The sequence below is a fragment of the Ziziphus jujuba genome, chromosome 1 (genome assembly GCF_031755915.1).
Source record: "Ziziphus jujuba cultivar Dongzao chromosome 1, ASM3175591v1".
NCBI classification, from domain to species: domain Eukaryota; kingdom Viridiplantae; phylum Streptophyta; class Magnoliopsida; order Rosales; family Rhamnaceae; genus Ziziphus; species Ziziphus jujuba.
The window spans coordinates 28,622,639-28,694,727 of NC_083379.1; the positions used below are offsets into that span (position 1 = coordinate 28,622,639).

A 72,089-nucleotide genomic window follows, 5' to 3' on the forward strand; every position below is an offset into this window, starting at 1 on the left:
ATTGATTAAGGGTTACAGTTTTTAATAAAACTTGTTTTAATACGATCCATACTTTACTTGTTACGAGTTTAGGAGCGAATCAACCTAAGTTCGTATCAACTTATTTGGGCCACTTGCCTATACATAAACCCATATACACATACACACACACACATATATATATATATATATATATATGCAAGCCCGTTTGATTACAACCCAAGTTGACATTTGGACTTTCAAATCCTTATCAAAGTTGCAATTACAGAATGATAGATATGATTTTTTTAACCCTTTATTCCAAAATAGATGAACAAGATAAGTTTTTTTCTTTCTTTTTTTTTTTTATGAAACAAAATAATAAGCTTAAATAATATCATGGTTAATAGTTAAGTTTTATTAACATTTAGGGTTTATTTTTGTTGCTACAAAGTTAGCCATTACCATCTTTCTCCTGGACCTATGCTGCCCTCTATATCCATTATTATAAATTCTTTACTTTCTCTTTCAAATTAAACCTACAACTTGTATAAAATTGGTAAATATAATATTCTCATTATTGTGGGAATTAAATACTTATACACCAAAAAATGGATCTTAAATGCTTGACAACTTGTTGAGAGCTGATACAGAAAAGAGACTAATAATCAAACTAACTTTCCTTGAATTTGTAATAATGCTTAGCCAGTTCGGCCTCTTGCAAAAAAAATTTGCCATGTTTCAATCATATGCAAGAAATCAATTTCATTAAAATAATTTCACAAGAAAATTTGCATAATCACAAATTACAGACCACGAAATACCAACATGGCTTTGATGGATCACATGATGAATCACAAATCATCAAATATAGCCAAATATGTGTGTGTGAGTTGATACCAATTGTTAATGTTAACACAATAAATCAATTAATATGCTTCAATAAAAAATACCACTATAATCCCTTTATCTACGCCCGTGCATATATGTTATATTTTATTATATTAGATATCTAACATTTTAAACACAGTCATTGAGTCTCTGAAAAATAGCAGTACCTAATGGGCACGCTCGTTTCTAACCTTTTTTCACTTAGGTGAGAACAAACACCATTAATGCCTTAAATCCTAATTTCAATATCATTTGTATCATGCACATTAACTAATGGCTTATCTCCCATTTTATATGTACTCAAAATAATAATATTAATAATAATAGTAATAATACTAAAATGGGAATAAGTCAATTAAGCTTCTAGAGAAAATTAAGTCATTCAGTCCAATAGATCAATTCAAGTATTATAAAGAGTGTATACCTAAAGATTCTACTACAAAAATTAATAAACAAACCGATCTCATTACTGATACAATTGTAAGTAAGTCATATAATTATGACTAGTTTATATAAAACAACTAACAAATGACTATTATCTAGTATTATTACTATATATGTAATATGCGCATATTATTGATATTATTGAGATATATATAATAGTTCATATTTCATTGGATTTGTTATTATTCTTATTATTAATAATGTTGTTATTATTGTTGTTTTTATTATTATTATTATTATTATTATTATTATTATTATTATTATTATTATTATTATTATTTTGTTGTTGTTGTTCTTCTTCTTCTTATTATTATTGTTATTATTATTATTATTATTATGGATATTAATATTGTTATTATTCTTCTTATTATTCTTATTGTTATTATTCTTCTTATTATTAATGTTGTTATTAGTATTATTATTGTTGTTGTTGTTGTTGTTGTTGTTATTATTATTAATATTGTTATTATTGTTGTTCTTATTATTGTTGTTATTATTATTATTATTATTATTTTGGATATTAATATTGTTATTATTCTTCTTATTATTATTATTATTGTTGTTGTTGTTGTTGTTGATGTCATTATTATTATTAGTAATGCTATTATTATTCTTATTATTGTTGTTGTTATTATTATTTTTGTTGTTGTTGTTGTTGTTGTTGTTATTATTATTATTGTTTTTATTCTTATTATTGTTACTCTTCTTCTTCTTATTATTATTATTCTTTTTATTCTTTTATTGAACTCATTATTCTTGCTCAATATTAGTTTTATAAATTATTATTGTTTATGTTATTATTATTATGAGAAATTAACTTAATAATTATTTATGATCATTAAAAGAAAAAATGGAAATGGTAGCGGAAGAGTAAATCCAACTTGATCACATTGTATTCCAATTGAAGGTAAATATGGTACAATTTGCAAACATTGTAACCATAAAATGCAAAGTGGTAGAATAACAAGATTAAAGTATCATTTAGCACATTTTTATCCCAAAAATAATGTCAAAAAGTGCTCCAATGTACCTTCAGACGTGAAAAAAAAAAATTTATAATTTTTTGAGGAAGAAAGAACATGCAAAATTGAAAAAAAAAAAAAAAAAAAAAGGCAATGGAGGAAGATATTCGTAATGAGTTACTGAGTAATTTATTTCATCTCAAAGTAAATATGATGATGATGATGATGTATGTATATATCCAACTGATATGCATCCTGATGAAAGAGACTCATATAGAGCTACAGTACGTGCATCTAAACAAGGCAGATGAAAAAAAAAAAAAAAAAAAAAAAAAAAAAAAAAAAACAAAGAAGAAATTTTTTTAACCCTAGAGGTCAAGGATCAAGATCTTCTAGAGATAGTGGTTGTCAACTATATACTCAGTTTCGTCATACAACAAGTGTAAGGAAGCCCATTCATAGACAACCATCTCAATATTTTCCTTCAGCTGTACCTTTATTATATAAGTCATCCGTTGCAAAACAAAAAATTATAAAAGATGTGTTAACAAAAGATACTATCAAAGAAACATTGGGAAGACTAGTAGCAAATTTCTGTATTTATAATAATGTTCCACCTGCAAAGGAAAAATCATACCATTTCAAAAACATTATTGTTAGTGCTCAACAAACAAGTATAGGAGTTGAAATTCCATTTCCATATGAATTTAAGGAAAAATATCTAGATATGGAGTACAAAGAGATACAAAAACATATTGAAAAGTTCAAAGAAAAATGGAAGACATATGGTTGTACAATTATGTGCGATAAATGACAGGACCAAGTGAACTGTCCATATTGAATTCTATGATCTATTGCAAAGGGTCATCAGTGTTTCTTAAGTCCGTTGATACCTCAGATAAAATCAAAAACCAAAAGTATATATATATATATATATATATATAAACTTTTGGAGGATGTTATCCATGAAGTGAGCAAGAACAATGTTGTGCAAGTAGTCATGGATAATGGTTTTGCATTCCTAAAGGCTGGTAAAAAAAATTGATGATATGGTACAACTTGTACTGGACACCATGTGCTACACACTGTATTGATCTTATATTTGAGGATATAGGAAAGCACAAAAGTATTGCAAGGATCATTTAGCGTGCAAGAATGATAGCAAATTATATTTATAATCATAATTGGTTACTTTCTTTAATGAGAAATGTATGTAAAGGAGACATAGTTCAACCAAGAACAACAAGATTTGTAACATACTCTATTGCTTTAAATAGTCTCTTTAAAAAGAAAGCTTTTCTAAAATAAGTTTTTACCAGCAATGCGTGGGCTTAGCATCAATTGAGTTGAACAAAAGCAGGTAAAAAAATGGAGAAACTTATCCTTGATAATCATTTTTGGGATTCTGTTACTCACGTTGTTAATATATATGAGCCATTATATAATATTTTGTGAATTGTTGATGCTGAGTTCATACCTATGATGCCAATATTGTATGATTGCTTTCAAAAAATGAGATATGCAATCAACAACCAAAGAGGAACTCAGTGGGATATGGACATCACAGATGCTCGATAAAACAATACACTTTCTCATCATCTCCATATGGCTGGTAATTTTATGTCAATTACTTATTATTAATTATTATTTTGTCAAATAATTTATATATTGGATTTAATTTTTATTATTATTTTGTAGCATATTTTCTGAATCTATGATTCCAGTATAAAGAGGGAATTAACACTGATTCAGATCTTATACAAGTTGTTCATGATGTTTTTGTAGTATTAGATCTAAATTTGGATTATACATCTCATTTTGGAAATGAAATAAGATTTTGTTTTTTTCTTTTTTTTTTTCAAACTAACATATTAATAAAGTTTCTTATAATTTTTTCATTATTACATATAGATAATATGCTTTAGAGATGTAAAAAAAGGGTTTAGTGATCGTGCAGTAGTTGTGGCCCGAGCGAAAATGATACCTGGTATGTGCATTTGAATTAATTGTTAGAAAAAATCATGTGCGAAATATTTAAAATTTTATTAATATTTAAAAATTTATTGAAATTTAATATATTTTGATTTATAACGTTGAAATATACTGCTGAATGGTAGACAATATATGGAAACAGCATTCCAACACTCAGAAAACTAGAATGCATATTTTGTCACAAACTGTATCATCATCTGCATAATTAGAGCACATTTGGAAAACTTCAAAAACTAGTTTTTTGCTATTATAATATGAAATTGCGGATTTGTGATATGAAATTAACAAATCAACCGCAATTAGATTCAGATTATTTAGATCTTCTTGAAATTGGAGCTAACCCTGGTGAAGATAAAGATAATCCTATTATTCAATGGGTTAAGAATTCACACTTGGATGATGATAAAGGCAATCCAGATCCTCGAGTCATAATGCATGCTTCACAATTAGAGATAAATGTTAACAATGTTATTATTGAAGAAGTTATGAGCAGTGATAGTAGAGGAAACACTTCATTTGAAATAGTGACAAAGCCTTCAACTAGGAAATTTTCCTCGTTTAGAAACATCTTGTGTCGGTTATGCTCAACCAAATGAGTATGAGGATGAAGATGATGATGATGATGTCGTTAATCTTGATGATGATGATGATAATGGAGGTAATGGTTATGGTGGCGATGGAGGAGGAGGATATAATATAGGTGGAAGTAGGGGTGGAACATATTATTGAGAACCAAGCCAACAACCATTAAGCCCATTTACTAGTGAAGATCAATACAGACATGCAACACAAGATTTTGATCATGGGACTCAAACAGCAGGCGCTAGTTCAAAAAGACACTATGGAATTTCCATGATGAATCAACTTGATGAAGATTATCTTTCTAACTCCTTGGATGCAATGAGTTTAAATACACAAGTTAGTTCTCAATATGGAAATTCTGACATTCCAATTGTGTATCCAATTGGTCAAATGAGATCACATAATTCTCACAGTGATTACGATGTTGATATCTTTAATCATCCCATGTTTCAAAATGAATGCTATACTCCTCCTTGGGTAAATCCACATTACCCTCGACTTTAATAGTTGGTTGGAATTGATAAAGAAATATATTCTTGGCACATCCACAATTACATGGAAAATTTTTCTAATATGATGAGTTGGAATGCCTATTGCTATACTCGCGATATATCGAGATATGATCATCAATTTGAAAAACTAAAAAATTATTTTTGGTATTGATAATGTATTATGAATTATATTTGAGAATTTTTTGTATCTTAGTATTATCTATTAAATTTTCTATATTTTGGTTCTAACTAACATTATATTTTCTTCACTTACAATAATTTTTAATATTTATAGACTATTTTATTATCATTGTATTCTAATTATTGTATTTTTATATTATTTTACTATATTAATTATCTCATATGTAAAAATCTATATTCTAAATTAAAAATTTACAGTTTTCATAACTTTAATGATATTTCTATCGATATCGATATTTCCGCAAAATTATACCCTCAATATTTTTATCGACATCGATATTTTTAGCACTGTTTACTGCACATTTGTAGACATCAAAAGTGGAAAAGATCATGTGCCATTATGTGAAACATAACCAAGAAAGAGAAGTTGACTTATTTGGGCCACTTACCTATATATAAACCCATATATATATATATATATATATATATGTATGTGCAAGCCAATCTTATTACAGCCCATATTGACATTTGGGCTTTCAAAACTGTATCAAAGTTGCAATTACAGAATGTTTCATTTGTTAAACCCTTTATTCCAAAATAGATTAACAAGATAAGTTTTTTTCTTCTTCTTCTTCTATTTATTATTATTTTTTATTTTTTTTTTATTTTTTTTTTTTTGTGTTTATGAAACAAAATAAGAAGCTTAAATAACGTGATGGTTAATTGTTAAGTTTTATTAACATTTAGGATTTATTTTTATTACTATAAAGTTAGCCATTACCATCTTTCTCCTAGACCTGTGCTACCCTTAAATCCGCTATTATAAATTCTTTACTTTCTCTTTCAAATTAAACCTGCAACTTATATAGAATTGGTAAATATAATATTCTTGTTATTGTAGAGATTAAATAATTATTCACAAAAAATGCGATCTTAAAAACTTGATAACATGTTGAAAGCTGATACAAAAAAGAGATTAATAATCTAATAATCAAACTGCCTTTCCATGAATTTGTAATAATGCTCAACCAAATCACCATCTTACAGAAAAATTTTGCCATGTTTCAGTCATATACCATATAACACTGCTTTTTAGTCTCTAAATTTACTGCTAAAGCATGAGATGGTTTTCCACTTTTATCCCAATTCTTTACTATATATTAATTATTTAATTGCTCATTTTAGTAGAGATATAGAATCTCATTGAAATAAAACGGGGAGGTTCTGACTGTCAGCTTTAATTTCTGCTCAATATATATTTATGGAACATATTTTTTAAATAATATATGCATAAAGAATCAGACCATTTTTTCACCCCAAAAAATAGAAGAGCGAATAGCTAATTGCTAGCTAGTTTAAAGATATTTATCGTTCAATAAATATACATGAAAAGCATTGCATTATCCAAGCCTGGATTAGTGAAGAATGTGAACAGCAAGTAGTGAAGATGGCTGTGTATCTTTTCCCCGCGCCCATCACCTCAAAAATATGAATAATAATGAAGATACGCTGTCGTTTTTTATGTTTTCCTTTTCTTGCCCTGAAGGACAAGGAGTCATAATTTATTTGGCCTTTGATGTTCATTATGTTATTGCTTTTCCATATTAAGTTATCCATCAATTTAAAATATTATACTTCGTTGGAAGTAAGCGAGAACGATTTTGATCAATGCTTTTAACAAATCTACAATAACAAATTTCATTGATTAGACAATGCGCAACATACTGTCATAAGACAATAAACGTGAAAGATAACTAATATATCAGTCATAAGTTTCTGACAAAATATGGTGAACGTTGTACCCAAATTGCAATAGGATTCTGTAAAAAAGAACACTCATTTTCAGTCGTATGTAGTTGTTTCACTAAAACTGCACTACTTCAGAGGAAAATTGAAGCCTCAGTTTAATACTAGTGATTACATCTCAAGAAGATTAAAATAGTAATACTAATAATAATAATAACAAAAAGCCAGAAGCATGAAGAAACTGCTTTCCCTTGTTACATATCTATCAATGTAAAAAATAAATAAATAAACAGATATTTAAATATTAGATTATAATAATAGCCTTTGCAGTTTCTGATTCTAATTGTGACCAGTCCTGATTTTAAATAATTGTGAAAACTTACCAAGTAAAATATAAATAAATAAATAAAAGCCTCTGCAAATTTTACATGCTTTTATAACTATTTCTACACGCAACATGGGTAGGAAGAAAGAAACAAAGGGCACATTCTCCAAGAAAAAACAAAGTTCGCATATTAAAATATTACTTACAATCATCTATATTAGAAGCAAAAGTGAACATCAAGGTGTAACTTGTAACTATACATTCCCATGGGAAACACAATTCTATGATGTATCAAAATGCAAATTTTACACTGTATACACTGTATGTCAACTAATATCCAAATCTCCCCCCCACCCAAAAAAAAAAAAAAAAAAAGTCTATTTGTTTAAACACTCTTTCGAAGAAATATCAAACTCTTACATTTTTATTGTTATTGTTATTATTTACTTTAAATCATACTCATTACTTACACTATCTTTTATGCAAAGCCTGCCAAAAACTGATGAGGCATGAATGCAGTCCATCAGCGTTGAGAGTCATTTTTCCAATTCATTTGCTTGGTCAAAGCCAAAAGTGTAGCATTGCCTGTTTAATGAAATTGTTAATGTCAATAAGCAATGAATAGTGGCACAAACAAGAGAGAGAGAGAGAGAGAGAGGGGAGAAAAAGCAATAAAGACATGCCTCCATGAGAGAAATAAGGGGTTGATCATCCTGTGGAGGGGATTTCCTAGGTCTCAAGCTATGGATTTCAGCCTGTATTACATTAAGTTGCTCACGTATCTCCCTCAATAACTGTTTCTCTTCATCCGCTGCATAGCTAATTTCATGCCTTGTACGAATTCTTTCTCCCTCAAGCCGATCAATTCTCTTACTCAAATGTTGAAACAGAGCTTGAGAATCAGCAGCAACACCAATTTTCGGACAAACATGAGCCACGTTGCAATCTACACTCTCTCTTGGCTTACACAATTTGCTCTCTTGGTTTGTGCTAAGCAACATTTTCTTCAGACAGTCTGCGTCATCCTTGTAGGACAGTTCATCAGTATCATGAGCCACCAAATCTGGCTTTCCAAGCCTGTCCTCAACATCCGAAGCCACTTTGCTCTCTTGTCTCTTCCTATGCTCTCTTGTTATAAGAATATCATCAATCTGTGGAACTTCAAAAATATCATGTACATTAGAGGAACAAGAAGTGCTAGCATTGTCCTCCTCCTGTTGATGATAGTTATCTTTCTCTTTATCCAAACAAGTAATGATTTCTGGCCTTGTTGGGTCACAGGGTTTGCTGATGCTTTCTTGTAAAGGTAATGAACAAATTCTAGATGCACTCTTAATGATGGATTTATCTCTCTCAGCACTTTTAGAAGAGGATATCTCTTTTACTCGTTCATCTAACATTTTGATCTGCTCCCAATATGTATTGAAGTTCCCTCCTGCTGAATTTCCTGATTTCTTCTCTGTATTCAAGCTCTGAACGTTAACTTCCAGGTCCATTTCCTTTGGAACCATATCTGTTATGGAGACTGTGGAGCTTTCTTTTTCTGTAATGCTTTTCTTTTGCTGGGAATCCTTTAATAGAATTGGGGGTAAAGAGCTCAGTCTTCTGATATTGCCAGCCGTTTCTCCGTTACACAGATTACTTCCTTGCAACAACAAACTCTCTGGAAATCTATTTTCACTGGCACCACCCAGATCAGTACAACCCAAGCTTAAGAGTTTGCACTTGTAAGCCTGAATTTGGAACTCAAGAGAAGCAATTTCCATTTCTTTCTGATAGATAATATCTTCGAATATCGCCATTGACTCCTCGGCGTGACAAATCTTTTCCTCTGCCAATCTCTTGTATTGGCTAGATTCCATATGAACTGCAGCTTTTTCTCCTTGCAAACGCAGTATCATGGATAGAGCTTCACTAGCAGCAGTAGATGATGCTTCTCTTTCCTCGTCTAGTTCAGCATATAGTTTCTGCAGAAGGTGTTGTTGAGCGTGAAGCGCTTCTTTCATAGATATTATATCAGATTCAGTAACCCCATGAGAGGTATTTCCTTCAGCCATGCACATATATGTGGATGTAGAAGAAAACCAGATTTAATTCTGCACAGGAAAAAAAAAAGTGAATACTATTTTTTTTTTTTTTTTTAATCAGGAAAATTAACCTATTGAGAAATTATCAAATACCCATTCAAGATTCTAAGTGTAGGATCTTCAGAGACTAATATGAGTCAGTTTATAGTGTACGCATAAAGAAGAGTGGTAAGCGTAAAAGTTCAATTTTTCCACGGCCACAAAAGTTGATTTTCAACAAATGATTGTGTATAGGCAAATTCTTCTGAGATTAAGTAATAATCAGATAAGTAAAATAAGAACCAAGAAGAGCACTTTACCTGATGGTTATGCCGAGAGAGATCAAATTTGACAGTTATGGAGAACCCAGTAAGAAGAAAATCCACTTTCATAAAAACAACACTGCCATTATGGAAAAAATTATCCGATTAGCACAAAACAAAAGAAGAATAATAAAAAATTAAAAAAAATTCTTGAAAACTTCCTGTTCTCAATATGAAGAAGAAAACCCAGAAAAGGACAAAAACTCTGATTTTATTTTAGAAACACCAAAAAAACATAAACTTAACCGGACGCATTTTGAAAGGGGGAAAAAAATAAAAATAAAAGTAAAAAGGAAAGAGAGTGAGAAACCAAACCCACCTTCTCCATAGAAATAATGACAAAATGGGAAACCAGAAAGAAAGCCGATAATCATCAAAAACGATCTTGTTGCCTGGATATTAGATTGTTACCATAATGAGAGTACCCCAAAGAAGACGACAAAAGGGTTAATCAAATCCACCAAAAAGGAAGCTAAAAAAACCAAAAAAGTGTTAAAAACGATAGTGTAGCAACGGCTCTCTGATGGGTTTTCTTTTGCCTTTCTTACAAAGCAAAAGTGGTTGGAAAAATGTATGCCTCAAGAACTCAAACGCGTCTGGACTTACACGGAAACGATTATTAAAGAAACTGCCTTTTTTGGCTTTTGCTTTTCAATTTATTAATAAAAATACAAATAAAAAAAAAAAGTGTGAGTTATATAGAGAGGTTTTGGATAGAGATTAAGCAAAAACGAAGTCGTATTGGATGAAGATAGACCTTGTGAATTGTGATTACTGTGGCTTTTACAAAATCTATAAGCCTCCTCCAATTTATATCTAAACATATATATATATATATATATGTATATATTCCTTCATTCTTCCTATAAATAAATAAATGAATATACTTTTTTGTCAATTACAGAGTGGGACCTACTTTTAGTTCTTCCACCTTGTTCTTTTTTCCTGTTTTAAAATTTCAAAAGGTCGTTAATAGTCATGCCAACGGCTCCAAATAGTGGCCCCAGTGGTGTGTGCTGGAGGGTTCTATCTTTCACCGACCTAATTATATTATATAAAATGAAATTCACTCAATGATGTTAGGGGACATACACGCTCTCCGGTCATCATCATCAATATATAAATATATATATATATATATAATCAAAGTAATTAATTTGGCATCAACATGGCCCGACTGCATTATAATCTATGAGCATCTTATGTCAACCTTGTTCACGGTTGAAACATGCTCAATTTTTATTAAACCCATCCTCTTATGTGTAATCTTTTTTTTTTTTTAATTTTATTTTATTTTTTGACAAATGTCAAATGCATAACATTGTAATTCATTTAGCAGAACATGGGTGTCGTGTTGCGGATTAAGCATGGTTTTTGGGCTTAGTTTAGCAGGATCCAAACTCTTATTTTTTAATTTAGCTATATTTGGTTACAAGAAATAAACACTTTAAAACTGTTTTGGTAATATGAATCAATTTTTATTTTTATTTTTATTTGTTTGCTTTAAAAAAATATATATACTTCATGATAATATCATAGACATTAGGTTGAAGCCTTATACTATTTGAATTAATGGTATGAGATTATTTAAGGTAATATTAAACTTATTAATATTCAAATCTCAATTTTTAAATGTGCATGTGTGAAAGTGAATCGATTTTCTTTTATTAAATTAAATTTGCATGTATATATTTGACACTTTTTAATTGAACATTCCTAATTCCTAAGTTGTTTAGCATTATTAAGTTAGATAAATCCAAAATGTTGTGCAAGGGAGGAACATATCCCTAAGCAAATTAAAAGATATTTTGGTAATACCCAAATAATAATAACATATAGTGGCCATGACGTTTTTAACTGCTATCGCGTATATATAATATTAAAACAAAATTGACATAAGCCAATGGCCATTTCAATTTGTGCAAAAATAATTTCTATTTTGTTGAGAACCTTTCGTTTGAAGCTATGATAGTAAGTCTGAATGTTAATTATGTACAAAAGTCCAACCATACACAGGTTTTGAAAGCGGTGGCTACTCTACAAAATTCTGGTTGCCCAAATATGCAAAAAAATAATAATAATAATAAAATATTAACAATCGCATCAAGTTGCATTCCATAATGGTAAAATGTCATTTTGGGTGGGGTAGAAATCATAATTCAACAAAGAAACGAAAAAAGTTGAGAGGAAAAAAATTTGCGGATGAGGCACTTCGAGATAATCTGATAGATGACAAAGCATGCAGAGGGGCCAAAACAACAATTCTGAAGTGACATAAAATAAACAAGAGACTTTATTTCTCATCAAAGAAAATGAGAATGGACAGCTTAATGATGATGACATGGTTTTTAATATCAGTGTCACGGAAAAAGGCTCACTATAGCATTTTGCTACTTGTCTCCAATTAATTGGTTTTAGTAACTTCAAGCTTTTCCAACACATAGAGACATAACACAGTAAAGTGAAACGTATGAGCATAGCACCTAGGAGGAACATGCAAATCAATCTGATACGTCAAGCATGGACCTGCTTCTGGAGAAGCGCAGAGAAATTTTTAATTTCAAAAAAGCCTCATTATTAATAATCAATTTGTACAATGTATATATACATATATAAATTATCTCATCAAAGCCAAATTTATTCAAAATGATGCATATTTTCAATGGATATACGTATATAAAATATAAAATAAAAAAATAAAAAATTATATGTATTTTTTTGAGAATGCATGTATTTTTTGAGGATACATAACCTCCCTGAATAAATTCTAAAGAAAACATCCAATCTCAACACCATTTTATACGAGTTTCGTTCAATGATATACGAAATCAAGGTTTGTGATAGATGCTATCAACAACCAAATGAAACCTCAATAGTTGTCCTCAAACACACATGACTAGGCAAGCGGATCCTTCCGCTAATGGTTTCTTTTTCATCTAGCACAGTAAACTTTATTCTTGAGTCTCATAATTTATTAGTTACAAGTTACATCTGGTGATTATGACGTTGATTTACAATGAATAAGCAGAACTCTGCAATGTTTAAACACGAAAATATATGATCCAGTTGTGCACTCGATGTTCATAAGAATTGCAGCTCAGACATTTGTTTGCTTCATTTTAATCCACTGGAACCTCAACCTCCATCTTCATATCAGAGTTTCCAAGTATCTGCAATAACGAAGAGTAGATTTTATAAGTATTCCTTTTCAAATCGAAGATGGCTTGCAGGCATGACAGAATTGTTTTTCCACATAATTTAGAATACAGAATTATAAAACAGTTAAAACTTATTTCCATTGCGTTCAAGCATGTTGAAATTGGATGATAACATGACGATACTACATAGGAAATGGAAAATGGCTTGATGGCCAAGTTCGTCGCAAATATACTTGCTAGTGAGATTGGAAAAAGGTGAAAGTACAAAAACATAATTGCTTAAGCTGATTAAGATACAGGTACGGTAAAGTTGGAGATGGTGAAATGACAACTTTTCAACACCCAAAAGACTGACGGCACAGCTCTTAATTAAAATTGACTGTGTTGCAAGAACTAGAACTCAGGAACTTCAAAAAGACTTGAAAGTACCTGAAAACGAGGCTTTATAATTTACAGTGATACTCTATATATTGTAATAGATGATTAAGAAAAGGCCAACTAAATAGGAAAATGGACTTCTGATGTCAAACTATATCATCTAACTTTCAGATGTATCACTTATAAACTGGATGGATCCCTGTGATTAAAATAAAGATAATAACATGCCTACATCCAATAAATTTACGGTGATATTCTACATATTGTAATAGATGATTAAGAAATGGCCAACTAAATAGGAAAATGGACTCTAGCTTCTTCTGATATCAAACCATATTAGCCGACTTTCAGATGTATCACTAAAACTGGATGCACCCTTGTGAAGAAAACTAGATAATGAAATGCCTATCCAATAAGTTTTAAGGACCCCTAATCCCCAATCTGTACATCACAAATCAAAGAGAATAGGAAAAACGGTATTGAAATTTTAGTTGGACTTGGACTCCCACAGGTATAAAGATGTAATCTAGGACACTTTGCAACAAGGCTATTTGCTTTTGGCCTTTTACTTTTAGTATTCTTGAAAATGATAATTCTATTAACACATCCATGGATCATGTGAAAAACATAAGTCATAATGCTGCAATTGAATAATCACAGATATACATGGTGTACCTTCATGAAGTCAGATATGGTTAATGAGGCATCCTTTGCATAGCCTGATTCCTCAAGGACACGAGTCAATACTTGCTGTACAAAAACAAAACACCAAATGCAAACAAAAACAAAAAAGGCATTAAATTAGAAGCAAATCTCATTCAATCTTTGTAATTAATGGTCCTACAACAGTAAAATTTGTAAAATTATGTTGGAAGCAAAGTTGAAGTTGGGCTTTCTAATCACCGATTCATGGTTGTATGGACAACATGGCTTGAACAAAAGTTCAAGGAGATATTTACAAATTAAAATCTTAATTTCCTTCACTGATAATATAAACAACAATCTGATTAATCCCAATGTGTCATGTTTCATAACACCACCCCACATCAAAGAAAAACTAAGTTTTCAAAGTATTATGCCTAAATGCACTAAAATTTAATGATAACTTGCAATATCGATTAAAACCAAAAAAATAAATAAAAATAAATAAAAATAAAAAACCATGAGTCTTTAACAAGTTACTTATACGAAGGCAATCAATTTACAAAGAAAACATTCTTAAAACTGCTTGTGCTGGTTCTCTCCCATGAATCAGCTTCACAGTATTTTCAAAGTCAATGCAAATCCTATAAAGTTGGATAAGTACCTGTTTTTATGTATCATTTAAGTGCGAGAGATGTTTTGACAAAAGAAAAAACATCTAAGTTGGAGAGATGTTTCGTAATCATTTGGGAACCTTCTTTTAGGTATTTTACCATGAAAGGTTATAAAGTAGGGAACCTTACTATATCAGTTATATTAGGTGTCTTCAACAATTGTACTATAGGAATAATATGTGTCTAGTAAAAGGAATGATATTTAAATTATACACGTCTTTGTAACAGTAGAACTCTTGCCTGTATGAGGGAATCCTCTAAGTTTGTAAAGGCAGAGTCGAATCTCCCATCTATTAATATAAATCTTTAGTATTTCCCTCCTTCAAAAGTTGGTATCAGAGCCTTCCATTTACAAAACCCTTTTTCGATCCTTAACCTATCCTCAACCTAGTAATTCAAAGTATGCTCTGTGGTTGCACATTAAATGATCTTACACATCAGAAAAGAATACTATGTATTCATAGACATCGGGCTTGGTTTCTTGGTTATTTTAGAGCTTTGAAATAGAATCGGCAATTAGAGCAAAAATAAGGGCAATAGCTGTTGTGTTATATTTTGGCACTGTAAGACCCTAAAATTCCTCTTCTAATTTCCTATAAATCCTTGTGTTTTACAAATATTTCTTGAGGTATTAAGGCCATGGCTGAAATAACTACTGTTAGTAACCAAATACCAAATATCCAAACCCATGATAACCATATAGACAATTTTTATTATGAAGCCCAATGGTCAGAAATGCATCCTTCTATTTCTTCTTCAAAATATCCCTTAGACTCTTTAGCTCTCTATCTATTTAAACCTTATCAATGTTATAGATTATCTCCTACCAAACAGTTTTTTTAAAACAATTATTCCTTCAAGAGCTTCTAATATGTAGCGCTCCATATCCTTGGTCTCTATAACTCTTAACTTCTTCTTCAGTAAAAAGAGGCAAGTATGTTTCATGATTGGAAGTATTCATGTTTGAACAGCTACTTCAGAGGATTCGTAGATTTGCAGCTATTTTAGAAATTCGTGGAGGAATAATTGTCTTTAGTAATTGCTTGATAGGAATTTATAATATTGATAAGGATTAAGTGGATAAAGTGCCAAAGAGGGAGGATTTGAAGAAGAAATAGAAGGATGCGTTTTTTACCATTGAGCTTCATAATAGAAATTGTCTATACAGTTATCATGGGCTTAGGTATATGGTATTTGGTTACTAGTGATCATTATTTCAGCCATGGCCTTAATACCTAAAGAAGAATTTATAAAAGGTAAGGATTTATAGGAAAATTAGAGGAGGAATTTTAGGGTCTTACATAACACAAATAATGGCTATTGCCCTTATTTCTGCTCTAATTCCTGATCCTATTTTAAAGCTCTAAAATAACCCAGAGGACCAAATCAAATGTCTATGACTACCTAGTATTCTTTTCAGATATGGAAGATCAGTCTATGCAGCAGCCAGAGAACATACTTTGAATTACTAGGTTGAAAATAGGTTAAGGATAGAAAAAGAGTTTTGGAAATGGAAGGCTCTGATACCAATTTTGGAAAGAGGGAAATACTAAAGATTTATATTAATAGATGAGAGATACAGTCAATTCTGCCTTTACAAACTTAGGGGATTCCCTTATATAGGTATGCTATTACAAGGACACATGTATAATTTAAATATCATTCCTTTTGCTACACATATTAATCCTATAGTACAATTATTGAAGACACTTAACAATTATTGAAGACACTTAATACTAATGATACAGCAATACTAATGATACAGCAAGATTCCCTACTTTACATCCTTTCATAGTACAATACCTAAAAGAGGAAAGTCTTTTAAAAACAATAAAAAAATAAAAAGCTGGAAATCCCAGCATGAGAACACCCAAAAGATAGTCAAGTTCAAACAAAGTACTAAAATAGCTAACTTAATGCATTCTAGCGGAACTGATCAGGAATGTATTAATTGCTTATGAAAGTCATTCTCTAGTTATGGAAATTGTTGAAGCAAAAGCATGTGCAGATCTAAGCAACTCTATTATTGAAAAGACCCAAGGTTTCTTCTCCCAAACAAAAAGAATCTCCTCGCAGTTATACCTAACATCCATTCCCTTCATCTAGAATCACGGATGCTTAAAATTCAAAAATTGAATATCCTGTGCTCTCATTCTTTTTCTATTCAAAAGAGGGCATAAAGGAACGAAATAGCAAGAAAAATTTCTGAAAGTAACGAACCTCCCTCTGTTGCTCGGATATGAATTGTCCTGTCAAATCGCGCAAAATGTTCAGCAGGTCACCGGCTGTAACTTTCCCATTGCAGTCTGTATCATATACCTTGAAAATAACTACAAAAGAAATGACCACCCAGAACTATAATTCAGAAAGAGAAAACTACTAAGCTTGTAACATTTAATATATAATAATAAATCATTAAGAGTGATTACATTCAATTTTCTGCTGCAAGCTTGCTCGAGAACTGAATGCTGACAAGAATGCTACAAATTCTTTAAAATTCAATCCGTCCAACATCCTCAGCAATCTCTGAAAGATGAATAATACCACATAATATACCAGTAACCAAAGTGCACACAACATATATAGATGTTTGACATATACAACCACTAGATGCAGACTTAAACCATATATGTTATAGGTCATAAATCTGTATTTTCCAGGGATACAAAATCTGCCGCCCACTTGTCCTAAGTGAGGTTGAATGAGAAAAAAGCTAGATCCAAAGTGACAGTAGTATTTCATATATCTTATAAGGACTAAAAAACTTAGATTCTCCGCCAATGTAACTCATGTGTACACTCAAACAAACCAATGCAATTATATTGGTTAAAATGTCACCGAAAAAAGGTATTAATTTGTATTTTGCTATCAATATCGTTTCTTGGCCATAAAATCACATATATGTTAAATACTTCCAAGTTTTATATCCTAAAGACAATTTGGTCAGTAAAAACCTATAAAAATAGCGGCTCTCACTTATCCACTTCAACAACTCTCCAAACTTAATTGTGATAACCACACACCAACTTGGACAACGTTGTTAATAAATCCTGAAGGCTCCCCCTCAGTCTCTTCCCATTCAGGCAATGCGTTCCAAATAATGTCCGTACCTTGAACTCAGTATTTTCCCCCATAATTTGATACAGCAAACTCATTACAAGATCATACATTCATGAAAATATATCACTTTGTTTCTTCTTACGTTTGCAAAAAGAAAAGAAAAATGGATTAAACCAATTGAAATCATAAATCTATACACATGCATTGATATAAAAACTCTAGGTTTTCAATATTAATTGAGAGAGAGAGAGAGAGAGAGAGAGAGATAGAGATTGAGGACCTGAGAGAGGGGATTGACGGCGAATTCAGGTACGGACAAGAATTCATCGGCGGAGATGAAACCTCCGCCACTGCGATCGAGCTGACAGAATCTCTGGTACAGCGAAACAATCTCCTGCTGCGAAACTACAAACATAGAGAAAGCACACAGAAAACCCCAAAAAATGGAGCCGAATCAAAACCAGATATGAAGGAAATCGGGTCTTGCGAAAATGCGGATGTAAGCTTACAGGCATGGTTGCAGTGCTCTTCGACTTCTTCAATGTCGTACTGAGTCAGCATGGACGATGTGTTGCCCATGACTACGTATAAGCCCTAATTTGGAGCTGTTTGTTTGTACGAAGGAAGACGAAGTAGGCAGCATTTTTACCCCTTCAACTTCCAACGTATAGATCGCAGTTGCAGTCTCTCTTGGTTGGTATCGTTTGGTAGGCGCGTGGGGATGTCAGGCGAAGGAAAACGTTGTAAACACGACTTGTCGTTCACTTCGTGCTGAAAGGACAAAATCGGAATAGGGTTAACCTTATTTGGATATCCGACTTGTCGTTTTTTTCCTCTGTGTTATCTTCAAGTTCCTACTCCAAAAGGCTTTCCCTTCATTTCTCTCTCACTGTCTGCCAAAACTATGTCTCTCCTTCCTTGTAAGCTTTTCTGTGTTCGGCCTCCTAACCCTAACCCTAGGCTTCCCTGTTCCGGCGTTGGACTCCGTTATCATTGTCCCCAAACATTCCGAGTGTTCAGTGCTAAGAGGAGCGGCAAGCAGAGGTACCCATCCGAGAAGAAGAAGATCAAATTGAAACACAAGGAAACTTTAGCTGAAGTTAAGACCAGGAACAAGTTCCAGGGCATTTGGAGGCTGTCTAAGCTTGGTGTTACGGTGGATAAGGACCCTGGAAAAGACTTTCTCGGCGTCTCCGATGGCTTGCTTGAAGCGATTGCTAAAGTGCTTGAGTTTCCGGTAATTTGGGCTTTCGTTATTTTTTATTGGTTCATGAGAAAATGGAGAAAGAAAATGGAAAAAGAAAATGCTTTTTTTTTCTTTCGGGAAATGTTGTTTTGATAGTGGGTTTTGATTCTTGGGAATGGGAAATGGGAAGACTCGTATCGATTAAGATATAAAAATCATGTCAAAACTTGGCCTAGATGTGAAATATTAGTGTTGGTACTGATTAATGACCGTTAAATTCAAAATGTTGAGCAAAATGTTTTTGGCGGGAAAAAAGATGTTCCCAATCTTCATAACAGTTTAGGTGCTATTTCTTATATACCAGTATAGCATGTCTCTTTGGATGCGAAGAATAAGCTGCAAACAAAATGGTTAAGTAGAAAATATTTGAGGGTGAAATAGTTTTCTCTTACATCAGCTAAGTGGAGTTTTTCAATGGAAACCTCGTATTGAAAGTTTTACATCCAAAATTCCCATATGGCCTTATCTTTTAGCTTCCCCCACATTTTAGAGTGTTTAAGAATAGTTGTTCTTTTAGGATTACTTTTTACTTTATTTTATATCAATAAGTGGTAAAAGCAATCATAAAGAGTTGTTCTATGGTTATCTCATTAAACCTTTTCTTCCTTAATTCCAGGTTGCAGAGATGTTGCCATCAGAAGCATTCACAGTTGTTCGGAAATCTTTCGATGCAAGGAAGGTCTGTTTAGAAAGAATTGTAAAAGTATCTAATTTGTTTGGGAAATATTATCATTCGGTGTAAATGCAAAAAGAAAGCTTCCTTTATTTAAAATAAAATTAAGTTATCCAGGAGTAAACTTTATATTTATATCAGTCAATTTTGGTAACTATATGCCTATTTTGGACTATAAGTTTTTCTGTGTGGAATGATTTTCACCCTTTGTCCATGAATTGCTGAATATAAACATATATATATATATATATATATAACATTTAAATGTTGAAATCTAACTCTTGACATGTATTCTTTGTGTTGAAATAATTACATGGGTTGCTTTACCTTTTATTCTCAATGTTTGTTTGGAAAAAAAAAAAAATCTAGCCCTTGAGTTGTTAAACAAAGTTAGTCTTGGAGTTTTTGGTTTGAGCAACTCATGTGCTTTATTGTTCTTCTTTTATTTATTTATTTATTATTATTTTCATTTTTTTAGAAAATAAAGGAGCCCAAATTCGTGTACATAGTGGACATGGATGTCGAGAAGCTTGTAAGTCTAGAGGCTCGTACTGAGGATTTCATATCTATGTTGGAGCCTAGAGTTGGATTGGTGGAACATATGCCTCACAGAAAAATATCTGAAGATTTGATCAACCTAGTACATGACTGTAAAAAGATCCCTGAAGATACAATTCGAAGTGAAAGCGGGCATAAAATTTACTCTCCATCAGGGAGATCCAACATGTATCAAACAGCTACAAAACCAAAAATTGCAGTTGTGGGTAGTGGACCATCAGGGCTTTTCGCTTCCCTAGTTCTTGCAGAACTTGGTGCAAATGTTACCTTAATAGAAAGAGGTCAGCCTGTCGAACAGAGGGGACGTGATATTGGAGCTTTGGTTGTACAAAGGATGTTACAAACAGAAAGCAACTTTTGCTTTGGGGAGGTTATACTTTTAACTTGAACCACTTTTTGCTATAGTAGAACGTTTTTTAAGTACCTCAATTAATTTAATTTGCCATTCATTCTCTATTTTGAATTTCATGATCTTGAATTCCTTGATGTTTTTGGCTATTGATCCAAATAGACTCATTTTGTTACTAGATGCCTGTTACCAGGGACATGGCATGGCTGCTGATATTCTGACGAAATTAATTATTACATTTCTTATAATTGTTTATATTCTGTTAATTTTTTAATGCACTTAGGTGGACATGTGAAATTTAGTTGCTGTCTTTTGATTTTTTTTTCTAATGAATATCACCCTTATTTTCTTCTTTATAACATTTGTATAAAGAAACTATATTTTCTTCTTTATTAAATTTGTATAAAGAGACTATCTAGTAATGATGGTTACATTACAAAATGTGCACTTATAGCATTTAGGAATATGTAGTTATGCAATGAATTTATTGGAATTTTGAGCAATTACATGAGAGGTACTTCTTCTTGGTGCATAACTTCCCATCTTTCTTACTTTATGATATATTTTCCGTTGTAAATACCATTTGGGTTTGTGTATGTCATTCCTATGACCACCTAAAGTACCTAACATGAGATGTGTTGATGAAATAATAAGAAATACCACTTTTCAGCAAATTCCAGATTTATGTTGGTGAAAATTGAAATTTCAATACATACTGTATTTTTATTTTTATTCGGACTGTTGACTTGGAAACTTTTCTGATTGAGAAATTGTAGAAACTTGTGCTTGCTAATTGAAAATGTCTGTCTCATATGATATCTTAATTTATTTGTCATTTGTTTTTTAAGTGTTGCCTTATAATTATCTCTTTCAATTTCATATAATGATGGGAATTTGGTATTTGGTGCTGTAATACTGTGGATGTCTGTAAATGTCTTGCTATTCTACTAATCTACAATTATTTCCGACTGTTTTGTTCTATTAATTTCATTTTCATTTAAATGTCTTGCTATTCTACTAATCTACAATTATTTCCAACTGTTTGGTTCTATTAATTTCATTTTCATTTAAATGTCTTGCTATTCTACTAATCTACAATTATTTCCAACTGTTTTGTTCTATTAATTTCATTTTCATTTATGCTATCATGATTTATTTACAATTGAGTCATTTATCAAGGACTTATACATTGCAGGGTGGTGCAGGTACCTGGAGTGATGGAAAGCTACTAACTAGAATTGGAAGAAACAGTGATAGCGTTTTGGCGGTTAGGACTACGCCTTTTTTTCCTTTTCCATGTTTTTCTTTTCTGTTCCCTTTATTTCACTAGGACTAGGAACATAATGTGAGGTTTTCTGATGCTTTAAAGCTAGTAAAACAGTTCAGGCAGCTAAGTGTAAGAAAAACAACATACTGTAATCATGACACCTGGATGCTTAAAATATCTTTCAAACACCTAGAAAAACAAAATGAATGAGTGTAATGTCACCATCCTTCATGCTATTTCTTTCCATATTATTAACAAATAAATCATAGAACCAAATATTTGCTCAGTTTCTCTTCCATGCTGGTTTCTGCAATCTTACATCAACCATTATTTGTTGTTGCTTGATTAGAAGTACTTTATAATGTTCAATTCACGGCTATTTTTGCATCTTAGGTTTTTGAGATTTCATGGGTTGATCAACAGCTATTATCTTTTTTAGGTTTTAAAAACTTTTGTGCGCTTTGGAGCTCCGAAAGGAATCATGGTAAATGGGAAGCCTCATTTGGGAACAGACAAACTGATTCCTTTACTTCGCAATTTTCGGCAACATCTACAAAATTTGGGTGTGAGTCACATTTATAGTTTCAAGCTTAATCAGTCAAATGCATATTGTCTGGTACATGTTACTTGATCTCAAAATTTTGCCTCATGGTACCTTTTCTTAACTTGCTTAGGTTACTATCAAGTTTGGGAAGAGGGTAGATGATCTCCTTGTAGAGGATGCACATGTTGTAGGTGTTAAAGTTACTGATTCAGGCGACAGTCTACGGTCTAATTGCCAGAAATGGGGATATGATGCTGTTGTTTTAGCTGTTGGGCATTCTGCACGTGATATTTATGAAATGCTTCTTTCTCATAACGTGGACTTGGTCCCCAAAGACTTTTCTGTAAGTTGCTTCTCTTCCATTTCATTTGGATTGATAAGGATACTTTGTATATATTTATAAATATGCTAATCCTGACATTGGTTACTCATTAGCCAATATAATCAAATTCTGCAACATTCCTTACATAATTTCCAATTCTATTAATGTGTATCACATTATGGGAGATAAAACACATAGAACTTAGTAGTGTAAGCAATATTTAATATATCCTCTATGTAGAGCACTTAAATTGAGAAAACGGGGAACCCTTGGGCTTATTTAATATGTTGTTTCTGTATGAGCATAATAGCTCGAACTACCTTAATTTTCTTCATTCATTTGTTGGAGATGTGATGTTAAGATACTGTACGGTCACAGCAGTTTTGTTGGAAGTTATGAAGGAGATGGTTTTAATTGATAGTTGGACATGACTTTTATTTAGTTATTATAGGGGAACATTATTCTAATAGACTAGGATTATGACAAAATTATTTTATAATGTTAATCATGTTTACTGGAAGAAGGGATCTGCAAATGATGCATGAGCTTAGTTTGCTGGCTTAAAAAACTATATTAGTGAATATTCAGTACTCTGTACCAGTATTGGAGCATGAGCTTGTGACTTGTTTATGAATGTGATGAGAATTTACATTGGTGAATAGGTGGGTTTGCGGATTGAGCACCCTCAAGAAGTAATAAACAGCATACAGGTTGGTTGCCCATTTTCTTTTTTTTCTTTTTTTTCTTTTTTTTCTTTTTTGGGGGAAATTGATTGCATATGCTACTGGTGAAGTGGTTTACAATCATCTCCTACAAATCTGAAGTTATTTTCTGCCATTGTTGGACTGTATTTAATGTGCCAGATATAAGATAATAGTGTACTTTAATGCAAAGGAAAAATAGGAAAAAATGATGGAAACACCAAGCGCCTCCTAAAGGAAAATTGAGGATGAGGAAAAGGAAACTTAAAAAGTCATTTTACCTTTGTAGTTCCCATGGCAATAACACTATAAATGATGTGTTCTTGACTCCTAATTATTGGGTAAGGTTGTTGATTTTAATTTACAACTTTGTTGCAACATTTTATGAAATTCTTTACTCAGTTTTTATGCAATGTTAACCCATTTATAGGTCCCAAAACATGTTTTCAAATCTTTACCTTACGCCTGATATCATGTGTTTTGGTTCGTCTAATTAAAAAGGCCACCTTGCCATGTAGATGAGGCATTTATAACATATAGAAAGCCAAAAAAGTAATAATAAATAAATAATTTATTTGTTCTTATTCAATGTTTATCTTAAATCATAAAGAATATTCAATAAATTTGTTTCTATACAAAATATATAGTATTCTGGACTGGCAACTGAGGTTCGAAGTGGACGTGGGAAAGTACCAGTAGCAGACTACAAACTTGTCAAATATGTTGGTGGAGAGGAAGGAGACACATGTGTTGGGGCAATGAATCGTAGTTGCTATTCTTTTTGTATGTGTCCTGGTGGTCAGGTACTTTCATTTTTCGTTTTCTAGGAATTCGTATAAGCAGCATTTTTTCCAGATTGTAATAATAATTCTTAATGATAATGTCAAATGAAATTGCAAATTGCAATTTTATTGGCTTCTCAATGCACTGAAGCATGCAAACTATAGTACATGTAGAGTTATCATCCATAGATTGATGAGCTTCCTCCTTGATGTGACATTAGCAAAAATAAAGTTGTCCTTGCATTTAAAATGTCTTATGAAAATCACCGACCATATTACTAGCATAATTGATGTTAGGATGCAAGAATGCTTCATTACTATGGATCACCTGACATTGGATTTATTTAACTTACCATATGCAGGTTGTTCTCACCAGTACAAATCCATCAGAAATTTGCGTCAATGGTATGTCATTTTCTCGACGAGCTTCCAAATGGGCAAATGCTGCAATTGTTGTGTCTGTCTCAACTGAGGATTTCCATTCATTGAATTTCCATGGACCTCTTGCAGGGGTTGAATTTCAGGTGTGGTATTTTAAATTTTAAATTTCCCGTTTTCTATCTCAGCTTTTCTTTTTTACATTTTGAGAATCACCTTTGTTCCAGCCAACTTCTATGACTGAAATAAAAGGAATTTAGAGTTGACCATGAAGGCTTTCTTCTCAATATATACGGCCATAACAAATTTAAGTATTCTCAATGCCTTTGTCTTAAATATTCTCAATGCCCTTGTCTGTTCTACCACCGCCATCGTATCACATAATCCAATTGAAGAATCTTTTTGCACTGGTGGAATGTCCATAATTTCCTGTTGTTATGTAATAGCATTATGCAAACTACAGAACTATAAAATCTAAACCTACAATGTACAATTTCAGAGAGAATTTGAAAGAAAAGCTGCTATAATGGGTGGGGGGAATTTTGTGGTGCCTGTGCAGACAGTTACCGACTTTCTTGATAACAAATTGTCAGGTAGGATTATTATGCAATTTCAGAATTTTTTTTGCAAACGATCTTCATATAGGTATAATTAAGCTTGCCTTTTTTGTTTAGTGATATCTGTGCCACCATCAAGTTACCGGCTAGGAGTGAAGGCTGCATCTCTCCACGAGTTGTTCCCCACTCATCTAACAGAAGCTTTGCAGCATTCAATCTCAATGTTTGACAAAGAGGTCTTACTTTCTTTTTATTTCTTATCATTATTATTAGTATGGTTACTATTGACTCTTCAATGGCTTGTATTATGTTTGTGAACAATTAGTAAACAAATTTGTGCTTTTCTTTCCAATTTGGAACTTTCAGTTACCAGGATTTATCTCAAAAGAAGCCCTCCTTCATGGAGTGGAGGTAATGTTAGCCAATTAAATTTGTTTCTTGTTGTCCTTGATAAAGATTTTACTGGGACCTTGAATGACACAACTAGCATTAGTTTATTCTACTTATAGATGTTACTTCTATGAATAGTTTTTGTTATCAACTTATTGTTCATGCTTCCAGACTAGGACCAGCTCCCCTGTCCAGATTCCCCGCAGCATTGACACTTATGAGAGCGAATCACTTAAAGGACTCCACCCTGTTGGTGAAGGAGCAGGTTATGCAGGAGGGATTGTAAGTGCAGCAGTCGATGGCATGTATGCAGGTTTTGCTGTGGCAAAAAGTTTCGACTTATGCAGTGGTGGCATAGAGTCCATTTTGGGGAAGGCTCAGAATCCTGGAGTTGTGAAGTACTAGGAGCATATTCAGTTTTCCAGACGGTTTGCAGTACCCCACAAATACATGCACAATCATCCAGATGTCATTTCCAAGGAGCTGACATAGAAAGTTAACTCAAAACTCTGGTATGGAACTTGAGCAAGCATACTACATTTTCGAAACTCTGGTATGGAACTTGAGCAAGCATACTACATTTTCTTAACAGGAATTCACAAAATTAAAATAATAATAATACTTCACGAATTATCAATTAAAATATTTAATATATCCTCCTATTCTTATGGTTATGCAGCTTGTTAAGATTTCTTCTTTGACTTGCTGGTAAAGATTCAAATTCAGCTTATGAAGTAGCAGGGGGTTTATACCAGTCTGATGAAAAATCAAGGAGATAATACAAATACCAGGTGTAATACTTGCATTGATTTTACAAATCATTTTTTCATTTGCTTTGAATCCAGAGTTGAAGTGGTTGCAAAAGTTTATTGAAAAGAGCATCTCCGAAAAATGATGTTGATCGTTAACCTGACAGTACCATAGTTCTCAAGGTGTTTTGGTAACAATTCCGGCAATATATGCAACATTATTTTCTGTTAGATCTTATAAAATCTATATCTTTTTGTAGTCATACGAATTTGAACTTACTCAAAAATGCTAGTTGTTTGTAATTTAGGAAGTGCTTACAAATATTCACTCTGTTCCATGTGGAAATTAGATAGATCCTATAGATTTTGTACATCAAAAAGGTGAATTTTATGGTACATAGGCCCCCGGGCATGTGAACCATATTTTTTAAGTACACTTTATCCCTTTATTTTTATTTTTTTCCCGTAATCACAAGTAAAAGAACCCAAATTTAGCAGAGTTTCACATTGTTGTTTTTGCCATGTTGTGTTTTTGTGTTTTTGCTTTTTATTTATTCATTTTTATTTATGTTTGTCATTTATTACATTTTTTCTTTATTAAAATTTATTGATCTTGTCTAAACAGCAGGAGTTATCTTATTATTAACAAAGTAAATGGTTAAACAAGTATTGACAAATAAATAGTGAGTTTCGAAAACCTCCTAAAACTCAGACGTTGCCAAACAAGAAGTAAAAATGCAAAAAAGCAAGGAGAAAAAGGCAGATGAAAGTGTACAAGAAAGATTGATTATGAGCAAAGCAGGACAAAGTCATAAAACAGAATTTGACAAAACCGGATGTAAGCACAAAAAGTTAATTCTTTTCGAGATTTGGGTTAAAAATGGATATTAATGGTGTTTTTCCTTCGAAATTCAAAGAGAGTAACACACCATGTTATATGATAGGGATGACCTTGAGACATGAAACAGAGCTGCCTACATTACTAAGCTCCTGTGTTTCGTTGTTTTCGTAAACAACAGAAGGCAAATTTTCTTGTGGGCTAAGCAGATAAATTTACACATCCTCATGGACCCCAAAAAAAAAAAAAAAAAAAAAACAATGAAATATAAAAGAGACCCAAGTATTTCAGAATTCAGAGCCATTTTGATTCCCTTCTTTGTTAATATCCTGCTGAGGTATCCAATGCGAACTACAACAATCCTACAAACCAAACAAAAGTACAATCTGTGACTATCGACAAAATCTTCAATCTGAATTATTTTTTGTCCCAATTCCATTAAATACAGCCACGTAATTATTATTCACCAAAAAAGAAAAACATAATTAATGGAACAAAATAAATAAATAAATAAATATTACCCATATGGAACGAATTGCCACCTGGCACCCCATGACATGTGTTGAGACCCAATCACACATTAGTGACAATTTTAGCAGATCTTTTATTTTCATTTTCTTCTATTGATTTTGGATTTTTTTTTTTTTTTTTTATGCCTTTAAAAGGACATGTTGGAGCAGAAACAGGACATGTAAAGGCATGGCATATGCATGGGTTTGAATGGCTTTTGATTTCTTGTGTTATGTGCGCGGATTCCAGCACATGAGAGCCCATCATTACTTCTTTTGACCAAATTTTAATCAATATGCAAAGATTTGGACTCTAAAAATCCAAAAAACATTTCATCATCCATTAATTTCCCAGAATCAATTCTCCTTCCTTTCTAAGCATTTAAAATTTATTGGCTCTCAAAAAACCAAATTATTAGTGTCCTTTTGAAGTACTCAAAAACAAGTTGATATGGGTTTGGAAGGTAGCTAAATTAATCCCCCTCACTAATCATTCACAATTGAATATACATTATTCTCAATTTTACCGTCCAAATCATGAAAATAATTGAGTTTCACACAATTAGCTACTAAATTGCTCTATGCTAATCTCATTTTGTTTTTAATTTTTTTTCCTTCTAAGTAGATATAATGATAAAACTACCGTACCAGGAAAAATAAAAGGGATAATAAAGTTCACTCACTCCTCAACAAGACATTAGAAAATCCTGGTTTTGGACTTGTTCCCCTGTGTATTATAAAATCAAATCTAATCCAATGGAGGCCCATTTAGAATTAGAGGTTAAAAACCTGAGAATATACAGAATTTATTTCAGAAAAACAAGCAAAACGACACAACGGTAGACAAAACATGGTAGGCTTAAAGAGAAGAGACAAAAAGGATCAGAATATTGTAACTTGGAATTGTTATACATATGACATGTCCTAATCATTGCATGTGGCAGCAATCTGAAGGAAATTTCTCTCAAGCAATTCCTGCCTCAAAAACCCTTCAAAATGATAAATTTTTAAAGCTACAATTCATAAAATATGGGTCCTTTAAATTTGTATTATGCAGTTTACTGAATGCTGATGTTCTGGAGTTTACCCTAAGCAGGGTTTTGTCCATTTCTTGCTGAAGACATGAAAACAAAATGAATATTTTGGAGCTAACTAGACTATAAGTATTTTCTTCCAAGCTAGCTTCAGATAAGAAAAGGAATACTTTGGTACGTAGTACAATTTACTCATGTGGTGCCTCTACCATTGTAGTTCAAACAAAAGAAAAAAAAAATAATAAATAAGAGGATAATTTCTAAATACATATATGAAATTTTAGGCCCATAGAGCCCTTCATTTTGTTCTTAATCTTTTTTCCCCTAGAAAATAACTTTCTCCATGTTCCAATAGATGTAATATAGATAGAAACCTTTCTTTTAATAAGCATATATTGCTCTTTCAATTGTAATGCAAGAAACACTAATTTTTTCATAGCATGGAAGAGCTTTATTCTGGTGTAAGAGACTAATGAAAACACAAAACTAGGGCATAGATCAACTCTAAAAGGTGAAATGACAAACATAAAAAATAAGTTTTTTTTTTTTTTTTTTTTTGGGGGATAAACAGTAAAACAAAAATTTATTAAATGAATGAGATGGGGTGGGGATATTACAACTATGCAAAGTCCTTTGTTCAATTTTATAATGAAAAGTTAATGAAGAGAGGACATAGAAGTATAATTAATATGAAAATGAATTGGAGGGAAACTTTCCTCAAAGAAAAAGGGGAGAATGTCCCAAAGGAAGCAGGGATGAAGTAATACTAAAAAAGTAGAGCTTTAAATTAACTTTAAGAAAGAAGGTGGCCTATTACTTCTGATAAAACTCTCTTGACCATCATACTTCTGTTGCTATCAACCATGCTCTTTTTACAATGACACATTACCACTAAGTCTTTGACAAAAATCCTCAAATATAAACTTTCTGTGAGAGATATTTCCACTAGCACTGAAGAACTAGCAGTCATTCATAAAAACATAGAAAATTTCTTTTTAGTTACTTTCTTGCTCAACGTCTTATAATATATAATATGTAATAGAAACCATAAGGGAAAGAATCAGATAACAAAAAGTTGGTTTGGTAATGTTTATATTTTTAGGTTTTTTGGTTTTTTAATATTTTATTCGAGAGATGAAGGATATATACATGATAAATGATTACTATGATAATCATTTTGTACAATGACCAAAAAAAAAAAAAATTGTATTTATCAAAATATAAACCTTATTTTTATAAACAGTTTAGAATGGTTATTAATTTAGGGTTTTCTTTTTTCTTTTTTTTTTCTTATTTATTATTATCTTTTTGATCTAGTAACTAGTTTCTTTTGGCTTGTAGTTAGGTGAGAAACGTAGCTACCATTTAAGCCACAGCCAATTATACACAATTAAAATAAAATTTTTAAGAAAATTTAAAATCCAAAAACATTAAAGTTATCAAACGAGCACAAACATGGAGCCCATGTTGACATCTCCAGTCAGTCTTACCTTCCAAATTATTAGGCACCCATAAACACACTGTTAATTATAAGTTTTAACTATTCCTGTATTGTAAACCACCCAAAAAGAAAAAAAAAAGAAAAGATTCAACTAAAGTTTGATATAAAGTAGTAATGAGTTGGAGTGGGGGCTATTTAATATTTAAGTAATTATTATACTATATTGTTGTGAATGTTCTCCAGGATCAGCAGGATGTTCAATGAAGACATGAGGATTCTTTTATCAAAAAAAAAAAAAAAAAAAATCGAAGGCATGAGGCTTCCAATGATTTCAGTGGGACCCAAAATTTCACTATCTCTGCCTTCTTCTCTATCTCCATTCTCTAGCTGTAAAATGGACCTTCCACCTTTCGGCTAAAGGTATACATACAATGCAAACTGCCCTTAAATTCCTCCTTTTCCTCACCTCCATCTTGGCTTTATGACTAGGACTATGTTTAATTCCCTTTCTTTTATTTTTCTTTTTCTTTTTTCCCGTCTTTTTTGTTTATCCTTATATATATGGACCAACCCTTATAAGGGACCAACCCTATTTGGAAAAAATTGACAGGTTAATATGAAATTCTATCTACTATTCTATCACCAAGTGAAATAATAGTTTCTTTTTTTTTTTTCTTTTTTTGGATTTTGATGATTAAAAAATTACTGATTTAGAATTGTACTCATTTTGTGACTTGGTAGGTTGATTTTGATAAAAAAAAAATGGAAATAATAATGGATATTATTATGAAAGAGACCTTACAGATGTTGCAAGCAATGAGAGAAATGATGTTTGAGGGAAAAACTTGCATTTGTTTACACCTAGATCAAATATGGAGGAAAAGAAAAGTACTTTGCTTTTTGGTCTTCTTTATACCTAACTTAACTTTAATTTTATTAATTTAATTGCCTATATTTGATGTATATTAGTTGCAGGTGTGTACTATAAGTCCATAAACAACAACTAATATTTATCAGATTAAATTTGGATATCAAATTATTTTGCTAGTTTGATTGTAACTAAAGTAATATATATAAACACTAGTATTTGAATTTATATTAAAGTGAAAAAAAAAAATTCCAAGTGTTTGATGGATTTAGTCATTCAAGAGACTAATGTTGACATATCGTTTGTAACAAATAAAAGGATATCGCATCCATGACCCATAATTTTGAATTTATACATATGATGCAACAATTCTATAGTAGGCTATTCACCAAAATAAATAAATAAATAATAATAATAATAAATAAATAAATAAAAACCAATTACATAATAGGCAACTGCCACATGTTATTGTAGGGATCTGATCTTCTTCAAACATTTAAAGGCACAAGTACTTGAAGAAAATTAGATTTTAAACATAATATGAGTGTAAATGCTAGTCAATGCTCATCATAAAAAAATCAATACGTGTCATTGATCTTTAGCAGTGGAACTAAAAGATTACCCTACTGGTAAAATGCTACAAATTCACTTTTTTTTTTAATATACAAATTTTTGGTTTTGAAAGGTCAATTACTAATAATAATCATCTACTAATCTTTACAATTAGTACTACATTGTTTAATTTCCCTTTTTAATATTTTTGTATCTATGATACTAAAATATGTAAACCCACAAACTAATAATTAGACAAATAAAATGTTCATGGTTTATTCAATTTTAAGTTTTCATAATTTTTTGATTGCTAAATGATAATAATAATAATAACAACAATAAGAATATATCTAGAAATAGATACAAAATGAATAATTTATATGTAAACAAACCCATCCGAACAACTAGAAAGATAATCTAAACACGGCAGTGCCAAACATAAACACAAAGAGGGCACTTGCACAACAACCGAAAAGATACACACAATGAGAGACCGATCCAACTTCACCTCGGTGATTGACCTTGACCGTAGATTGTTATCAACAAAGGACGAATGGACAGTTGGTCATTACAATTCCAAATTTAAAATTCACGGCTTTCTTTCTAAAAATAGATACAAAATAAATAATTTGTATATAAAAAAAAAAGTCCTTCATAGACAAATCTACAAAGTTCAATTTGAATTTTCATCGTCGGAATATAAAAATAGAAGGATAATCTCACAAATTTCCTCTTAGTTTGAAGCTTTATTACATTTACTCTTCTATTTCATTTCCTTTTAGAAACTTCCTTTGCAGTTGGAATTCTTGTGGATATTTCACTTTGTTTGCAATTTTTTTCATTTTATAATATTGGATAAAAAAAATTAAATGGAAAAGCATAACAAAGGCATGTTTGAAAATGCATTTTTATAAGTATTTATTTTTCATAACATTTATTTTTGTAGTGCTTTTTGTTAATAAATGCTTAATAAATTAAATGGTAAAATGTTTAATTATATATATTACAAAACACTTTTAAATGTATTTTTTGTATTTTTATATTTAAATTAATGCATTTAATGTCTATTTTTTTTAATTTCTGAAATATTTATTTAAAAAAGCACCAACCTTTTTCAAAAGCATTTTTAGTGTTTATTTTTTGGCAAAAAAATCATTGTTAGTTTTTTGTCAAACATAATCACAGATGATTTATTTCTCTTAGAAGTACTTATTAAAGCTTCAAAAACACTTTCAAACATATCTAATTGGTAGACTAAAATGAAATAATCAATTCATTAGATTTTATAATGAAAAAAATTTAGATTATACGTCTTTATAAATTAAATTTTTAAGCTCTAGTTATTACTTTTTTATTTAAATGAAAATATATACTATACTACTTTAAATATTTTCTTGTTACACCCATAAATTTTGATCCTATTTTATACTTTAAATATTTTCTTGTTACACCGATAAATTTTGATCCTATTGCATATTGTATATTATATACTTTTAAGATGGAGATATTGCAAATAGTAAAAGTTCAAATTGATTTTTTCTTTTTTTTTTTTTTTTGGCAAACAAATTGAAAGGGAAGTTTATGCTAAAAATAAAAAACATTTGGGTAAAGTATATGCAAATAAATAAATAAAACTATGGAAAAAGGTTTGTGAAAAATTAGTAGGGTAAACATGAAATTAAAGGAAATATAGAGAGAGAGAAAGAAAAATAAGGGTTAATTGTATTTCGTCACCTTTTAGCTTGGAAAATTTGCAATTTACTCAAGTTACAATTTATTACATTTTCATCAAATTGAAATTTTTTTTTTCTACTAAGAACGATCAATAGACAACAATTATATCCCATTTCATCAATGTTAAAATACAATTTATATCAATTTATACTTTCTAATTTTATATTTTATTATCTATTTTAATGAATAAGTCAAATGATGTTAAATTAATTGATAAGCTATTTTGATTTATGATTGGAAAATTGTGTATTTAAAACATAAAAAAATATATATATATATATATATATATATAAAGGATACAACAACGAGTTTAAACTAAAATTACACTGTTTTAAATTTTTTTATTTTTTTATTTTTTTGTCAGAAAACATTATTTTAAAGTTTAAAAAGGTTTAGAATGCACTTCTCCCAAAGTAAAAGATACTAAATAACAATTATCCGCACAAATAAATATTCAGAACGTTTGAAATCCCCAGTCTCGGCGGCTGGTTGAGAAATCCAAAGGGCTAAGAAACTAGATGGAGAAAATAAGGCTGTGTTTGGTCAACAATCAAGAAAAAAGGCTAACAAAACACCCATAAATCAAAAGTCAAAACTAGAGACAACAACATCCTCCAACATCGACACTTTGAGCATTTCAAAAGGTTTGACTATTTTCTACAAGGTGTGCAATCCAGTGATCCACCACCACTTTATACTATTCCTTCCCAGTCACAATCAGCCACGTCCTAGCACATAGCTCCACCTTACTTTGATCATTGGGGTCAATTTCCTTGACATACCTTTTTCATCCGACGTGGCTGACATTCATTGGGCCATCCCGTTTAGAGAGCTTGTTGCCTCCTCAATTAACGGAAACTTTTTAACGTCAGCCAAATTACGAGGTGCAAAAACTGTTGTGCCTGCCTTCCTTAACAATTTTGACCTTCAGACTTTCTTTTTTTTAATAATAATATTTTACAATATTTTTATTTTTTATTTTTTTATCATCTGACATAGTTTAGTTTGATTTACCAAAAAATAAAAATAAGAAAACAACAAAGATATAGTTTAGTTGTATTTGATTAACAGTTTGGTTTAAAAATTCTCCCATTTAAAAGAATATGCATAGCCATGGATTTTCCATTAAAATTTTTATTATTAATTTTTAAATTATTTTTATGGTTGAAATTTAAATATATATTTAAATTTTATATAAATATATTAAAAAATTAAAATCCTAACATAGCATAATAAATCTTTAATATATAATATATTTTTAAATTTTAAATTTTGAAAAGATTTTAATGTTGATAGAAAAGGTTTTTATAAAAAATGGATCAATACGGATAAAAAATTGGTTATATATATTATATATGCTATCATCAGAAGATTTTTATACAAATGTAATATAATTAATTTTGGAGTCTGTACATAAATGACTTTTTTTTTTTTTTTGAGAAGCTGTACATAAATGACTTATTAGAGTTTTTCTTTTTTATTATTATTATTGATAATTTTTTACATAGATATCTTCTATAGTTCCAAATTTTTTGTATTTTATGAATAATCAAATTAACACTAATATCCTCTAACGTCTGTAGGCAATGTACCATTAGTCCAAGATTTTCACATCGTAACTTTTTAATTATTATTAAATTATACCAACCAAAACAAAATTTTCATTTAATCTAAATGGCAGAATCATGTTACACAGAGTAGTTCTTTTTACAATATAAAAAAAAAAAAAAAATTCTGTACAATCTTATAAATATTTAAATGACTAAAATATCTATAATTAATTAAAAGCAAAGAAACCATCTTGCTTCTACCCTTCTTCCTTCATGTGGATTTTCTCTACAACAATTCATTCTTATGTTTTGCCCTTGAGTTGGGATATTTTAAAAGTCGATAGAGAATCTCAAGCATGAAGGTAAATTATCTCAGGGCGAACAAAAGTAGAAGGAAGAAGATCAAGTAGCAAAAAGGGACTAAAAATAAATCCATTCATTCTTCTCCCCAGCCTTGGATAAATCCATTCATTCTTCTTCAAATAGCAAAAAAGGGACTAAAAATAAAACCCCAAAATCTTCTCTCCCCAACCTTGAATTAATCCATTTCCTCACCTTGAAATAGCAAAAATGGGCCTTTTTTCCTTCATAATATTACAGAAACATATGCAAAATGAGAAAGTGAGCAAACCCAAATTTTGATTGCAAAATATGAATTGAATTTTTATAAAAATAAAAAATAAAAAAAAATGACTTTGTTGTTCTTGAAACATGGAATCTAATACTTGATTTGACGAATATTTCACATGGTATCAAATTTAGAGGAGTATATATATAGAATCGGCAAAGCAGAACAAGGGTAGATGATCATGACATGGGGATAGTATTTTTTTTTATTTATTTATTTTTTGAATTAGAATGCCATTTAAAGTACAAAAAGCCTTAAAAGATGCATACAAGCTAACAACTTCCAAAAAGATTAGAGGAAGTAATGTTTTAAAAAACTAAAAGAATGGAATCTAAACTAGATCTCTCAAAAAAAAATTACAATTATCTCAAATAAGCTTTCATTAATAACATAGTCAATTAATCTATTTAAAACTTGTACATTACAAAACAATTATGAAATAAGCTTATTAAGAAGCTCTCTAACGAGGATAACATATTTTGTTGCTCGTAATATTGCATACATAATAAGTAAGGGCATTTCAGAAATTCAAAATCTATGGGATTGCAAAAAGAATCTTATGCAGTGTAACTAGCATTTCTTTATTATATATCAGGGGGCAAAAGTTTTTCATTTTTTTTTTAAAATATAATTAAACTTCTTGCTCATTGGATCTTTTTATTTCTATCCATTTAAATCAATGAAGAAAATATCGATGTCGATGAAAATATCAAAGGTATAAATTTGTAGAAATATTGATGAAAATGTCGATATCGATGGAAATATCGATAAGATTACAGAAATTGTAAATTTTTAATTTACAATACAAATTTTGATATATGAGATAATTAATATAGTATAATAATATAAAAATACAATAATTAAAATACAATAACAATAAAATACTCATCCAATTAAGCATATATATTAAAATCCTATATATTATACAATAGAAAAGCTAACAGTGTTATTTATTTATTTTTGAATAGATAAAATCAAATTAAAAACTAAGACAAAAAGATTAAAAAAAACAAAAGATAAAAGATGTGTATTGACATGCTACAATATAAAAAACCATGCATCATCCCTTATACAATATAATATTATCATATTATTATTTTATATTTTTTTCTTTCTTTATCCTTTTCCCCCCATGTGGGAAGAAAGATTTCTTTCTTATCCTTTCGTCTTCTTCCTCCCTCTCTTTCTCTCTCTTCTCTCTCTCCGATGGCATCTCTCTCCCACTCGTTCTCTTTCTTTTTCTTTTTCTTTTTTCCTTTTTTTTTTTCTACTTCTTCTTCACCTATTTGGACAGCTCCTCTCCCACACAAACACATACACCCACACACACACACACACACACACACCAAATCAAATCATGAGAGAGGGTCGGTCGAGATTTCCACTGATAATTCCGCCGACAACCGGCTTCTCCACTTCGTTTTCCACCATTTTCCACCCTAAATCCAAAACTCTCTCCGATATTCGACGATTCAGGCAACATCCTTCTACTCCGACGACATTTCTCCGACACTGGTGACAAAAACTTTTTCCCCTCTATCGGTATCAATGACCTCCGACACCCGATATTGTCGTCGACTTATCGCCTCTCTCAGCGATATTTGTTTCATTGATTTAAATTTTGTATATTAATTCATATCGTTATAATATAATTATGTAGTAAATGAAAGTATTCATGCTTACAATCAATCTCTATCAAAACGTTCTAATAGAATTAGCCCTTGAACATGGTTTAAAATATCTAAAATTTTTTCAAAATTTCTATTTTTTTAAGGGGTCAAAATAAAATATAGATTTTAAATGGAAATGGATAAAATTTTTATAATATCCATTGAAATTTCTGAAATTTCGTGAAAATTTCTATGGAAATTTCTGTAAAAATATCTACATTAATAATTTCCATGGAATATCCACATTAAATCTTTAACAATTTGGTTAAAAATCTATAATTTTCATGGAAATTTTAGAAATTTCAAAAATATCCATGAAATTTTTTAATTTTTTAAAAAAATTCATAAATATTATTGATATTTAGTAAAACAAATTTGTCAAATTAACTTCATTGATAATTTTTTTACCATTTAATTGCTTATTAAACATTTAGTGATATAAGCAAAATAAAATGCATTGAATTGAATAACATTAATAAGTATACAATATCGATAAAGCAAAAATACAAAGGTTGTGGATTATATTTTTGAATCTGGAAAATCTTATTACCGGGAATATCTGTTTTACAAATATGGGTAAATAGATAATTAAACATATACATGGAGATGTCACAACAAGAAGAGGATTCGATTTTTATGAATTTTGGATTAATGAGAGTTGGAAGTCATTTTCATAATCCTTATTCAATGGACATTTATGAAATGTCATCAAGTAGGAACTCATGGGTACTATCTCAAACTTAATCATCAAAGAATAGTAGTTATGCATATAGTCAACCAATAATGCAAGATTCATATGGTTGGCATATTAATAATTATATGCAAAATTATTAGGAAGATACATCTTTTCATGACTACTTTTTATATTTTACATTTCAAAATCAAAACGAGGAAGAAATCGATGATTTTCAACCATTCAGAAATTCTATGTGGTATTGAGATGGCATTTTTCAACGCAATATAATTGTAATAATCATTTTATATATTCAATTAATAAATAATTTTATCATATATGTATTTTTTGATATACTTTTATTAATAATAATTTATTTATGGTCATTAACATTTATTATAAATCAATTTACTAAGAACAATATAACATACATTCAATATTTTAGCAAGTTTTATAATCAATTTGATAATTGATAGATTAAATAAGTTAATTATAAAGTTTCAATAAAAATTTTTATTTTTTAAAACATATTTCTATCATTTTTTTATCGATATTCGATATTTTCCGATATTTTCATGAAAATTTTCGTATTTTAAACTCTCGATATTTTCATTAATATCGATTTTTTGAACTTTCCTCTTAAATTGTTTTGAGATTTAAAATTTAAAAATATAATTAGAATTTATATGAGTTTAGCAAAAAACTAAAACCTTTAGGAAAATAAAGCAAACATAGTTAAAACTCATGTAAGCTCCAAATATATCATTAAAAATCTCAACCCTTAAAAAGATTGACCTGATGAGGGAGATTTTGATGAAATTAATGAAATTATCATGAAGGAATGTGCGAATTTGTGTGCCATGCTTAATACTTACTTTAGTTAGCTAGAATTTTGACACTTAATCAGTTTGAACTTATTAATTTGTTTTAGATTCTTTTTTTTTTTTTATCAGTTTAGTTTTTTGATTTTATTCTTCTTTTGCTTTTAAACTTTAATTTTGTGGGTGTATATTCCATTTTGCTAGCTAGATACATTTTATAACAACATTATTTGTTTTTCTTATGGTCAACGTTTAAATAAGAGCAATCTAAAAATGAACTTTCTTTTAATGTACAAAATTGTTATAAAGCTTAATAAATCAACAATTCTTTTTGTATTACTATATTATTAATTATAATATTGTTAATTATATTTTTAATTTTTGTAAAGTGCAAGTAATTGCTTGAAACCATAGTTCCCCTAGTATACTTCTAGCCCACCCTTGCTTATGCTATTGCTTAAGAGAATCTCTTCATGTGCAATATACATATACTTTATCAGCTAAAAGCCATGTATTGTGAAGGTTTTAAACTAATGATGCATTATTTACAAACTTTAAAAGGGTGTTAATGGTAGTTTAATACTACAAGAAGTAAAATGCAAAAATATTAAATCTATAAACTATTTTGGTAGACATTTTTTTGAGTAATGACTCCTTACAATTTTTAATCATAGAATAATGTATTAATATTGTCCAAATTCTAGTAAGTATTTTCATTATTGTTAATAAAATTAAAGTAAGTAGTAATAAATTTTAAATAATAATGTAATTCACTATTTTATATAAAAAGTTGCCATGTTCAAAATCTCTCACCCTCAATATCATTTTTCTTTTTTTTAAAGAAAGCAATAACTTTTACTTACAATTGTGTTCAAACCCTCTTTCCTTCTTCTGTTCTATTCTTTTTATATTATCTTTTTCGCCTTTTTAGTTGTCCGTATAGTATTTTTTAGATGTTATTGATGAATTCTATTTTCCCATTAAATAAAAACCGTAAACACTTCATTAAGATTAACCTTGTTGTCCAGTCTGTGATGGCTAGCTAGTCAATTGTATTCTACTTACCTTACTATTCATTGATCACAACATGCAACATTTTTTTTTTCCAAAAAAAGGAAAAATAAATAAATAAATAAATATATATATATATATATATATCTTTCATCGTTTTGACCTTTTTACAATAAAGGTGATTATTCACCAAAAAATAAATAAATTAAATAAAGGTGATTAGGTGAAATATATACCATTTGTTTTTCTAATTAAATATTACTCTTATAGTATTATTATTATTTTTTTTTTCTTTTTAGTGTGTCATAAGACATCAATTTTTTCACAAAATCACTTGCACATATGTTTGGACATCAAGAAAAAGACAAGAGATAGAATTGCTTCAGGGTAGAGAAAAAGAATTTTTTTCATTGAATGCATGATGGAAAAAAAAGAAGGTGTCCCGGTGATGCCAAGCCTTTGCTTTGTTGTTTACCCAAAAGACAATTAAATTTTTGCCTTGTTTAGGGGGTCAAGATTGATAATGCCAAATAAAAGCATATTTTCATACATGGCTTAAACACTAATCAAATTTTTTTTATCTCTCTAGGTACTGGGGTCAACCTGAGCTGTAACTTAGCTTTCCTGATCATGATTTATTCATCTGAACTTTGGTTTGAACATTTTGCTAAACGTGTTAACATTGATTAATTTAATTGGATTTTGTTATTTAATTTTTAGTTGAAAACATTTTCAAAAATTAGATTTGTTGTTTAAAAACAATAACATTAATTATATATATATATATATATATATAAGTAAGAGAGAAAATAAATAAGTAAACATCGGTATTTTCAATTCTAGAAAACGCTACTTTTCCTGGTATATCCATAGGTATAAAGCACATAAATATCTTACCAAAAAAAGGCACATAAATATCCTTAAAAGATTTCATAGCTAGTTTATACAAATCTGTTTCCAAACTGAAATGATGGATGAGGGCCAAAAAAAATTATTTGTACGTGGGTGATATTTTATTTGTCTACTTTTCTATAATTATTTTCATAGGTTAATTTTATTTTGATATTTTTAATTTATAGAGATTTTTACAATTTAAATTTTCGAACTTTTAATATAACGACTTAAATTTATAATTTTTTAATATGTTATTGATTGATCCAATTTTTTATTTGGTAATTTTGACTAAGGATTTGTAACATAATTTGTAAGAGAAAAAAAAAAAAGGTTCCTATTACCAATTTATTTGGCCATTATGATTCGATTAAATCTATAATAAATTGAAAAAATTATAAATAAATCATTATTTTTAAAAATTGAAAATATAAATTGTAAAAGTTTGAAAGTAGAAAAAACTAAAGCATAATTAATCTTTTTTTTTTTTAAATTCAGCCGTAATAGATACTAAAAAGTTTATCAAATAGTTTATTAAATGATATAGAAAAAATAATATGTAATTATCCTATTGGTTAAGAAACCTATTTATTAATGAGTAAACAATTTAAAGAATAAGTATAACCAAATATCTAAATTAACAAAATAATACTATCAAATTATTTAGTAAATTATTTGGCAAACTTTTTGATAGCCATAACATTATTGTTTTAAATTAGATATTTATGCCATAAGAAGAAGATAAAGCATAAGGCGAGGAGGTAATTGACAAACATTCTAGATTCTTATCATATGAAGAAGTAATTAAATATTGAATTATTCAAGGATTTTGTAAGCTTTATCCTTCTTTAAATTGTTTATATTTGTTGTCAAAGAAAAAGAAATTGTTTAAATTTAATTTCCAAGAGTGGTAATGGTGCATCACCTATTTGGTATAAAACAAATTTTATAAGATTCGCACGTTTATACATATCCCCTGCACGATAGCCAGCCAATGGCTCCATACCACTTTAATATTCATAATTTGCCCTTGATATATATATATATATATATATATTTGATGACGATAAAGAGAGATAGCATGTGTCATGGAGGTAAGCAGTAATTACCTCAAGTTTGATCTATCAATATGTATATATATCTTCCATAAAATAAAAATAAAAAGTTTTATATATCTTATAAAATCTTAAATTTAATTAATATGATGGGGGATGAGTTATTTTGTGATTTTCTCACATTTTATATATATATATATATATACATACACTTCAAAAGTTAAGCTGCACATTTTTGGCAATTTTTTATTCTTCTCTTCTTTAGGGAGCCCAACGGTTGCCTTTTTATTTATTTTATATTTTTGGGGTAATGTAGCTCACCATATTAATCCAGGATTAGGGACACGTTACACATATATTCCAAAACCTTTCCTAGCACTAATTGTTAATGAATACTCCCTGAGTAGATATAAATAAAATAAAGAAAATTATTAAATTATAAGGCTCGGTAAAATGTAGATTTTCATACCTATAGATACATATGGCTATTAATTTTATATTTATTCAATAATATCATAGTCATATTTTCTTTATCAAATATATATATATATATATATTAGAGTCATATTAGACTGACTCGTTCAACTTATGCACGTTTATCTCCAAAAAAAAAAAAAATCTCCAAAAAAAAAAAATTATTAAAGTTTATATACCAAATATTTTATTATATTAATTTATTTTGTAGTTAAAGTAAATAAAATTAGCATTTTCAAATTGCATTTATTAAACTAAAAGGCAATTTCCATTCTATTTAGTCCCCACTTTGCTGCTTTTTTCTTTTTTTTTTTTTGGCATTAAAAAAATATTTATTTGATAGAATAAAAATCTTATTAAATTAGGTGGCGCGAAAACAACGTTCATTTCGTAATCCCCAACTGAAACCGTTTCTTTTTCAATTTTTTTTTAATATATAAATAACTCTTTTCGCAAACCCTTTATTATTCTAATTTATATTTTATTTTTATTTATTTAATTATATTATATTTTTATTTATTTTCTTCTTCTCAGCCGCACCGTTTTCCTCCTCCCTCTGTTTCTTCCTCTTTCTCCCTCTCTTTCTCCGCTTCAAACGAAGACCTTTCCCCCGGAAGAATTTGACTTTCCGATTACCGTTCCGGCAACCCCTTCTTCTCCGGCGATCTCTCTGAACCACCACCACCACCGCTTTTCCGTTTCGATTTGGATTTTTTTTTTTTTTTTTTTGAAATAGGTTGAAATCGAAATCGAAATCGTATCCTTTTTGTGTTTTTGGCGTCATCGAAGAAGGAGCGCAAAATTTTAGGATTTTCAGTGATTGCGCTATTTGGACGGCTTGGAAGTGTTTGAATTCCCAGTTCGAACAGAAAAAAAGGAAAAATAATTAAAAAAAAAAAAAAGAAGAAAATTTTGGTATAGTACCTGATTGATTCGAAGGTAAGGTTTTCACTCTTCGCTTTTTTTTTTTGAAGTCTGACTTTTGTTAGTTTTGATTGGCTTTCTATTTTAAATTAATTCTTTTATTAAGTAAAGGGAAATTACTTCTTTGATAAGCATGTTTAATTCAACTAAGAATTAGTAAATTTGTTTTTGGATTTTTTCCATATGTTATTCAACCCAAAATGGATATATATTTGCTTTTCTTGTTTTGGGAAATTTATTCTTTTCCCCTCTGTTTTTGAGATTCAATGAACTCTCTCTTTCTTTCTGTTTTTTTGTGTTCTGAAAGTTGGCTGTAGAGAGAGAGAGAGAGTGAGAGATTGAGATTACATGAACAGTGAAAAACTGAGCATGTCTACAATTGAAGGGACACAGGTCTGTCAAATGCGGACAATTAGGTTATGGAAAATTCTTAATTTTCTCTTCCGATTAAAAATAAACAAAAGTTCTCTGCTTTATCGATTTTCGTTCCTAAATCTTGGAAAGTGGATTCGTAGATGGTCAAATCAGAAATGTTATTTTTATTAGAATTCTCCACGTAACGATGTCTCTGAATTATTGTTTTATGTGTATTTTATTCAAATTTATTTTTATTTTTGTTTGTGGTGAATTTGCATGTACATTTTCACACTGAAAAAATTCATGGGGATGGACAATGATCTCCTTTCCACGTGGACCTCCATGTCTATTTCGATTCCACTCAGAAACAACAACATCAGCACCTATTCACCAAAAAAACAACGTCAGCACCTGCAATTTCAATCTTCTAATTATTAGGGGAGTTAAATATTATGCATACAAACAAAATACACAGATTTAAGGTAAAATGTTTTTTTTTTTTTAAAAAATGTTTTATATATTATTTAATTCTGTGGATGAAGTGGTAAGAAAAGAAAAAACTAGAGATTTATGAACAGCTAAGTAAATGTACAGCAGTTTGATCCCAATATTAGACATATGTTTGTTTCTAAGCAAGTTGGACTGTTGGAGACAGAGCTTGTTTTTGTGAAGTTTTTGGATTCACTTTCATTGACTTCCCTTTGATGAAAAAAAGAAAAAAAGAAAAAAGAAAAGAGTTTGAAAGAGAAGATGAAACAGGGGACAGAGTGAGTGGGGTTTGTGTTTTAGAGTAAAACCCATTTCCAGCCCAGCCGACCATGGCACTCCCGTGAGAAGGACAAAAGGGAGCCAAATAAAAAAAAAAAAAGGGAAAATGAAACAAATAAAAGAATCCTTTTATCCTACGCACCTCTTCCTGCACTTCTCCTATACACCCTTCATCCCAGTCCACTCTTGCCAGTCTCCCCCAATTACTGAGGGGACCCTTTTCCCTGTAATGCAGTTTATGATAACCAAAACCAGCCTCTAATGGTGGTAACTGTTTATGCACGTTGTGGCATTTTCCGCAATTCTCTGTGACCCCTAAGCTGCACTGTATTCTTTTTTTTTTTTTTTTTTTTTTTTTGTTTCCCTTTACCAGATGTTGGTTAGCCCTTCCTTGACCTCATTTGCACCGCCTGATCTGCTTGGATTTGGGCTTTTCTTGATGAAAAAACAATACCCGTTTGAGTTTATTCGTTGTAATCCTGAAATTCATATTCAGTCAGATCTGGGTCTCTGTAAAGATGTACGCTTTTTCGTTTTTTCCCTTCTCCTTTTTAGGCGTTTATTCTTTGCTTTTTCCACAGCTCAGTTGCATCTTACTTTTTCTGTTTTGTGCTTGTGCATTTTGTGGCAGATTAATTGCAGAGAAAAGGATCTTATTTTAGAGTAGCTGGGTTTAATTCCATTTGAATGTGTGATACATGAAAGCCAAGGCTGGCATCAGATGCGGTTTTGATGATATGAATGAGTCTATCAATGTTGTGTAATTTGTATAGTTGTGGATGGATGTAATTGGATCAGAGAGAGCATTTAGGAAGCATACAGCAGTGGAGACCCCAAGACCACCGTTGGTTCCCGCGGAAAAGAACAATGCACTCACCACGCGCCGCCCTCGAACGAGGGAAGTTAGTTCTAGGTACATGTCACCTTCACGGGCTACGCCGTCAACGCCGCCCAGTCCTCGGCGTTGCCCATCTCCAAACCTCACAAGAACGGTACCTACTTCCTCTCACTCGGCTCCAAAAAGAGCTCAATCTGTGGACAGGAAGCGGCCTTCCACGCCCCCTTCCCCACAAAGTCCATCCACTCCGGTTCAAGACTCATCTGTAGATATTAATTTAACGTCCAGAAGGACATCCACCGGTAGGCTGCCAGACAGTTTATGGCCTTCCACTATGCGTAGTTTGAGTGTTTCCTTCCAGTCGGATACCATTTCTATTCCCGTCAGCAAGAAGGAAAAACCAGTTAGCAATGCCTTGTCTGATCGCACTTTGCGGCCGTCTTCGAATGTGGCACATAAGCAGGTTGAAACACCTACTGTTACACGAAAGCCCACACCGGAGAGAAAGAGAAGCCCTCTTAAAGGGAAAAATGCACCCGATCAGTCGGAGAATTCTAAACCGGTTGATGGGTTACATACTCGATTGATAGATCAGCATCGGTGGCCAAGTAGAATAGGTGGAAAGGTATCTTCCAATGCTTTAACTAGAAGTATGGATTGTGTTGATAAGACAGTTAGAAATCTTGCTACACCAGTAACAGGAACTGGCTTGTCTTCTTTGCGGAGATTGTCAACTTCTGATGTCATGGTTAAACCTTTACAAAAAACTCTTAGCGACTCCTCAAGGCTATTGTCACTTGAAGATGGCGGTAGAGCAGGGTTTGGGACCAACTCAGTTGATAATTCACTGCATGCGTCTGGACCTCACAAGCTTATTTCAACAGGTGTACCAGATAGATTAGCATGTACAACTTCTGCTGTCAGATCTCATCAATCTATTCCTTCCACCGGATTACGTCATCCCTCACCTATTAAGACCTCAAGTGTGTCATCCCCTGTTTCAAGAGGTGTTAGTCCATCTCGATCAAGACCATCTACTCCTCCTTCTAGAGGAGTTAGTCCATCTCGACCAAGGCCATCTACCTCTTCTAGTCAATCTAGCAATTCGAACTCTGTGCTTAGTTTTATTGCCGATTTTAAAAAAGGTAAAAAGGGTACAGGCTACATTGAAGATGCTCATCAGCTGCGGTTGCTATATAACAGATATTTGCAGTGGCGATTTGCTAATGCCCAGGCAGAGGCTGTACTTTATGTTCAGAAAGTAACTGCAGAGGTAGAACTTTCGGCTCTGTGAAACTAGCAAATTTTTGGCATACGTTTCAGTGTGCATATTTATTTATTCAATCGTCTTATAGTCTTGTAGTGGCATCATGTTTGTTGGCATGAACTATTAACTGCGTTCAGTAAAGGAGATGCTGTTGACTTGCATACACAGGCACACATTAAGCACATTTGGTCCTTCTGTTCATATGGCTCATACAGTTAGGTTTTGGCAGTCCTTAATTATTCCTTTGCTTTTAAGATGCTGTAAATGAATGTTTTAGCCCTTGTCTAGTAATTCATAATGGTAGTGAAGATTCTAATAACAAAAGAATTGTTGGATTATTGCATGTGTCCAATTTTGTGTAGAAGACTATGTGTTCAATGATGATGATATAATGTTTTACTTATTGCGCAATAAGGTTAAGCTCTTTTATCTTCTAGTGTGACATGCAATTCATTCATCAAGAATTTGTATTCTTATACGCCTACTTTAGTGCTAATGTTAACTATTTTATCAAAAATGGGTGCAGAGAACTCTATACAACGTTTGGAATGCTACACTAAGTTTGTGGGACTCGGTAATTAGGAAAAGGATCAATCTTCAGCAGTTGAAGCTTGAGCTTAAGCTGAACTCAGTGTTAAATGATCAAGTAATGCATCTTCTTCACTATGATGTTATCATTTAGTTTCTAATGTTTTACCAATTGCATAATACATTGGATTGTAGCAGTTGAACATTTTCCGAGCAATATGACTCTCTGTTAGAGATACACACATACAGCATTGAATAAAGTTTCATGATGTGTTATCTGATCCTCCGTTCCATTTTTTGCTCTTTTCTTTTTTTCTTTTGGGGGGGGGGGGGGGGGGGGGGGGTGGGTGGGTTTGGTAATGTAGCTTCTTTTTCTATACCTTAAATTCAAAAGAATAAAAAGGCATTTTTATAGTTGCTTGTCTCTATGTAAAATATTAGTGGAGTTTACGAAATACAAGTCTGAAGCCTCTTGGCAGTTAACTCATCTAAGATAGTTGTCAAAGGAGGACTTGACTCACTTTTGATGGATTGAAAGCATCTTTGATTGGTATCTATAATATGAGGAATCCTTGTATGTCTTGCTTTTTTTTTTTGCTGATCTCTATGCTTCTCTAAGTCACTGTTCAGTTTCTTTATCTTGTCATGTTGGGCGGCTTACTGCATTTTCACTTCTCATGCACTTGTGGAAATAGCTCTAAGTTGGCCATGTTGATAAGCAGTAGAAACTAAATTCTGATAGCTTTCCATCTTTCTTAGAGAAAAGGAGAATTTAGTAATGAGAAACAAACCAACACATGTATAGTAGTTTAATCATGATCGATCAATCATCCAATAGAACCAATCACCATTTTACAAAGAATTTGCCATTTTTGGGCGTAGCTTACTAATTACCAACTTTTCTTGTTTGAATCTGTTATTGTCTGAATATATAGAAGCCTATTACATGTCAGGTTGAGGAGATGCCTTTTCTAATACTTTGTGTGTGAACAATGATTGATTCAGATGGCCTATCTTGATGATTGGGCTGTGCATGAAAGAGATCATATCTTATCTTTATCTGGGGCTGTTGAAGATTTGGAGGCAAGCACTCTTCGTCTTCCGGTTGCTGGAGGGGCAAGGGTAGGTTATATTGTATAAGATCATTCATTTATTTCATTTTGAGAAGAAGTCTTGGCTCACCTTAACACTTTCACTTTTACAGGCAGATATTGATTCTTTGAAGGTTGCTATCTGCTCAGCTGTTGATGTGATGCAGGCGATGGCATCCTCCATTTGCTCTTTGCTCCCAAGGGTGAGATCCGTAGATTACTCATTTTATTTTTTCAGCTGGTTATCTCATATGAGGAATTTTATTCAATTATAAGTAGGTTTTTTTTTTTTTTTTTTTTTTTTCCCTCAATTAATTATGATGAATGTATTATGAATGGTATTTATTTAACTTTTACCACCTTGGTTAAGTTGATTTCCTTCTGTAATGGATGTAATTCAATGCTTATAAGTTGTCAATATTAGTTATCTTATTGCCAATATTTGAGTATTATGAAGGAAAAACCTTACTCTAAGATTTTAACCTGTTGCTGATCATCAAATTTTCTGCATTTGTGAAGCCAATCCATGGTGCTAACAGTTGATCATGTAGTGTCATGTTTCATATATTTCTGTCCATTACTTATATGTGATTTATAGAATACTTGTGTTAATGACAATGGCATTAGCAAGGACATAGCACTGTAAAAGGTCATTGTTGGTTTCTTGTCGTTCATATTGCTGGGAAGGCTTTTGAAGGGATTTCTGTATATGAGATGCCTATGAGAATAGAAAAAGACTCCTGTCATCAGTACGGGTGCATCTTACTAAAAGGGGATTCTTGATTTCTTGTCTTCCATTAATGGTATATATGGTTGGGGAAGAGTTGTTAGAAATAAATTTCCTTATAAATGAGATGTTCTATAAGAGTGACAGGCTATTGTTCACAAGTCTTATTCTTATAATAAGTTCTTTCAAAGATAGATATTGAAGTTTGAAATTCCCATTTTGGTAGCATAGGTCATATAAATTATAGTTAAAAGAAGGTAGTCGGTATAATTTTGGTTAAATTTCATTGCCAAAAATGACAAATTTAGGTAGCATACTGAAGTTGTTTTGTGCACTCAAGTCCTTAGGCCTGTAATGCTCCAGTGCTTATATAAATCTAGACTGTTACATTAACATGTTCTGATTGTCATTTCTTGTTGTATGCCCACTTTTTGCTTGGAGAGAACATTCTGTTGGAAGTTTGAGGCCTTTTTTCTTTTTTTTTTTTTGTCAACTATGATGTTTTCTCACCAAATCCAATTTTGCAAGTGATGATTAAGCTTGGCATAAATCTATTATTATTTTTTATAGGCGGAGGGCATGAACAGTTTGGTTTCGGAACTTGCTATTGTAGCAGCACAGGAGAAAGGGATGCTTGATGAATGTGAAGCACTGTTGGCTTCAACAGCAGCTATGCAGGTAAGGCGATGAAGCTGTATTTTGTTGTCACCATTTATGTTGCTTTTTTGTACTACCTGTAAACTCTATTTCTTTGGTGTTTGATTTCTGTTTGGTAATGAGCAGGTAGAGGAATACAGCCTTAGGACGCATCTCTTACAGACAAAACAAGCTTTGGGTGGGGTGAGCAACCACTTTTGGCATTCGAGGCACCTATATAACCCTGATTAGCCACTGCGAACAAGTCACGGTTTTCCAATTTAGCAGAGAGATAGTGATGGCGTCTCTTCGGTTCTATTGTAAATTGAGTTTTAGTCTACTTGTTTTTCTCTTTTTTATTTTATAACTTTCATTAAGCATTATATAGTTCTATTTCATTTTTTACCCTTCTTTGCGAAGCAAAGAGCTATTGGCTCCATGCTTTCCACTTGTAATTTTTTTGTATCACAATTCATGCAACTAAAAGGAGAATGCAAAGAGAGCAAAGAATTGAAATTCAATGTAGATGCGGAAGTTCAGGAGAAATGGAAAAAGAAATATGTAAAAAATGAGATCCTGTATATGCTTGAACTGATGCTGAGTTTTTTATTTCTTTATTTTCTAATACAAATTTTAGGTTTAGGCATGCCCTTGTTCAACGTTTGTTGTGATTCAAATGGAGAAATGCAAATGTAATATACAACTTACTGTGTAAGGTGGGTTTTCATGGCAAAATTTTTAGAGTCATAGATCTCATAGGGTAAGAAGAAGAAGAGGAAGAAGGTAATGGTCAATTTGAATTATTGATTTTGCCCAAATAAGAAAACAAAATTTAGTTATTGATGAAAAAGTTCAATTTCGGGTTTGTAAGCATGCTTGGGTGAAATGGTTGATGAACTGTTGCTGTTCATAATTTGTCATGTAGTTGAAGCAAGTTGCTGAAGAAAAAACCAGAATTCATTGGTTTCCTTGAAGATAAAATGGCAGATGGAATTGGATCAGATGCTGTGATCGAAGGAAGGGCAAGATACGGCTTGTTAGCTGAAATTCTAAGCGCAAGATCCTGTCTTTTGGTGTCTCCCATGAAAATGGGAATTTTTTAAGTTGTAAAGGTGCTTGTCAAATATTACAGAATTGCTTTCGTTATGATATGGCTGTTCTTGCAGTCCATACTACAATTACATTTATATACAATTCCTCGGTCGGCTTATATTTTTCCTCCAATGGAGTATTGACAGAATGCCATTTTCGCTTAAAGAGTGTAAATATTAATTATCAATGTAGTTTCACAAATGGGTTGAAGTTGCTCTAGTAGGCATCCATTGAAATGCGGCAAACATCATATCATTGAATATTTGAATTTGTTTAAGAACAGTTTCAACCTCTACGTTTTATATATATATAGTTAGTCCCTTATAATTTTATTGATTTGACAGAACAGAACACGAGGACTGATGTTGACAGGTATAGAAACTCTAGCAATGAGAACTGTTTATTGAATTGAATAGAAAATGCAGTAAGTTTCGAGGAATTTGTGAACTTGGTTTTCTCACACACAGATCAATTTCCCTCTTACAATTCTCTACCTTATACTTCGACACACTTTTGCACAAGTACCATTTCCCAAAATAATTCTAATTGATGCCCCCTAAATATTCCCTCCCCATACAATAATTACTCAATCCACCTATAACTCAGCGCCTAATAAACAAGTATGGTGACAGCCAAGTCACTTAGGCCAAATTCACTTTATTTACCTCTCTTAGCATGAGTAAACGGTATTGGAGGCTTATCAATACTCCCCGCCCAAGATTTCATCTTGTCTTTCAAGGTGAAAGGATGGAAATTGGTGAGACATAATTTCAAAATCCTCCCAGGTAGCTTCAAAGTCGGGTAGTCCTTTCTATTGGATGAGTACTTGCAATGAAGATACACAGCTAATTGTGGACGAGCAAACTCCTAACAAATGATGAGGTTCCACCTTCTAAAAATAGAATTTCCACAACCATAAAAGGCAAGGCGCTCACAACTAACAAAGCTTGAGACAAACCTAATCTCCAACCTCAAAATGCAACTCATGTTGGCCTATATTAACTTTCTTGACCATGCATTGTTGTGCCCATTGTAATTGTACCCTAAACTCCTCAGATGTAGCTTCACGGTCCAACATTTGTTATTCTACCACTGCATTAGCAGTGCTACCATGTTCAAAGCATACTAAGGGAGGCAGATCTCTGTCATACACAGCCTTGAAAGGTATTGTATGAGTAGAAGTATGAAAGTTTGTGTTATACCAAAACTTATTCCGAGGAAGCCATTGAACCACTGCTTGGGTTGAATGCTAGTAAAGTATTATGGTTACATTTCAAGTAGGGATGGTAACAGGATGAGGTGGGGCAGAGTTTTCAATTCTTGTCCTTTTCTATATATTGTGGTTGAAGCAAAATTTTATATATATATATATATATATATATACACTAGAGTGGGGAGTCCGCTCCCCGACCCCAATTCAGGGCACATTGTTTTTCCCCATCTCAGCCCCAATATCCTCTTTAAACGGGGATTCCCTGCCCTGTTAAGGTTAGTGCCCCACAGGTTCGGGTTGTTCCATTTTTTTTTTTTTTTTTTTACCATATCCCTAATTTTAAGGCAATGATTTACCATCTTTATTTGTCCATCCATTTGTGAATGGTAACCAATGCTTTAAGAGAGTGTTATCCTTTGTAATTAGAAAAGCTCCTTTCAAAAAGTACATAGAAATACTTTATCTCGATCAGAGATGATGGTCCTAGGAAACCCATGTAAACAAACCTTCTCTTTCACAAGGGCAGCAACACCGCTTAAGCTAAGAATGGGTGATGCAATGCTATAAAATGAGTATACTTAAACAACCTATCCATCATGATAAAGATTGTATCATATCTATCCAAATGAGATAGACTTTCAATAAAATCCATAGATATATCATTCCAAATTCTATCCACTAACGAAAGTGGTTGAAGTAAGCCGGCTGAACAGAGTGTGAGTGATTTATGTTGCCAGCACACAAACTAGTTCAAAACATATTACTGTACCAAGCATTTTATTTCAATCCAATACCAATTAGTAGCTAATTTATGAAAGGTTTTAAGTACCCCTGAGTGTCCTCCAATCACTCCACTTTGATATTCTTGAAGCAAGGTAGGAATATAAGGACAGTTATGAGTGAGTACCTGCCTACCTTTGCGAAACGATTGTCCATTATACACAAAGAAGGCTGCAAAAGTACTCGGGACAATGCATCTTTTGTCTGATTCTCTAACATAGATCTATATTGTATATCAAAAGCATAGCCCATTAACTTGAAGAGCCATTTTTGGTGGTTAGAAGACACCATCTGTTACTCTAGAGAATAACGAAGGCTCCTTTGATCTATTCGAACCATAGACTTTTTTCCTAAAAGGTATGGCTTCTATGTTTATCATTATAAGAATGATAGCCATAAGCTCTCACTCATAAACTGACTTGAAACAATGTTGTGAAGATAAATGCTAACTAAAATAGGCAATATGCAGTTGATTTTGGATGAGACTAACACTTACACCATGTCTTGAAGCATCGATCTCCACCACAAATGGTTGAGAAAAAACTTGGTAAAGCAAGCATTGGTAGTAAACTTATAGCCCAATTCAAAAGCTTGAATGCCTTTTTAGCCTCATCAGTCCACCCAAATATGTAGTTCAAAGGACAAGCAATATCTCCATAATCAATCACAAATTTTCTGTAGTATCATGTTAACCCTTAAAACCCATAAAGCTTCCTTATGTTCTGAGGTACCGTCCATGTTATCATAGTCAAAATTTTTGAGGGATCAGTTGGCACTCCTTCTTGGGACACTATATGACCAAGATATTCAATTGAATTTTGAGCAAAGGAAAGCATTTTTATTTATTTATTTTTTTTTTTGGGTTGACAAATAAGGAAGGTGTGATTAGGAGCTGTAAAACTATCTCTAAATGTCTAGTATGCTTCTCCAAGGTCCAACTATGTGCCAGTATATCATCAAAAAATACAAAATAAACTTTAAAAGGCGTAACTTAAAAACATTATTTATAAGCATTGGTACAACTGAATAGCATTACTAAGAATTCATAATTCCCTTTGTGCGTATGGAAGGTTTTTTGGGCATATCTTTCGATATCATGTGAATCTAGTGATAACTTGAACATAAGTCTAGCTTCGAAAACCAATGCGTGCCATGTAATTCATCCAATAACGCTTTGATTACTGAAATGGGAAACTTATTTGGTACTGTTTCCCTATTCAAGACATGGTAATTTGCAAAAAGAAGCCATCTGCCATCTTTTTTTAAGCAACAAAATTGAGCTGGAGAATGGCCTAGAGCTTGGTTTTATGATCCTTATTGCCAAAATTTCATCCATCAACCTTTGAATTTCATTCTTTTGTATCTAAGGATGTATATATGGTCTAACACTAATAGGTGCTACTCCATCTCGAAGAGAAATAGCATGGACTTTTTTGCAATGAGGTGAAAGACCTTAGAGCTGGCCAAAACGTTTCTGAAATCACTGCAGTAGTTGGGAAACAATCTTTGTGAGATGTAAATCAGTAATTGGGGTGGTCATTGGAGTACTATCGAGTTCCAAATGGAAAGCATATCCCCCACGACTGACAGGCTACATCATAGCTTTAAGAAGTATTAAAGATTTTTCTGAATCTTTAAAAGATATCAAAGATTTTTCCAAACTAATGTCTCCTTTCAATACCGCAGGCACACCACCAATGTTAATTTTCATTATTAACAGCTACTATTGACATACATGTCAGCTAGGGACTCCAACCATTGCATATAGATTAGCTTATTGTTCTTCCTGAATCAATTGGTAAAAAGTTGTCTATCATCTCCAAATTTTGTAGAGATAATCCCACTTCCTTTTAGATGTCATCCCTTTATACAATGAGTCAATTGCCCATGGAAACTCCATAGCCAACAATGGAGGAAATTTGTAGGTGCAATTTCTAAACTAAATCATAAGAAATAAAATTATGTGTGCCTTTATAGTCGATTTAAGCAATTACCTATTTCTCCTTACGCCCCTTCAATCGCATTGTGTGAGACTCAGCTAAACCCATAATTGAAACAATGGAGAGCTCAGCCATGACCCTCAGTTCAATCCCTTTACCAACGGCCTCTTCTATATTCTCAACCAAAGCTTCCTCTATATGCTCCATGTCCTAAACTAATAGGACTTGGAGCTTCTTCTGTTTATAATGATGTTCAATGATCTACTTCTCATCACAGCGATAACATCGCAGTTTTTCATGATGTGCTTGAATTTCAAATTGAGTGAGGCAACAGAAAGTGATTGTGACTATTGTAGAAGGAGTTTTGGGTGGAAAAGTTAGAGCACATTGTAATGATGATGGAAATGATGGAGGAGATAAAGTATATTTGAATGAATTAAAAGGCTGAGGAATTAATGGTGTCATATTTCTACTAAACCAAAACGAGGAATTTTGATTGCGACTAGATTTGGGCATAATCAATTTCTTCTTGGTAAGTTGGATTGCTTTCATCATGGTGTCAAGCCCATTAAACTCCATTACCATCACCTCGGCTAGTATTTCCACCTTCAACCCATTAACAATGGCATATTCCAAAGTCTCATCACTTATATTCATCGACGCAGCTGTTAACAAGACAAAATGATGAATATACTCATTCACCAATGAGTCCTGACATATTGAGAGAGATCCAGAAAAATATTTTGAAATTCCATTCAATTCTGAAACGGCTGCCATCATTGCTCCCGTTTATACCATGCTAAAGCATGACCCTCTTAGCACACAGGAACAGCAATTAAACTCTCCCCCTCGACATCCCATTGATGTTGAGATAATGATTTGCTCTCAGAAGCCAACTGCATGGATTGTCTCGATTGAAGCAGGGAAGGTTAAGTTTTTGTGGCGGAGTACATTCTACAGTTGGTGGGGTTGGGTTTGACGAAGAATCCATAGGAAATATTGAATGAAACGATTGGTCAGGAACTCCAAATGCTTCTCCATTATAGAATTCTACTAAACATCGAATTTCAAGGAATCAATCTCCTACCGCCATGCACTTTGCTCAACCTTCAATTGATTTTCCACCTGATCCATACACAGATCTACCTTACTCTTAGTATTTGTAACCATGGTAGATTGTTGCTTTGATACCAAAATGATAGAACAGAGCATAGAGGACTAGTGTTGACAGGTATGGAAACTCTAGTAATGAGAACTATTTGATATTGAATAGAAAATGCAGTAAGTTTCCAAGAATTTTAGAACCTGGTTTTATCCATAGAGTAAAGCTTAATTTCCTTCTTATAATCATCCACTTTATCCTTCCACACACCCTTACACAAATACCATTCCCCCAAATATTCCTAACTACCCTGATGTCACCTAAATATTACCTCCCCATAAAATCATTATCCTATCCACCTATGACTCAGCACCCTAACAAAAAGGCATTGTAACAGCTAAGTCACTTAGGCTAAGTACACCTTATTTCCCTACCTTAGCATAAGTAGACCATATTGGGGGCTTATCATAATATCAGCATGATATATATATATATATATATATAATTAGATAATTGATGTTCTATTTGTTTATATTTAATTTCTTCTTGTAAGAAATGTAAATGTTTAGTTTTAGTTTGAATGCGATTGATTGTTTTTGAAATGGAATTTTCTTTCAATGTTCGAATATTATGTGATTTTGAAATAAATTCAAATTTGACCTTTTTACCTAGGGGGTGACTAATTATTCCATCATTTTCAATGGTAAATGGGTATAACAAAGAGAGAAATGAAATACCTAAAATAACTTGATCTGTCATGTTTCTAACAAGGACAAACGATGTTTTGAAAGAAATTTTATTATGACAAATATGTGCGTGATTAATTTCGTATTGTAAATCCATTTTACTTCCGTTAGTGGAGTTTAATCTTTTTTTAGTTTTTGTATAATATTTACTAGGTATGAGATATTCTTGGACATAATTTAAATCTGCACCTGAATCTAAAAGGGCGATTGTGGTGAGTTGAAAATCTTTAATAATTATTGTGATTTTTATGTGCCATTTTCTAAGTTTGATTTTTTGAATGGAAGCTAAAGAATTATCATGGGAAGATCCTTCTTCCTATTCTTCAAGTTGATTAGGAATAAGTTTTAAAAGTTTTTCTTGAATAAATTATAATTGGTATTTAATTAAATGATTTTCTAATTTTAATTCCTTAATTTCGGACTTAATTGTTTTAATCTCTGATTGTAGATCTTGAACAGTTATGTGTTTATTTTTTGATTTATTAAAAGTTTGTAAGGCTTCTGTTAAATAGATTTTTTGAGTACTTTTATTAAGTTGATTTGTTTCTTTGTGATTATCAGTTATGATCTTTTTGTATTTGCTCCAGTATTATATCCTTTCATCAGGATTTTCTAATTTGCTAAGTAATTCTAAGATTATATCTTCATCTTCAGTAAAATTGGTTAAGACATTAACTGATTTATTACAACATTTAATCAAAGAAGTTTGTGCTGAAATACCTAATGCTTTCTGGCACCGGGCCAAATATATAGTTAAACTTTCTTATGAAAAGGATTTTGATGAAAGAAACATTCCAACTAGGGCCAGAGCCATCCAAATGAATCAAGAATTAATGGAATATTGTAAAATTGAAATTCAAGAACTTCTAACTAAAAAATTAATTCGTCCTAGTGAGTCTCCTTGGTCTTGTTCTGCTTTTTATGTTCAGACAAATGCTGAAATAGAACGTGGATCTCCTAGACTAGTAATAAACTATAAACCATTAAATAAATGCCTCAAATGGATTAGATACTCTATTCCAAGTAAAAAGGATTTAATCAATCGTCTTAATCAAGCCACTATTTTCTCAAAATTTGACATGAAATCAGGATTCTGACAAATAGAAATTAATGATGAAGATAGATACAAAACTACATTTGTAACCCCATTTGGTCATTATGAATGGAATGTAATGCCCTTTGGATTAAAAAATGCTCCTAGTGAATTTCAACGAATGATGACTGATATATTTAATAATTACAGCCATTTTACCATTGTTTATATAGATGATGTCTTAGTTTATTCCTAATCAATTGATCAACATTGGAAACACTTAAAAATGTTTTTAGATATTGTCAAAAAACATGGTTTAGTTGTTTTCGCTTCCAAATTAAAATTATTCCAAACCAAAATTCGATTCTTAGGTTTTAATATTTACCAATCCCAGATTACTCCAATCACTAGAGCCATCAAATTCGCTGATAAATTTCCTGATGAAATTCTCGATAAAAACCAATTACAGAGATTTTTAGGCTCATTAAATTACATTGCTGAATTCTATAGTAATTTAAGAATTAAATATAAACATTTGTTTGACCGATTAAAATCAGAATCCCCACCTTAGTCTCCAATGCATACTAAACTTCTCCAAGAAATCAAAACACATGTTAAGACTCTTCCTTGTCTTGGTATTCCTTCACCTGATTCATTCAAAATTGTTCAAACTGATGCCTCTGAAATTGGCTTTGGAGGGATTCTACTTCAACAAATCACACCTAATTCCCCAGAACAAATAGTCCATTTTCATTTTGGAACCTGGACTTCTTCTCAAATCAATTATAGCACTATTAAAAAAGAAATTTTATCTTTAGTACTATGTATATCCAAATTTCAAGATGATTTACTTAATCAAAATTTTTTGGTACGTATTGATTGCCAGAGTGCCAAATACGTTTTAGAAGAAGATGTTCAAAATATTGCATCAAAACAGATTTTTGGCCGATGGCAAGCTATATTAAGTATTTTTGATTTTGAAATCGCATACATTAAAGGTAATCAAAATTGCATTCCTGATTTCTTAACCCGTGAATTTCTGCAGGGAAAGATTTCTCACCCAAGGCATCATCATGCCTCACAAAAAGGGGTCATCTACCCCTCTTCCAAACCCAAATCCTCCCAAAACAGACCAAACCCAATCAACTCACGATCAGACCTTAATTCCCACTGACTTTACCTACTTATCTCAACCCATTCCAATCAGCCAAATCAATTACCAAAATGCCCTTGTCAAATCTTATAATCCATACAGTTTGGTTCCAAGCCAACCATTCGCGCCAATTAATCAAACTCAAGAAAAATCATCTCTGATACCAACAAGGGAGAAGGACCACGAAGTGTTAAGAAGGGATTAGAGTGTAAAGAGAAGATTGAAATATATGATATGATAAAAGCAGCAGAGTAGAAGTAAATAAATGAGCGGAAGTAAATGAAAGTAAATAGATGAGGCAGCAAAGCCAGCCAAGAACAATTAATTAAATTGCATATATAAAATTATGTAGAATATATTGAAGGCGGTAGAACCAGCCAAGCAATATAGCTTAAAATAAATGATTAAAATAAATAATTGAAAATAATTAAATGCAAATGCTTACTTGATTATAGAGGAGTACCATAAATTGGTATCTCAGTTGATTACAAAGCACTCAAAACTAAGCACTCAAATATTTGATTACAAGTGATTATGAGAAGAAGAAAAGAAGAAAAGAAGAGAAGGAAATCTGCCAAGAAAACAACTCTAATCTAAACTCTTGGTTCAACTGTTTTAATATATGATTCACTTTTAAATGAAGATAAAAACCAAGTTTTATGATGATAAATTTCACTAGGGGAAACTGGAGGAATATACCAGTCGGGATTGATTGATTCATTAGAAGGAAAATTATAATGTTCTTCATTGATTATGTCTGGTATTTGGTTTCCATTAAGTGATGATTTAGAGCTAGTACTTAATCTAGAACTCATAGAAGAATTAGATCTAAATAATCTATCCATTTTCAAAATTTAATTTCTAAAGCTTTAAACACTTAAATTTACTTTTACTGATATTTGTCCATCCTATCCCTAGACCTCTCAGATCGACATCCTCTCATGCCTCTCCTAGGACTTATTGTTTAGACTCGGAACGATTACTATTCAGCAAGGTTTAGAAAGGAACAATATAGCAAAAGTAAATCGAATGGAATAAAGATAAAGAAAGTAAACAAGAAATTGAATTGAATAAGCAGATGTAACACTCTACGGGTGCTAAAAGAAGGTAGCAAGATACAGATCGAAACACTTATGGCTTTGATACTAACAAAGGAGAAGGACCACAGAGTGTTAAGAAGGGTTTAGAGTGTAAAGAGAAGATTGAAATAAATGATATGATAAGAGCAGCAGAGTAGAAGTAAATAAATGAGCGGAAGTAAATGAAAGTAAATAGATAAGGCGGCAAAACTAGCCAAGAACAATTAATTAAATTGCATATATATATATATATATATAAAATCAACTTTTATATTTAATTTGAAAATATAAGTCCAATCTAATTAATAAATCCAATGATTATGATAAGACATATTATATGTATAGATGTAGGCGCATATTTAGTATGTAGGACTGCATTGTATTAATTGTATTGTATATTGGATTAGATTGTAGTGCATTTTACATCATATTGTATTATAATTTTGTAAAAAAATAAATATCAAAAAAATTGATTTTTATAACTATTCGTCTAATTTTTTTTTATATAAATAATTACATTATTGAAAATAGATAATACTCATAAGCTATGCCCAATGATTGTACCATTGAGAATATATTTACATATCCAAATTTAATCCTTAACATGGAAGAAAAACCCCCTCCCCCATTATTGGAAAAAAAAAAAAGAAGATAAATTAATTTTTCTTTATTATTCATATAATTTTTTAAATAATTACATTTTTCATAATATATTAAATAGAGTTTTGATTCTTATTAATGGTAATAGTTATATTATCTAAAGTTATATAATTTAAAAAAAAATAATATTTGAATTTTTTTTTTAAGTTATTGAATCAATTTTATTATACTAAGCCCAAAAAAAAAAGGAAAAATAAAAAACAAAATAAAAGGAAAAATAAAAAAATAATTTCCATTTTTCCTAATTCCCCAAAAAAAATGTTATTAGAAAACAAAAAACAAAAATAATAAAATTGCATGAGTTTGAAAAATAGTGCAACAACTTGGGACCCTTGGATTCGATTGTGTAGCATAAACAGCCCAATTTAAAATAGCTCACACAATTTTATGCGCATTGGAATTTATGATTTTGCACCCAAGTGGCTGATTGCACAAAATAGTATAATGCGAAAGTAATTAGTAGGCTGCTAAAGACTACCAAACACAATAGTGTATAGGAAATTTTTTATCAAAAAATTTAAATTAAATCAGGAATGCTTAAATGGTAAATATTTAACTATTAGATGAAATTTAAATTCAAAAAATTAGGGGTACATTTGGTATACAAGATTGTATTAGTGTGTATTGTATGAATCTGTATTATATTAGTTTGGATAGTTTGGATTGTAGCTGTATTATATAAATGTTATTCAATATTTGATGCAGAATTGTATTGTATTATATTTTTTTATTAAAAAATATTTTATCAAAAAACTATAAACAAAATTGATATATTATTATTATTATTATTTATAGATTTATTTTTTTAAAAATAAATACATTATCTAAGATAAATTAAGGGTTAATATCATATGGATCTCTTGTGTTTTTCTCTACTTCAAAAATGATCCTGTGGTTTGAAACAATTTTGCCACACCCCTACTGTTAGTCAATTTCTATTAAATTTAATTAGAAAATGATAAAATAGTTATTAAGTATCATTAAAAAATTTTAAAACTGAAAATCTATCTTATCTTCATTGAAAAACATAAAAATATATTTTGTATTAATAAAATAATATATTTATAAAAATAAAAATGAAAAAAAAAATGTATTTTTTAATAATTAATATATCTATTACTATATATAAAAAGCGGAATGATCATTAGTATTCCAAATTTTCAGCCCCTAATGAAGTTACAAAATGTCCATAATATGCATTTCCATTATTCACTGCTTTCTCTCTCTCTCTCTCTCTCTCTCTCTGTTGTTTGAGATGTTTGCTATCTGTGAAAACTAAGAAAAAGTGCCAACTCCTCCTAAACGATACACACACATACTCTCTCTCTCTACTTTCTCTCCCTTCTTGGGTTTTTCTCTCTCTCTCTCTCTCTCTCTACTGTTTAAGAGTGTGCTATCTGTGAAAATGAAGAAAAAATGCAGACTCTTCTAAACAATACATACACACTGTCTCTCTATTTTCTCTCTCTTCTTTTTTTTTTTTTACCATATATACAAAATAATTTTTTTCCTATAATGCACACTTTCGGCTGGAAGGAAAATATCTTTATATCACTCTCATTTATGCTTTTTGTTTCTAGAAAAAATATGATTTTACCATTTTCTGTCATTGTTTCCTTCCTGGTTTATTGTGAAAACATAAAAAAAAAAGGTTAGAATGGCAATTTGGTATTTTTTAAGTGCAATTACATTTTTGCCAAAATGTATATTTGATTGGGATAGGAAAAAAATTGGAAATTGGCAAAGGGAATTTTTATTTATATATATATATATATCTATATATATATATATAGATATATTTTTTTTTCTTTTTCTTGAGAGAGAGAGAGAAAGACGGGGCTCGCATAGAGAGAAGCTTAGGGAAGGATTGAACAGTTGCAGTGAGGCATGGCTTCTATTGAGATGGATCTACCTACTGCCATGAAATTTTGGGATTGGATTTGTACTTATGGTATGACTTTAATTCTAGATTTGTTTTCTTTCAGGTTGCATTACTTCTTTTGCTCCAGTTGATTTTCTGGAACAGAAGAAAAGAATTTTTTGAACTTGTGTATGTCTTTGGTTCTTCTTTGAAACTTTTTCAATTTCCATTGCATTTGTGACTTTCATATTGTCTTTGGTTGTGTAATTATATTTGGCTGCTGACCTAATTTGTGTTCTATTTTTTATGTTTCTCCTTTTTTGTTTTCCAATTTTGTTTTCAATGTTCTAATTATCTTTTTGATGTTTTGTTCTTCCTTTACATTCTACTTTCTTCTTCTTTTTTTTTTTTTCGGGAGTGGGGGTGCACTTATAGATAGAGAAAGTGAAATTTGGCTTTTAACCGAATTTGTGTTTTTTCTTTCTTAATGTTTCTTTTTTCACTTTCTATCCTTTTTTCTTGTGATTTTAGTTTTCTTTTGTTATTTTGCAATTTTATCTTCAATGGTCTAATTATTATTTTCTTTCTCTCGTGGTTTATTTGCTTTGCTTGTTCTTTATCTACTTTCGAGTGGGTTTATTGTATATCAACTAATGCTAGTCCAATTGTAGACTCTTATGCAATTTTGGTTGTCTGTTGGGTTATTAGGAAAAGAGGAAAGGTAAAAAAGTAGTATGAAGTACACTAAAGTGGGAAAAACCATAGTAAAACTCAGGAATGAAAATATCAAAATTAATGTGAGTTCTAATGCCTTCTTGTCTTTCTTTTCATTTGGGGGGAAGGATATGTATTGTTGAAGGAGAGGAATGGCTAGGAAATGATGGTGCCTGCTTAAGTTATTGCTTAAACTGGACCATCTATAGGCTTAAAACTTGACTTGCACTCTACATGTGCAAGCTCACAAAAAGAAAACAAAAAACTCTCAAACCCAGCAAGCCTTCTTCTTCTCATTATTATTTTTATTATTTTTATTTTTCATATATTTGACCATTTATTTAATGTTGGATTCACAATAACAAAATAAAAAAATTATATGAATTAAAAACAAGTAGTTCATTAATTTATATGGTTATACATAAGATAAAAAATGTCAATTCATTTTTCATTAGCCAGACATGAAGAAAAATGTATATTTTAACATTGTTTGGATTATTTAATATTTTTTTAAAAATTGAATTAAGCAATTAAATAATTTTTTGATGAAAAACAATTAATTAATAACTTGATCATTTTTTAGTATATAATCAAGCAATCACTTTAGGCATTCAGAAATTTGAAAAGCTCATCATGGAGTGTGTGATCGTTATTTAACATGAACTGTTCTCCACTAATTGGAAGAATCAAATGTATTCTTAAGAGAGTATCTTGCTTTATTGAAAGTCAATTGTAATTCAAAGGTCCCAAACTAATTGTAACCAAGGAGGTACTTTGAGCTAGTTTGTACTTTTAACTTATGATTATTGAGGGGGAGTCATCATACCCTTTTCTGTCTCTTCCTCCGTATAGATGAACTAAAGTTAAGGCCTTTCAACATATTATGTTCAAACTTCGTCCACCTTAAAAGACTTAGGAGGTGGGAAAGAGGGATTAACATACTAAACCATGAGTATTATATTTTATTTTTCTTCTGAAGTGCCTAATTTTTAAGGTTGGCAGGCTTTAGACTATAGTTGGTGGCATAGTGGAGGTCAATGTTATTTATTTTTAAGGGGTTAACTTCAATTTTCATAAATGTTTCCAATAAGAAAAATAAAAAATTTAGAAAAAGTTTTTTGTTTTTCCATTAATTTAATGTGCAAGTTATTAACTAAATATGCGTTTGGCACAATAAGAACATGGGAAACACAGAAAAGACTAAATAATGGGAAACAATTAAAAGAAGAAACTTTTGGTCATATAACACCTATAATTAATGGTGTGTTGCTGCATTTGTTTTCTTTGTTAATGTTTTATCTCAAAGTGCTCTTAAATTGCAATATTTTTAAAACTTTCTCCTTTCTTTTTCTTTTTCTTCAAAAAATTATAAAAATATATAAATATATTTGTATAAATTTAGAAGTTTTCTTGATCTATTTCTTATTGTTGTTAGCTTTAATATATTAATCAAAGTTCACAAAACAATTTGATGTTAAACCAAACTATTTCTTTTAATATATTTTTATTGCAATATAAATGCCATGTCTGTGAGCCAAGAAAAGCATCAGGTCTACAATTGAAAATTTCATTCACGTTCAATATTTCTTCAATTGAATAATTTTTTTTATTGTATTACTATATGTTTGAATGTTTCTATTTTACTTGAAATGTTGTAGACTACTTTTTGTTTTTTTTTTTGTTTTTGTTTTTTTTTGTTTTGTTGTTTTTTCGTTTCAATGAAGTTGTTTACATTTAATATTATATTTCTATTCAAATGTTAGGATTGGACTCTTTCTCAAATATTGAATCCTACGAAGGAAACTCTTTGAGTAGGCTTCCATTGTCTAAGAGTGGATTCAAGATATCTGTGTAAATTAAATATTAAAGATTCATCTTAATTGTAATATATTTATATTTTGAATGTTGATATAAATGTTAAGAACTTCAATATGGATGAAGTCAATATTTTTTTATGTTGTCAATTTTGATTGTATTCTAAATTCAGTTTAGTTAGAAAATAAAATTGAATATTTAATTTGCTTTTAATTTTTTGTCATTTTTATGCAGTCATTTGTAGGCTTATATGAGATATATAAATTGTAAAATAAAAAATAACTTGTTTTATGTAGTTAACATTTTTCTACGGGAACACGTAAAAAAAATGGATAAAGGAAAATGTCTCACAAATAGTCACCAGGATGAAGGAAAAATTAATTCTCAGAAAATGATAAGCTTGTATGGTCTATTGTCTGAAGAAAAAAAGGAAAAATTATGGAAGAAAAAAAAAAGAGAGATGCTTATGCTAAGAAAAGGCTATTGTAGAAGCTATAAAACTAGAAGATAAAAAACAACAACGTATACTAGAAAAAAAATACTCAACAGAAAATAGTTTTCTCTCGAACAAATCAGAACAACTTATTTGATAATCAAATGGATTCTTATATAAGGAAAAGGAGTAATGGAGATTTGCTTGGACAAGAAAGTTGAACGAAAAAACAATGTGTATTGCAGCCATGTGAAAAAAAAAATCAAATTATTCATAATAATAATGTCATAGATAATGGTCATTTGTCTTTTCAATATATGGATAAAATATCAAATAATTATAATAATGTGGCCAATTGTAGTGTTTATGAAATTGGTAAGACATTTAGTGATTTTTTGTAAGTACCTTATGTCATATATTATATGTATATAAATAAGATACCTATGGTTGTATAATCTACTTCAAATACACCTATAGATTTTGTTGGAAGTTTTATGAGAAAAAAAGGCTCAAAAGGTAAAGTAATTTTTGTTAACGTGCTAGTGAATTTGAAAAAATTTAGATTTAGTACTGAACAAATATATATTGTAGGGTTTCAACGATCTAGGAAACAAAATGCAAACTTAGCTTTAGAGAATATGCTTTTGCAGGCAGATTTTGGATAATGTAGTATTCTGTGACCATTGTCATGCAAAAGAAATTTAAGTATGAGCCTAATGGTTTTTGTTGTTCAAATGGAGAAATATTATTAGTTATAAATAGTGTACCTGAAGAACTTTTTGAATTGTTTTCCGAAAATACTGAAGAACCAATAGAATTTCTTAAATTTATATGTAGCTATAATAATTCATTTGCCTTTACATTGTTTGGTGTAAAATATGATAAAACATTATGTCGTAGGAACAAAAGAATATATACATTTCGACTCCAAGGTCAAGTCTATCATTATATTAATGAATTATTACCGTTAAATAAGCCTCCTTCATATCTACAATTGTACTTCTATGGTACTGAATATGAGTTACAAAACCGGTTACATAGTTGTGGTAAAACAAATCTCTCTATTTTGGCCAAATTAGTGGATATATTGAGAATTAACCCTTATGCATCTTTTTTTCGAACTCTTACTTCCATACCTAATTTAGAAAATGATCAAATTCATATAAAATTAGATGTTGGACTTAATCAAAGAGTATATAATGCACCTTTTGCTTCACAAGTAGCAGCAGTATGGTTTGAAAAAAGTGTGAATGAAGAAAGTACAAATAGAGAAATTATTGTTTATAGTCATACATGTTATAGTCATAAAGTAGGGTATTACTATGGTTGTTATGATCCATTACAATATACTTTATTATTTCCTCATGGTGATATTGGTTGGCATCAAAGAATTAAAAAAAGTGTACAAAAAAAAAATAGACAATCCTATTATGAAGGTCAATTTTTAGTAGATCCTCACAAAATAAAATCAACTATAGAATTATTTGACAAAGAAACAAAAAGTTAAGATATTGTTGACTTTGAATGCATATATTATTTGTCATATATAGTTGTATTTAAGTGTTTGTTTTGATATTGAATTTTTTTGGGTGTTTTCTGCAGTTTTAATGGGGCAAAGAAAAAGAAATATTGTTTCTTTTCGAGAATATTATTGTTATAGATTGCAAAGTAGACTAACTTCTAATTCGATATTGTTACATAGTGGTTGTCTTTTGCAATTATATGTGGTTGATATATATGTTAAACTTGAAACATCTAGGCTAGATTACTTATGTAACAATCAAGATGAAATTTGAGCTGAGCTATATTAAGGAATAATTGATAGTATTAATGTTGAAGAAATTCAAGGTAGTAAAGTTGGGCGACCAGTTATTTTACCATCTTCTTTTATAGGTGGACCTAGGGATATGCATAAGAGATATATGGATGCAATGACATTGGTACAAAGATATGGAAAACCAGATATTTTTCTAACTATGACTTGCAACCCAAATTGGCTAGAAATTAAAAGAGATCTAAAATCATTTGATGAGGTTCAAAATAGACCTGATTTAGTTATACGTGTTTTGAGAGCAAAATTGGAAGAATTGAAAATAGAATTATTTAAAAAAGAAATATTTGGACCTGTAGCTGCATATGTGTATGTGATTGAATTTCAAAAAAGAGATTTACCTCATGCACATCTATTAGTCATTTTGAAATCAAATTCAAAGTTAGTTGTACCGGGACTTTTGATAGAATTGTTTCTGCAGAGATTCCAAATAAGAATGAAAACTTACATTTATATCTAGCAGTTAAAAAACATATGCTTCATGGTCCATGCGGTCAGTTAAATCTAAAGAATGTATGTATGATAAAAATTGAACTTGTAGAAATCATTATCCAAAATTTTTTTGCTCATATACTACTTATGAAAAGAATTCATATCCAAAATATAGACGTCGTAATAATGGTCAAATAATTGTAATTAGAGGATTTAGCTTAGATAATCATTGGGTCATACCTTACGATCCATACTTACTTACAAAATTTAATTGTCATATTAATGTGGAAATATGTTCTACTGTAAAAGCTGTAAAATGTTTGCATAAATATATATACAAAGGTCATGATTGTGTTGCATTTAATGTATTTTCTAATGAAAATGCACTTGATATTGATGAAATTAAAAAATTTCAAGCTGTACGGTGGATTCCACCAGAAACTATGTGGAGAATTTATGGTTTTTCATTAAATGAAATGCATCCCTATGTAAAAACTTTACCACTACATCTACAAGGAAAGAAACTTGTAACTTTTTAAAAAGCAGATAATCTATATATCATGTTGTAAATAATGATTTATTTTGTAGATCTATGCTAACAGAATATTTTAGAATGAATGAATTAGATCATCAAGTTAGAAAATTATTATACAAAGAATTTCCAGAATATTATCTTTGGAGGTATTAAAAAAGTGACTCCTAAAAAAATATGGACTCCTAAAAAAAAGTGGAGTAATTGGTAAAATTGTAATAATTAATCCAATTGGTAACAAGAGGTATTATTTGAGAATATTGTTGAGTCACATTAGAGGCGCAACATCATTTGAAGATTTAAAACTTATTACTGGTGTGCAAACTTCATCATTTCGTGAAGCTGTATTATTACATGGATTTTTAAAATCAGATAATAGTATTGAATTATACTTAGAGGAAACATCTTTGTATCATATGCCATATATATTTTGCCATTTATTTGCCACTATATTAGTTTATTGTAATTCTCAGAACCCTAAACAATTATAGGAAAATTTTCAAAATGTTATGTCAAAGGACTTTAAAAGTTTATATGATAACATGGAACATATAAAAACTAAAGTTTTAGATCATATAAATTTTACTTTGAAGTCTATGGAAAAAAGTGTAAATGATTATAATTTAGTAGACTATTATAGACCTTCAAACGATTTAGATCAAGGATTTCAAGAAATTAAAGAACAATTAGATATTATTGTTGCTAAAGAAGAAATATTAGCAGCATAATTTTTGAATACTAAATAGAAGTATGCATATAACATGATATTAGAAAAAGTTTTTTCCAAATAACCTGGAGCATTTTTTATTGATGGTCCTACAGATAGAGGAAAAATATATTTATATAAAGTTATACTTGCTACTGTAAGATCTAAAAATTTGATTGCACTTGCAACAGCATCATCAGGAGTCACTGCATCAATATCATAAGTGGAAAAATGGCACATTCAAGGTTTAAAATCCCACTTAATATAGAAGATCATAGTAATTGCAATATTAGTAAGCAATCAGGGCTAGCAATGCTTTTACAATCTATGGCTGATTATATGGGATGAAGCTCCCATGTCTAAGAGACAGTCAATAGAATGTTTAGATAGAATACTAAGAGATATAAATGACTCTGATAAGTTATTCGGTGGTAAAGTAGTTGTTTCTAGTAGTGAGTTTTGTCAAGTATTACCTATTGTACCAAAGGAACAAAAGAAGAAATTATTAACACAAGTTTAGTTTACTCATATCTTTGGCCTCAATTTCAAAAACTTAAACTAAGTCAAAATATGCGAGCTCATCTTGATCCCATTTTTAGTGAATATCTGCTACGTATTGGTGATGGAATTGAACAATATATATATATCATGATTATGTTGAATTGCCTTCTAATATGGTCATACCTTATCCACATAATGATGATGATGATGATGATATGGCTTTAAATAAATTGATTGATCATGTATTTCCACATTTAAATGATTATGCCAACAATTTAGATACCACAATAGATAGAGCAATATTGACTCCAAAAATTGATTATGTAGATGAAATAAATAAATTGTTAATAAATCGACTTCCAGGTGATATTGTAAGGTATTATAATTTTGATGAACATTTAGACATAACCGATAATAGTGTAAATAAAGAATTTTTAAATACTTTAGTGCTTAATGGATTTCCTCCTCATGAATTGTTAGTAAAATCTAATTGTCCTATTATTCTATTACATAACATTAGTCCATCGAATGTAATGGAACATAATTGATTTGTCGAAGGTTTGATAGAAATATAATAGATGCAAAAATAAGTATTAGTCATTATTGTGGCAAAATAGTATTTCTATGACGAATTCCATTTGTACCTATTGAAAATGAAAAATCAATGTTCTCATTCAAACATACACAATTTCCAGTTTATGTAGAGGAAAAACACATGACTCAGTTAAGATTTTGATTAAGCCTAATTTTATTGTTACAAGTGATCATGGACTAATAAAAAATATTGTATACAAAGAATTATTAAACTTAGTTAACATATAGTTGCTATCATATTTTAATATTTGTAATTAATTCATTAGCTATTTTTGATAAAGCGAGTATTTTTATATTCCATAATTGTGTTTTATGACAGAAATATTAACATACAAAGTTTAAAATTTATATGTTGCTTTATTCATTTTGCAAGTGGAAAACAATGGTGAGACAATGCAAATTTATAAAAGAGATTACTCTGATGTCAATAGATTGGACTGTGAAAGTTACCCTAACTGAAAAGTGAATGCCAAGAACATCATATAATAGTCCTACTAAATATTAAAGACTTATCTTTATCGATTCTGAGGTTAGCCTATGTTTATTATTATTAATATCTAATTATTTCTTTCTTATCATTAATTTTTAACGTCTCAAACTATACACATTAGATATTAAACAATTGGTATGAACTGTATGCAAAACATATAGACTCTTATTTCATAGAATTAAATATATAATTTTACTGTATGCGAAAAAGTAAAATACAATATCATTTATATGGTTATAGTTATAAAACTTTCTTACAGAAAACTATATTGACTATTATTAGTTTGTTTGTATTAAGATTTGATATATATTGGTTTTCATAGAAATATAATATATATATATATATATAGTTGGATAATAGATATTTAGACAACATTAATGCCCATCTCCATCTTCGTGTTGAATCTCATTGCACAACGTTAGGCAGTTGATTCATTTTCAGTGAAAAGATATTTTTTTATTTGATAATTTTTATTAACAAAATGGATGCATACAGATACTAGCTTTTTTTTTCTTTTTCTTTTTTTGTGGATAAAAGATAGTAGCTTTTGGATACTAATGTAGAGTCAAGTAGGTTATTATGCTAGTAGCCTGAGGCTTATTACGGGTCAGCCTGAGTCTAATAAGCCATGCACTTATATAATTTCCTGTAACTCCACAAATATTTTTGGTCACCAAATAAAAACAAAAACACTGATAGTGAATGTCTACATATTTCTTTCAAAATCTTGCATTGTAACTGCTTAATTGCTAGATTACATTAAATAGAATAAAATTTTCATCCTAACTATACCTTTATTCATGAAATGAGAATCTCCTCATGTGCACTTTTAACAATTGATTACCATTTATGAACTTCAGAAAATGTGTTAGTATTAAATTTATAACAACATATATAGCGAGAAAATTGCAAAAATGTTAAAGCAACGGAACTTATTGGTGCTAAAAACTCTTTATATGATCATTCTTTAAAATTAAGCAGTAACTAAAGAAAATTAAGAATTAAAATAGAAGGTGAAATTATTCACCAATCATTATTAACAATTTCGGGTAAATGTTCTTCCATTTAATGATTTTCACAAGAGTTTTTACCTTTTCACAAGAACATGTTACAATATTTGTATTCGTAATTTAAATTTTGTTTTATTTTATTTTATTTTTTTACTTCTTATCAGATGGTTTAGATTATATGGATCTAAATTTATGCAATCATAAAATCAAACAAAAAAAAAGAAAAAAGAACACTTGATGGACTAACTATTGTGTAGTTTTATTGTTTCCTTTGTACATGTACTATAGCATATCGATCTTTTAATTGTTTTTTATAAATATAAAAAGGGTACACAAGTCCAAACATGCATTTTCAGTGGAGATATTAAACTGTTTAAGGATCTTTTAATCATATCAAAGGCTTATTACATTTCCAATGCTTATGTCAAGTTCATCAAACCTGAATTTCAGATTGTGGATAATGAGTATCAATGGATCATAATGGAAGAACATTGGTTGAAGAAGTTGTGGAAGAAGATGAATCAATGGTACCTGCTATATACAATTTAGTATCATTTGGCGATCTAAGATCTTATCTGGATTGTGTTGCTCAAATTGGTAAAATCCATTCTATAATTTTTTTTTTTTGTTTTAGCTCATTTACACAAATTTCTAATACTTAATTTATCATCTAACATAAATATATTTTAGATTTTATTGCTATTGCCATAGATGTTGAACTAAGCAAAGATTTGTTCTCAAAAAGAACAAAGCATAACATACAAGAGTTGGTTTTGATCACTGAAGAGCATAAAGTTTACTTTGCTTTGTTTTCTTCTTTGTCAATAATATTTCTTTCTTTTTATATCATATCTAAATTATATTATGGTGCAGTCTTAAACCTATTAGGTTGACAATATGGGATCAATTTGTTACAAATGAATGTGCTGTCATTACAAACATCATTAGTACAAAACCAATTATTATTAGAACTCGTCTCAAAGTAGTCTCCCATAATGGTGAGTCTATTTTGTAAGATTGTCTTCTTTTATTTTTTTTTTTTTAAAAATTATGCATATTACTTTTTTACAATTTTTTTTCCATTTCGTTATAGGTATCTCATTGTCTACCAATTTAACAAGTTCTTTTGTGATTGATC

At 30.6% G+C, this 72,089-nt stretch overlaps 4 protein-coding genes across 14 annotated transcripts; 2 read left to right on the plus strand and 2 right to left on the minus strand.

Annotated features, from left to right (window-relative positions):
- Positions 1-7,644: 7,644 nt before the first annotated feature.
- Positions 7,645-10,678, minus strand: LOC125421257 (uncharacterized). Of its 3 annotated transcripts, none has more exons than XM_048469561.2 (4): positions 10,241-10,678; positions 9,919-10,000; positions 8,216-9,628; positions 7,645-8,117 (listed from the first exon to the last, which is right to left on the minus strand). In XM_048469561.2, the coding sequence occupies exons 3-4, from the start codon at positions 9,593-9,595 to the stop codon at positions 8,094-8,096; spliced, it is 1,404 nt and encodes a 467-aa protein (XP_048325518.1). In that variant the 5' UTR covers positions 9,596-9,628; positions 9,919-10,000; positions 10,241-10,678; the 3' UTR covers positions 7,645-8,093. The 3 variants fall into 3 exon arrangements, with proteins under 3 accessions (XP_048325518.1, XP_048325522.1, XP_060670823.1); XM_048469565.2 differs by having other exon boundaries at positions 10,237-10,678; XM_060814840.1 differs by lacking the exon at positions 10,241-10,678 and having other exon boundaries at positions 9,919-10,217.
- A 2,008-nt stretch (positions 10,679-12,686) lies between these two features.
- Positions 12,687-18,548, minus strand: LOC107408090 (uncharacterized). The gene is made up of 6 exons (XM_016015452.4): positions 18,343-18,548; positions 18,114-18,238; positions 17,203-17,299; positions 16,994-17,103; positions 14,133-14,207; positions 12,687-13,091 (listed from the first exon to the last, which is right to left on the minus strand). Exons 1-6 carry the CDS (start codon positions 18,410-18,412, stop codon positions 13,041-13,043), a joined length of 528 nt encoding a protein of 175 aa, XP_015870938.3. The 5' UTR covers positions 18,413-18,548; the 3' UTR covers positions 12,687-13,040.
- A 49-nt stretch (positions 18,549-18,597) lies between these two features.
- LOC107408091 (uncharacterized) lies at positions 18,598-26,871 on the plus strand. 3 transcript variants are annotated; one of them, XM_060819604.1, is made up of 14 exons: positions 18,598-19,070; positions 19,696-19,758; positions 20,231-20,680; positions 21,855-21,926; positions 22,366-22,491; positions 22,601-22,813; positions 23,455-23,502; positions 24,141-24,296; positions 24,638-24,799; positions 25,153-25,246; positions 25,328-25,446; positions 25,577-25,621; positions 25,772-26,153; positions 26,280-26,871. In XM_060819604.1, the coding sequence occupies exons 1-13, from the start codon at positions 18,738-18,740 to the stop codon at positions 26,003-26,005; spliced, it is 2,115 nt and encodes a 704-aa protein (XP_060675587.1). In that variant the 5' UTR covers positions 18,598-18,737; the 3' UTR covers positions 26,006-26,153; positions 26,280-26,871. The 3 variants fall into 3 exon arrangements, with proteins under 3 accessions (XP_060675587.1, XP_060675584.1, XP_060675589.1); XM_060819601.1 differs by having other exon boundaries at positions 25,772-26,112; XM_060819606.1 differs by lacking the exon at positions 25,577-25,621 and having other exon boundaries at positions 25,772-26,112.
- Positions 26,872-42,597: 15,726 nt separating this feature from the next.
- LOC107426565 (AUGMIN subunit 8) lies at positions 42,598-49,829 on the plus strand. 7 transcript variants are annotated; one of them, XM_016036784.4, is made up of 9 exons: positions 42,598-43,037; positions 43,745-43,861; positions 44,521-44,667; positions 44,779-46,258; positions 46,779-46,898; positions 47,786-47,902; positions 47,985-48,074; positions 49,169-49,276; positions 49,382-49,829. In XM_016036784.4, exons 4-9 carry the CDS (start codon positions 44,927-44,929, stop codon positions 49,484-49,486), a joined length of 1,872 nt encoding a protein of 623 aa, XP_015892270.1. In that variant the 5' UTR covers positions 42,598-43,037; positions 43,745-43,861; positions 44,521-44,667; positions 44,779-44,926; the 3' UTR covers positions 49,487-49,829. The 7 variants fall into 7 exon arrangements, with proteins under 7 accessions (XP_015892270.1, XP_015892278.1, XP_015892285.1 ...); XM_016036792.4 differs by lacking the exon at positions 44,521-44,667; XM_048481050.2 differs by lacking the exon at positions 42,598-43,037 and having other exon boundaries at positions 43,057-43,861.
- Positions 49,830-72,089: the final 22,260 nt, after the last annotated feature.

Bases quoted from the DNA above. Each gene is read 5' to 3' on its own strand.
- LOC125421257 (XM_048469561.2), bottom strand. From the start codon at position 9,595: ATGTGCATGGCTGAAGGAAATACCTCTCATGGGGTTACTGAATCTGAT. The intron at 8,118-8,215 runs GCATGTCTTTAT...TTCATTAAACAG, and splicing joins CCCTTATTTCTCTCATGGAG to GCAATGCTACACTTTTGGCT.
- LOC107408090 (XM_016015452.4), bottom strand. From the start codon at position 18,412: ATGGGCAACACATCGTCCATGCTGACTCAGTACGACATTGAAGAAGTC. The intron at 17,300-18,113 runs GTCCTCAATCTC...TTCATCTTTCAG, and splicing joins CCGTCAATCCCCTCTCTCAG to AGATTGCTGAGGATGTTGGA. The intron at 17,104-17,202 runs GTAATCACTCTT...TTTCTTTTGTAG, and splicing joins CTTGCAGCAGAAAATTGAAT to TTATTTTCAAGGTATATGAT.
- LOC107408091 (XM_060819604.1), top strand. From the start codon at position 18,738: ATGTCTCTCCTTCCTTGTAAGCTTTTCTGTGTTCGGCCTCCTAACCCT. The intron at 19,759-20,230 runs GTCTGTTTAGAA...TCATTTTTTTAG, and splicing joins AATCTTTCGATGCAAGGAAG to AAAATAAAGGAGCCCAAATT. The intron at 21,927-22,365 runs GTTAGGACTACG...TATCTTTTTTAG, and splicing joins ACAGTGATAGCGTTTTGGCG to GTTTTAAAAACTTTTGTGCG.
- LOC107426565 (XM_016036784.4), top strand. From the start codon at position 44,927: ATGGATGTAATTGGATCAGAGAGAGCATTTAGGAAGCATACAGCAGTG. The intron at 47,903-47,984 runs GTAGGTTATATT...TCACTTTTACAG, and splicing joins CGGTTGCTGGAGGGGCAAGG to GCAGATATTGATTCTTTGAA. The intron at 48,075-49,168 runs GTGAGATCCGTA...TATTTTTTATAG, and splicing joins TTTGCTCTTTGCTCCCAAGG to GCGGAGGGCATGAACAGTTT.